This window comes from Pristis pectinata, chromosome 27 (genome assembly GCF_009764475.1).
Source record: "Pristis pectinata isolate sPriPec2 chromosome 27, sPriPec2.1.pri, whole genome shotgun sequence".
In the NCBI taxonomy this organism is placed as follows: Eukaryota; Metazoa; Chordata; class Chondrichthyes; order Rhinopristiformes; family Pristidae; genus Pristis; species Pristis pectinata.
Genome location: NC_067431.1, coordinates 2,687,793 through 2,759,881, shown reverse-complemented (window position 1 = coordinate 2,759,881; position 72,089 = coordinate 2,687,793).

Below are 72,089 nucleotides of genomic sequence, written 5' to 3'. Positions count from 1 at the left end.
CCCACAAGAGCCTTTGCATTGGCTGCACCAAGCTTCAGTGCATTGCTCAGCACATACTCCTGCAGCCCGGACTGTGCCAATCAGCAGCATTTCCTTACTGACATCTTGTTGTACTGGAAGACCAACACGTTTCGGGCAGACCAAAGTGCATCTTTCACCGAAGAGATGATCTCCCAGTAGCACCTGATGTTTGCTTTGGTATGCATTCCTGGGAACTGCCCATAGATCAAACAGTCCTCTGGTATGCAGCTGCTGGGGATGAACCTCAGCAAGGACCCTTGTATCCTTTTCCAGACCTCCTCCGCAAACGTACAGTCCACAGAGAGGTTAGCGATCATCACGTCCTCATCACAGCATGTGCTGGGCAGCGCGTGCTGGGGTGAAACTCTGACCATGCAGAAAGGATCTGAGATTGAGGGTCCCTCTCACTGCCAGCCAAACAAAGTCTTAGTGCATATTTGTGAGTTCTGGCAATGAGGCATTCTGCCAAATGGTTTTAACAGGCTGCTCAGGGAACCATCTGACAAGATCCATTGTGTCCTTCTCCTGCAGTGCCTGCAGGATGTTCTGTACTGACCACCGCCTGATGGACTTGATGACTGGAGTTGCAGCAATGTCCAACTGAATGGAACATTGCGTGGCCGTAAAGTCAGGCTCATCCTTCACACTACTGGGGATAGGTGGAACCTCAGCACGTCGTGACACTTGGAGCCCGTGTACTTTGTTTCTACGCACAACTTGATGCAGCCACACACAAAGGGGCCCATGAGGATGAGAGCGACGTTGGGTACGCATTCCCCCCACTGTCTGGCCACTTGAGCATCATGACCCATCGGATGAACTCCATCTTGGATCCCCAGATGAATCAGGAGATGAGTCAGGTGACTGCCATGGCAGAGCAACGGGGTATGGGCCACATCTGCGCCAAGTACAGCAACACCAAAAAGCACCTCACAGCTGATGCCCAGGCTCCTGCCCACCATCGACAGGAAGTGCCTCTCCCACAGACCCAGATGTACTCAGCTCTGTGACACTGGATGGGCCCGGATCTGCTGGAAGTGTGCAATACTGTTCTCCTGGATGGCAGCATGTCAGAATCCATGAGGAAAAGCATCAGCACCCTCATCTACAAGCAGAAAGGGAAGAAGACAGACATCAGGATTTCGAGACCCATCTCACTGTTGAATGTGGATTACAAGATCCTGTCCAAGGTCACCGCCACTCAGATCAATGGAGACCCAAGAGACTGCAGATGTTGGAATATTGAGCAACAAACAACCTGCTGGAGGAACTGATTCAGGGTTTTGACCCAAAATATCAACAATTCCTTTGTCCCCCACAGATGCTGCTCAACCCATTGCATTCCTCCAGCAGATTGTTTTTGCACCAAACAGATCAAGTCTGTTCTGGGACAGGTGATCCACCCAGACCAAACCTGTGCTGTACCCAGCAGGAAAATCTCTGACTGCCTTGTGCTGCTCAGGGATGTCATCACCTACTTGCGGGACAGAGAGGTGGACTCTTGCCAGGAGAAGGCTGATGTGATGAATGTGCTCTCCACAATGGGGAGGCAATCAGGAACTGGATCCAACTGCTTTACACAGACACCAGTCCAAATCAATGGTGGGAAACGGATAGTTTCCCCATCAAGACTGGAGTCAGGCAGGGTTGCCCTCTCTCCTGTCTTGTTTATGTGTTGCATAGAACCCTCTGCTGAATCCATCAGGAAGGACGTGGGCATAAAAAGGGTGATGATGCCAGGCAGAGGGGGCACTCAGAGCAAAGCCTCCCTGTACATGAACGACATCACCATCGTCTGCTCGGATCCCCAGTTGGTTCACAGATTGACCGACATCTGCGACCAGTTTGAGTTGGCATCAGGGGACAGAGTCATCCACAGGAAGAGCGAGGCTGTGGTCTTCGGCAACTGGCTTGGCCGATCCACCATCCGCCCTCAGCGTCAGGTCTGTCTACCTGAAGCTGCTGGGCATCTGGTTTGGAGGGGCTGAGGCATGTAACAAGAATTGGCTGGAGCGGAGAGGAAAAGGTTAAAGGAAAACTGGGACTGTGGGAGCTGTGGTCCCTCTCAATAACTGGGTAGAACTCGGTCATCAGGTGTGAGGTGCTGTCAGTGCTGTTGTACTTGACACAGGTGTGGCCAATTTCCTGCTCTTCCACCCCGGCAGACATCCAAGCCGTCTTCCAGTTCATCTGGGGATCCAAGATGAAACGGGTCCGACGAATTGTGATGCACAAGTCCCTGGACAACAGGGGCAAAAACATACCCAATGTCGCCCTCATCCTGATGACCATCTTCATGTGTGGCTGTAACAGACAGTGCGTGGAACCGAAGTATGCAAGCATCAAGTGTCACTACATGCCGAGGTTCTCCTGTCCGCAGTGTTGCGAAGGTTAGGTCTGGCCCATTGCCGTGCAATTTTACAGCCAGCTGGACATTGCTGCACTACTTGCTCTTCATGGGAAAGTTCTTTCAGCAAAACACCTTGGACCACGAGTCCATCAGGCAGTGTCCCACATGGAATGTCCTGAAGGACAAAGATGAATCCTGAACAGGTTCTAATACATTTAGCAAAAGAAATCCTTCTGGTGACATGCCCATAGTAAAAGGGCTCTCACATTAAGGGAGGTCCTCATTATAACTGTGACTTTTTCTGACCATATGTGTGGCCCATCTTGCGAGCAGCTGTGAATATTATTGAGGCAGGAACTGTGAAGTAATTAAACACAGTAACAGACCCATCATTTGGGGTTGCAACCTCTGCTTCTCCAAACACGAGAATTCATTGCTGACTGAAAGTTAAGACTTGGTCCCCACTGGATCCAGTCTCCCTGGTCTTGTCAACTTTCAGGATTTTAAATGAATCCTGGGTGGCAATGAATAATCGCTCTGTTTTACAGGAAAGCACTAGCCTGAGAACAGCAGTAAATATATCCCATAGCTCATCTCTACTGCCACGCAAGAGCCACTGAATGAAGATACTGAGAACAACTTTGGTCAGTGTGACTGTGCCTCCTTGAGCAGTTATAAATCAGCATAATTTTGTGTCAGTGCATAACGTGGATCAATGTGATTATGGATCGAGAGACTGAAGTTGAATATGTGTATCAGTGGTTATTGAACAGTGAGATTATGACTCAGTGAACAATTGTAGGTTAGTGGGATTGGTGTAAATGAACAGTTTTAGATCAATCTGATTGTGTATCTATAAACAGTTCTTGTTAAATGTAATTGTGTACAAGTGAATTGTGTTCATAACTCTATTATTGCACACTGGTGAAAATTAGTCGAGTGGGATTCAACACTGGTTAACAGTTCTTGCACAACAGTGGGTATAGATCAGTAATGTTGTTTATTGGTGAACACTTATTGCCTGGTCTGGTTTTGTATGGCAGATCAGTATGCTTGTTGATCAGTGAACTGTCAGATGAGTCATCAGCTAATGCTTGGTGTGATTTGTAACAATGAATAATGGGAGTGCAATATGTCTGTATCTCGATGAAATGTGTCAACCAGATTCATCATTTAGGGTGAAAGGGGAAAGGTTTAGGGGGAACATTAGAGGGAACTTCTTCACTCAGAGAGTGGTGGGAGTATGGAATGGGCTGCCATCTGATGTGGTAAATGTGGGCTTGCTCTTAACTTTTAAGAATAAATTGGATAGATACATGGACGAGAGAGGTCTGGAGAGGTATGGGCTGGGGGCAGGTAAATGGGACTAACAGAATAACGTTTCGGCACAGACTAGAAGGGCCAAATGGCCTGTTTTCTGTGCTGTAGTTTTCTATGGAGTGATAAGTGATTACTCACGTGTAAACAGTGTGCTTTTGCATCAGTGAACAGTTGCAGATTAAAATTATTGTGCAATAGAAACCTTTTGTGCAATTGTGTATCTGTGAACAGTGAACATTGGTAGGACAGTGTGATTGTGAGTCACTGACACATTGATCTGAGTTTTATGCATCACTTTAGATCTAAGTGACTGTGTTTCAGTAATCAGCTGAGGATCTGTGTCATTGTTTACCAGTGAACAGTTTGTAGATCAATGCAGTCGTGCATCAGAGAAGCTGAAAGTCTGAATTATCCTGCATCAAGGGACTCTTGTACGTCAGTGTGAACAGGTGTAAATCAGTGACCGTGGTTCAGCGGACAGTTATAGATCAGTGTGCAAAAACAAAGCCTGCAGATGCTGGAAATCTGACACTAAAACAGACAAAACTGGACATACATCACAGATCAGGCAGCATCTGCAGAGAGAGAAACACTTTAAATAGGCTTTGAATTGATTTATTCATCATTTAGAAGTATATGGCTACTAAGCTAATTACTTATTAATGGGGCCTGGATACTAATATTGATCTCTTTGAAAGGGCCTGGCACAGATATAATCATCTTTTAGTTGTAACTCAGTAATTATATAAATATCCATGAACAGAGTCTGGTTACCTCCGTAATCACTGATATCGATACTGTGCAGCAATACCGGTAGAATCACCCATCAATGCAGACTGGTTTTTGATATAATCCCTTTGAGGTAGTCCCTCAGGATCAAGGATGACCTGCTTCCACTCATGTTCTGAGGGTTCTAAGGCAGCTAATGAAGCCAATGTAGGAAACACAGACTGTTCCACAAATGGGGCAGGCAGTGGCTGATAAAGCGGGCCAGTGGGTAGCTTGTCGACTGGTGTACTCCTTCTGCCCCTTATGCAGGGCTTCTGTGTGTACCTGATACATGGGCTCAAGGATCTCGGTACCAGCCCAAGTGCTCCTTCCTCACTTTGAGTGATCTTGGCCAGAAGTTCCCAGAACAAATGAATATGTTGCACATAGGTTTAAGGTGCTGGGGAGTAGGTATAGGGAAGATGTCAGAGGTAAGTTTTTTTACTCAGAGAGTGGTGAGTGAATGGAATAGGCTGCCGGCAACGGTGGTGGAGGTGGACACCATAGGGCCTTCTAAGAGACTTTTGGGTAGGTACATGGAGCTGAGAAAAATAGAGGGCTATGGGTAAGCCTAGTAATTTCTAAGGTAGGGACATGTTCGGCACAGCTTTGTGGGCCGAAGGGCCTGAATTATGCTGTAGATTTTCTATGTTTCTATGTTTCTATGTTTCTTCACTGAAACTCTGAGTATATCCTGGAATCCTTATCTCTGTCTACCTGGTAATCTCATCCTATAATGGATGTAATTATAGGATGAGATTGCATAATTACATCCATTACACTACTTGGAATTACCTTTTAAAATGGTTATAGATCCTGATATAAAGACCCATTAACAGCGCATGGATTCCAATATAATATCCATTAATAGTGCATCAGTTTTGATATAAACATCCATTAACAATAAATGAATACTATAAGCAAAGACTGTATTTGAATTTAATTATCTTTGGCCAGGCTGGGATACTGACATTAATCAAAACAGGCTTGTGATAGATCCCTCTTCTAACAATATCTGAATACTGTTATAATCACCCATTAAGAGCATCTGCATTCTAATATAATCACCCATTAACAGTGCACGGATACTGATCCAATAAAAACGCTCTAATTCTTATAATAATTTCCCAGTTAACTGGGCTTGGAGATTAATGTTGTAATTTATTAAGTTATCATTTACTACTTATTAACAGGGCCTAACTATACAGTAGCAGGTTCAGTGTTCTGATATAATTATTAATCAACACCCTGAACACTGAAAAAAAGTCACCATTAGTCCAGAGTAAATGACAATCAAAAAAAACTGCAGCTGCTGGAAATCTAAACTAAAAATGGAAAATGCTAGAAATATCAACAGGTCAGGCCACATCTGTGGGAAGAGTGTCAGTGTCAACATTTCAAGTGGAAGTCTGGATACTGAGATAACTACCATTAACAGTATCCAGATATTGATATAATAACATAGTAACAGGGCTTAGATTCTGATAAAATAACTCATTGGATGCAAACTTCAATGCCAATTAACTAATGCTGTATTCTGATTTAATGGCATGTTGACAGGGCCTGGAAATTGATGTAATCACCCTTTCAATTAACAAAAAGCTAAACTGTTGGAGGAGCTCAGTGGGTCGAGCAGTGTCTGTGGGGAGAAAGGATTTGTTGACGTTTCGGGTCGAGACCCTGCATCAGGACTGAGGATGATAAGCAGGGACACAAAGGCTGCCGGTGCTGGAATCAGATGAGAAAGGAAAGTGATGATGGGATCCATCTGGCCTTCACCTCTCCCTTAGATGGTTCCCATTTTGAACCTTGTAGCTTTTGCATCCCCGCTTCTCACCTCCAGCCTTTGTCTCCACCTGCATCTCCTCTCCCCACACTGGCTCCAGCTGCCCCTCTTTATCCACCTATCTCCCACCTGCCTCTATCTCCCAACTCTACCCCTACCCTCACCCTCACCCTCACCCTCACCCCCACTCCTCCCCCCCACCTGATGCCTCCTGCCCATCATTCCTCACCCCTCCTTGGTCCACCTATCACCTACTGGCTCCTGTCTTACCACTCCCCCTCTCCTCTTTAGACTACACCTGGACACTGCTACAATTACACATTAGCAATGCCTGGAAACTGATATAATAAACCATCAGCAGGATGTAGGGTCTCATTAACAGTGAAAAATAATCACCTCATAATGGAGCCTGGATTTAGATGTAATCACCCACTGACCAGGCCTCGCTAGTGAAGTAATCAGCCATGAATAGTGCATGGATAATCAGGCAGTCACCATTAATCAGACATGGATTTTGATATAATTAGTCATTAGTGAGGCTTGGATTTCAATATAATTGCCTACTAACACAGCACCGATATAAACTCCCATTTATGAATGCTGCTTTCTGATAGAATTACCCATTGACCATGCCCAGATGCTGACATAATCACTTTTAAAATATCTTGAATGTTGATGTAATCACCCTTAAACAATATCTGGATAAAGTTATAATAACACATTAACATAGTTTGGAATCTGATACAACCACTTATTAACTAAGAGCAACATTTAACAAGGCCTACTACCTAAAAGTCCACTGTATGCATACTGCGACCACACCTTTGAGACACTGGAAACATAATTACTAATGTATAGATTCATAAAATAATTGCCTATTAACAGACCCAGATACTGATATAGTTCTTATTAATGGAAGCTCAACACTCTTACAGTTATCCATTGATGGGATGTAGTAATTGATAAAATCACAAATTAACAATGCTGGGATCATGATATAGTAATCTGTTAATAGGATATGTATATAGTTACAGCTGGCAGGGCCTGGGTAATAATATAATGAACCATTAACAGCAAGTGGATACTGACATAATCACCTTGTGCAGAATCTGGATTGGGATATAGTTAGCCATTAACAGAACCTAGATACTAATATAAAGATGAGAAGTTATCTTTTAAGATATTTATTTATTAGTCACATGTACATCGAGACACACAGTGAAGTATGTCATTTTGTGTTGCTAAGAATGTTCTGGGGGCAGCCCGCAAGTGTCGCCACTCTTCCGGTGCCAACATAGCACGCCCACAGCTCCTAACCTGTACATCTTTGGAACGTGGGAGGAAACCAGAGCACCCGGAGGAAACCCACGCAGACAGGGGGAGAATGTACAAACTCCTTACAGGCAGCAGCAGGAATTGAACCCAGGTCGCTGGTGCTGTAATAGCGTTACGCTAACCGCTATGCTACCATGCTGCTCCACAGAAAGAACAGAAATGCTGAATATTTTTTTTAAAATGGTGTGAGATTGGGAAATGTTGATGTTCAGAGTGACTGCCGTACCCTTGTAGCAAGAGCCTGAGAGGTAACGTGCAGGTGTAGGAGGCAATCAGGAAGGCAAGTGCTGGTCCAGGGATGGGAGAACATATTATTGTTGGGTCACGTGGGTGAACCATTTCATGAATGTAGGTCACCTGAAAAAATTTAAAAACCACATTTCTAGATTACACAGCAGGGAGCCTAATCACCACACCACAAACTAACATCATTGTGTAACTAGAGGCCAGGTGCATCTCCAGTTATTGTGTTGCAGGAAGGTGATTGGATGCTGGAAAGAAGCAGCAAAGGGCACCAAGCAGTGAATTATAGGGAGAGCGTTTGGATTCTTGATTCATAACAAGGCCCTGAATTAATTCCTGTGCATAGTACTGATGTCATATGTGGAGAGGTTAACTGAAGGTTGAATATTCAAAACATTGGTCAGGAAATGTTATCTCCAAACAGCTATCCTTTGCCAAACTTCTCACTTGTGATTTTTCTCAGTTAGCGCCACTATAGGTGTAAGATCAAAATCAGACAGTAACAAGTCTCATCTTTTAAAAGCCCCCTGAAGATACTGATATTGTGAAGATTGTGTCATGAACGCGTTCATTCTTTCTGCACACTAGTCTGCTCCAGGGTCCATCATACCTGATTCTTTCCTGATGTGGAACTCCCAGTAGGAATTCATCAGATTGTGATTGGAAGCAGAAAATCTGACTGATTATTTTCTCTCCCTCCTAACCAAGAGGCTTGAGGCCAATTGTGATGTATCTAGAGCTGATGCAAGTTAATTCAAAACAACTGACAGGCTGAAGTGGCTCCGTTCCATATTGGTGATGCAAGTAGTCACTCAGCTCCTGCAGAAAATACATCTGTAATATTTGCTTATCTACACCATAAAGATTCCTCATTTCCTCTCAAGATCTGTCCTGGTTCCAAGATCTTGTATGTATAGATACCTACTTCAGGTTTACAAAAAAGTCATTTTACTTTCAAATGTTATCGATAAGGTTGTGAGTATCTGCTTCTGCTACCTTGGCATTGTTTCTCCGCTGATCGTATGAGTTCCCGAAGCATAGACCTTATACACAATACAGTCACTTGCTGCTTTCTGTAGGGTGAGTGGGGACTGAATACTTCATACATTTCCTATTTTGGTTAAGGACTAGTAATGGTTGTTCCATAAATCATTATTGACAAATTTAACCGGATTATTGAGATGTGAGAAGGCAAGGTGGATGGGGGTAGCCAGCAGTTGTAATAGTTTGCATTTCAAATGGGATTCACTCAGAATGCAAATTACTACCACATGGTTGGGGTAATAGAATGGAGGACTAATAGAGTACAAAGAATTAGGTCATTTTCTGGCTGGAAGACAGTTACCAGTGGGATGCCACAGGGATCAGTGCTGGAGTAGCAGCTATATTGATGGCTTGGATAAAGGGGCCAGGTGTAATATTTCTGACTACGAGTAGCTTATTGGAAGGACTCCCTGCTGAGGATTGATATGCTTTCCTTTGAAGCCATGCAACAAAGATAGATCGATTCCTGGGATGAGAGGGTTATCCTACAACAAGGATTGGCTTATACTCCCCAAAGTTCAGAAGAATGAGAGGTGATCATTCTGAAACATTAAAGATCTTGAGGCATCGACAGGTTGGGTGCTGAGAAGCTATTTTCACTGGGTGCAGAACCTAGAACTAGGACATAGCTTCAGGTGGCTCAGGGGGGTTGGAAGTCTTTGGAATCCCAACGGATTGTATATATTCAGTATTTGAGTACATTAAAGGCTAAGATCAGTGAATGTTTGGACAAAGTGATTCAAGCGATCAAACAGGACAGTGGACATGAAGCCAGAGGTCCAGCTGTTGAATAGCAGAGCAGGATTAATGATATAATAATGTAAGGATGTGCGATCTACTCTAGCACCTATATCATATGTTACCTTATCTGAGGTAATATTAATAGGGATTATTAGAAGAAGGGGGAATTCTATGAGTCCTAACCAACATTGCCCCTTCAATGAACAAAATGGGCTTCAGTAAGGCCTTTGACAACAATCCCACATGGGACACTAGTCCAAAAAAGTTAGAGACCAGGGGATCCAGGGCAAGTTGGTAAATTGGATCCAAGTTTGGCTTGGCGATAGGAAACAGAGGGTGATGGTAGAGGGTTGGTTTTGTGCTTGGATGCCTGTGACTAGTGGTGTTCTACAAAGACTGGTGCAGGGACCCCTGATGTTTATAATATATGTGAATGGTTTGGATATGGCTTTAAGTGGCATGATCAGTAAGTTCAGAGATGACATGAGAGTGTGGAGGGTAGAATTAGGCTTCAGGGTGATAGTGACACGTTGGTGAAATGAGCTGAGAAATGGCAGAAGGAATTTAATCCAGATAACTGTGAGGTGATGCATTTTGGGAGCACTAATGAGGTTAGGTCATACACCATGAAAGTAGGGCTTGAGGGAAAATTAAGGAACTGAGGGACCTTTGTGTACAAGTCCAAAGATCCTTGAAGGTGGCAGCTCAGGTAGATAATATGGGTAAGAAGGCATAAGGGATACTGGCCTTCATTAGTCAAGATATTGAATACAAGAGCAGAGAGGTTATGCTCCAACTTTATAAAACCTTGGTCAGACCTCAGCTGGAGCACTGTGCGCAGTTCTGGTCACCACACTATGGGAAGGATATGACGGCACTGGAGAGGGTGCAGAGGGGATTCACCAGGTAATTGATCAGGATGGAGCAGTTCAGTTGTAAGGATAGACTGGAGAAGCTGGGTCTGTTCTCCCTGGAGTGGAGAGGGTTAAAAGGGGACATGATTGAGGTATATAAAACTATGAGGAGGAGAAGATAGGGTAGACTGCAGGGAGGTTTTCCCCCTATCAGCGGTAGATAAAATGAGAGGAGACAGGTTTAGGATAAGGGATAAGAGATTCAAGAGGGGATCTGAGAGGGACTTTTCTCACCAAGAGAGTGGTGAGCACATGGATTACATGGCCTGAGAGGGTGGTGGAAGCAGAGTCAATGACAGAATTTAATGTCTGAACCAGCACTTGAGTCATCCAGGCGTAGAAGGCTACAGGCCAAGTCTGGAAGCTGCGATTAGTACAGGTGGTTGCCCGCTGGTCAGCACAGATGTGGTGGGCTGAATGGCCTGTTTCCGTGCTGTTTAACCTCATGATGAAAGAACCACTTTAATTTCAACTCATTGCACTTTGAATTCTGAATGAGATTTTAGTTCTCTGCCATTCGAGGTATGGGGGTTGATAGAAACATAGAAAACCTACAGCACAATCAGGCCCTTCAGCTCACAAAGCTGTGCCGAACATGTCCCTACCTTAGAAATTACTAGGCTTACCCACAGCCTTCTATTTTTCTCAGCTCCATGTACCTATCCAAAAGTCTCTTAAAAGACCCTATCGTATCCGGCTCCACCACCGTTGCCGGCAGCCCATTCCACGCACTCACCACTCTCTGAGTAAAAAACTGACATCTCCTCTATACCTGCTCCCCAACACCTTAAACCTGTGTCCTCTTGTGGCAACCATTTCAGCCCTGGGGAAAAGCATCTGACTATCTACCCAATCAATGCCTCTGATCATCTTATACAGCTCTATCAGGTCTCCTCTCATTCTCCGTCGCTCCAAGGAGAAAAGACTGAGTTCCCTCAACCTGCTTTCATAAGGCATGTTCTACATTCCAGGCAGTATCCTTGTAAATCTCCTCTGCACCCTTTCTATGGCTTCCACATCCTTCCTGTAGTGAGGCGACCAGAACTGAGCACAGTACTCCAAGTGGGGTCTGACCAGGGTTCTACATAGCTGCAACAATACCTCTCGGCTCCTAAATTCAATTCCACGACTGATGAAGGACAATACACCATATGCCTTCTTAACCACAGAGTCAACCTGTGCAGCTGCTTTGAGTGTCCTATGGACTCAGACCCCAAGATCCCTCTGATCCTCCACACTGCCAAGAGTCCTACCATTAATACTATACTCTGCCATCATATTTGACCTACCAAAATGAACCACTTCACACTTATCTGGGTTGAACTGCATCTGCCACTTCTCAGACCAGCTTTGCATCCTATCTATGTCCCGCTGTAACTTCTGACAGCCCTCTGTACTATCCACAACACCTCCAACCTTTGTGTCATCCACACACTTACTAACCCATCCCTCCACTTCCTCATCTAGGTCATTTATAAAAATCACAAAGAGTAAGGGTCCCAGAACAGATCCCTGAGGTACACCACTGGTCATTAATATTTGTATTTCTCACCATGAATAGACTTTCTGGGAACAAAAGGTTCCCCTGAGAACCTGTTGACTTACGAATGTATACTCAGCCACAATAATTTTCTGAAATGCATGAATTAACAAGTGGTCCTACCCAAATGCAGTCTAACGGTTACATTACCCTGAAAGGCTGGTGATATGTTCATGACACAAAGGCCATCTTCTACCAACTCATCACTGATGTCACTTCTTCCTCAACCCTTTCTGAGAGTCCCAGATGAGAGGTGGTCAGTCTGTTACGTGCTTGAATTTAGACCAAAGCTGGTATGTTGCTGAGTTGCTTCATTAGATCACGTGGTGATAGAGAAGCCTTCAGGAAAGTTATGGAGCTGCTGGAAATGTTCTTCATCTGAAGGTCAGAATTCTTCTCTGCATTTTGTATTGGCTGGAGGAAGGGGAGGGTGGAGGAGAAGCAACAGGTTGAAGGATCTCAGAGAGCAGGACTTTCTCCATAGAAGTTATGACAAGCCACTCCTGCATTCCACCAACGCAGCTGGTTCTGCAGCCCTCAGTCAGCATTAGTAAGGCACTGGCTCCTTGCTCTACACTTAAAAAGCACTTCATCGGCAGGAGAGCACCTTTGGACAACTCCAGGTTGTGGAACATGTGAATGAAAATACTAAATATTTCCTTTTACATTCTTGAGGGAACATCCTGTACGTTGGAGGTTGTATTTGCTGTGACAGTTGTAATGAAACTGTCCAAAGACCATCGGTGGGATGAGGAAAGGGCACAGACAGTGATGAGGATGGGAAGGGAATGAAGGACGGACTCCACTCTGTGGCCTGAACGCTCTGACTAGCTCATTGAAGAGCACTTCAGCTGAAATCCCAGTTCCCTGCATTAACCGTCACGTCCAACCTCTCTCCCATTCCTTCCACCCTGCATCTGCCCAAAGACAGACGTCATATTCAGATCACCTGACATTGGAGGGTAACAAGCGGGAACATACTGGATCCAGAGACATTAAAGAGCACTGCACTTTTCACAGCTGATAACAATTCAAAGACTTTATCTCCTGAGGATTGCATCATGTTCCACCTCTACTCCAAGCTGCACATGCTTGTATCACACTTCCCTCATCGCTGTCTGATTGACCTGCTGGAGCTCTCTGTCAGATTGTGGGCGCACTGTCACCACACGGACATCTCGTGTGGTGACACCTACTGCCTGTCAGAGGTGCTGTTTCTCTACCTCGGTGCTCCTGCACAGTGTCACTGAGTTAAAGTAATCCTGTTGTAAGGAGTAAAGCTCTCATCTGGTACTTGCCGCACAAGCCAAGTTTCTCAGTCACTGGCTGGTACGTACACCAAACCTCACAGATGTCCTTGCTCTGGCCTTAACAGATTCCCTAAAGAATCCTGAAACATATTCAAAAACTTGATTCATCAGCATGGTGTATATATCACCACATAACTTCTCACAACACGTAGTACAACAACCTCAGTACTAATCAACCTCTGAGTGCTAATCAACAAGCTTCAAAGCTGGGCCTTGGTACCTCCCTCTGCAGCTGGATCCTCGACTTCCTTACCGGGAGACCACAGTCAGTTCAGATCGGCAGTAACATCTCTTCCTCGCTAACAATCAACACAGGCACACCCCAAGGATGCATGCTTAGCCCACTGCTCTACTCTGTCTACACTCATGGCTGTGTGGCTAGGCACAGCTCAAATGCCATCTATAAATTTGCTGATGACACCACTGTTGTTGGCAGAATCTCAGATGGTGATGAGGAGGCGTACAGAAGTGAGAGAGATTGGCTGGTTGAGTGCTGTCACAACAACAACCTTGCACTCAGCGTCAGCAAGACCGAGGAATTGATTGTGGATTTCAGGAAGGGGAAGTCGGGAGAACACTCACCAGTCCTCACTGAGGGGTCAACGGTGGAAAGGGTGAGCAGCTTCAAGTTCCTGGGCGTCAGCATCAGAGGATCTGTCTTGGGCCCAACAGATTGATGCAATCACGAAGAAGACATGCCAGTGGTTCTACTTCATTAGCAGTTTTGGGAGATTTAGTATCTCACCAAAGGTTCTTGCAAGTTTCTACAGATGTACGGTGGAGAGCATTCTGATTGGTTGCATCACCGCCTGGTATGGAGGCTCCAATGCGCAGGATCAAAAGAGGCTGCAGACGATAGTAGACTCTGTCAGCTCCATCATGGGCACATCCCTCTCCGCCATCGAGGACACCTTCAAGAGGCCGTGCCTCAAGAAGGCGGCATCCATCATTAAGGACCCTCACCACCCAAAACATGCCCTGTTTGTGTTACTACCATCGGGGAGGAGGTACAGACCCAGACTCAACGTTTTAGGAACAGCTTCTTCCTCCCTGCCATCAGATTTCTGACGGTCCGTGAACCCATGGACGCTATCTTGTTATCCTTCTTTTGCACTATTTATTTATTTTTGTAATTTATAGTAATTTTTATGTCTTGCGCTGTACTGTTGCCTCAAAACAATAAATTTCATGACATATGTCAGTGATAATAAATTGGATTCTGATTCTGATTTTAAACAGAACCATAATCGCTTCTAACTGGTATTACAAGTCATGTGGTCTCACCCTATTGAAGATATTCCCTCTGTTCAAATTATCCCTCGCCCACCCTCTCTGCTACTGAAAACAAACTTCCCAGTACTGACAAAGGGTCCCTGACCCGAAGCATTAACTGTTCCTCTCTCTACAGATGCTGCCTGACCTGCTGAGTGCTTCCAGCATTTTCAGTTTTTATTTCAGATTTCAAGTTTTGCAATTATTTTATTTTCAAGAAGTTTGAGAGGATTTCTTGATGGAGGTGCACAAGTTCTTGACTCTTTGGAACAGGTAAACAGAGAAAAGTTGTTCCCATTATTCAAGAGCCCGGGGAAGTGGATTCAAATGATTGGGGAAAATAGTGGGGGAATTTTTTTAAATGGAAAAGGTAGCTCTGATCTGGAACTCCCTGTATGATGGGGTGGAGGGAACAGAATCAAAAGGGCATTTAGTCAATCATCCTAACCCCAGAGGGATCAGGTCAGTTCCCTCATTCCCTGTGACACTGCAGGAGGGAAAATAACAGGGGAGTGATGGGGACGAACAAGGAAGTAACAGAGGAATGGAACTGACCTGATCCCTCCGCAGGGAGCTGGGGCATGGACTTGAGGACTAAATGCTTCCTTTAGTACCATAAGGATACTTTAATTCTATTACAAATTGCTGGCTGTTTTCAGGCCAAAAGTTTTTTTTTAACCTCAAACAATGTAACTCTCCACGAGCCTCAGTGCAAAGTGGATTTGGAGCGTGGTGGAGACAGGAGTTCTTCCTGGTCCCTAGCCCACTGGTTGAGAAAGTTTTCACCATTCCCCTCCCCCACACCCATGCCTTCTGTTTTCTGCCTGGCAGTCGTCGCAAGTGTGTGTCGCTTCCCAGGTAAAGATCTCCTGACAGTTGTTTCAAGTTGATGTTTCACTGACACGTGTCCTGGTCCTGGCCCAGCTGTGGGACACAGAGGGTGAAGAGCACCACACACCAGCCCCCTCCAGCCAGCTGTTCCCACCTCTGTCCCCGGAACCTGTCAGTGAGGGCCTGAGGGTCCCTGGTGGCCACTCACTGCAACTCCATAACACCATTCGCCTTCAGCCCGGATCCAAGATCGACACTGGGCCATCGGCCCTCGCTACGTGTCTCCTCTTCATGTTCCTCAGCAGCATTGTCACTGAAATCACCCACAGCCCAGACAACAACTCAGTGAGATTCTTCAGGGTCACACCCAGATCCATTTGTGTATTCAGTATCATGAGTCCCCACACCCTCGCTCCCAGTTACACACACGTTGGTATTGGAATTGGTTTATTATTGTCACTTGTACCAAGGTACAGTGCAAAACTTATCTTGCATACCAATTGTACAGGTCAATTCATTACACAGTGCATTGAGGTAGTACAGGGTAAAAACAATAACAGAACAAAGTGTCACAGCTACAGAGGAAGTGCAGTGCAGGTAGACAATAAGGTGCAAGGTCACAACAAGGTAGATCGTGAGGTCAGAGTCCATCTCATCATATAAGGGAACCGTTCCATAGTCTTATCACCGTGGGATAGAAGCTGTCCTTGAGCCTGGTGGTACGTGCCCTCAGGCTCCTGTATCTTCTGCCTGATGGGAGAGGGGAGAAGAGAGAATGACCCGGGTGGGTGGGGTCTTTGATTGTCTCTCAGTTATTGGCAGTCCTCGCAGCTACTCACAGTGTTCTCACATTTCCAGTCTTCACCATCACTCACCATCATTCAGTACTCACTCCACTCACTGCTCTTGCAGTGACTCACAGTCACCAACAGTCACTTGCATCGCACAGTCACTCAGTCACTTGGCTGTATTCGCAGTTGCTCTCAGTCACTTTCTTTCCTGAGTCACTTAGAGATTTTAAAGTCTCTCACAGTCGCTGGCAATCAATCAGCCACAGTAACAGTCCTCACAGTTACCTGAAGTCCCCAAATTTACTCACACTTATTCACTGTGATTCACCGTCACTCAGTCATCACCTGCCACACACACCTCACAGTTACTGTCTTTGTTGTCCTTCCCAATTGCCGCAGGGAGTCACGGCTGCTCCCAGTCACTCACATTTACTCAGTTATTCACTGTCCTCAGCTATGACCCTCACTGTCCTCACCGTCACTTGCAACTACAGTCACTCACAATCCTTATAGTTGTTCACTGTCACTCATCAACTCTGTCCAATAGGCTCTTGAAATTAACCCTCCAGTGCGAAACTACCTCACAGGCTCGATACTGCACAGCTGACTTTTCCCTTCCGTCTAACTGCTGATTAGTAACAAGTGGACCTTGTGGTATTTGAATCTTTTGATTTTACAAACGATCGTCTGAATAATTTGAAAACGTTTTGTTCCTAATCTGAAAACCTCATCAGCTAAATTCACTATCTGCCTTTTCAGGAAAGACACCACCAAAGGTTCTCTCTTCCAATTCCAACCTTCATGCATGAGTTACCAGTTCAACTTCATTACTCACTGGACCCCATCGAGCTCCACAACATCAGTCCTGCAATCAAGAAGTGTGAACAGAATACATATTCTGAATTGGTGCTACTTTTCCTTCATTGAATTACAGAAGAAGTCTTTAGAGTGGAACAGAGATAGTTTGGCTGGTTTGTTTTTTACAGCTACTGGTTTACCTTTGTTGAGCCTGTCCCTTAGGATTGAGGATGACTTTCTTTCAATTCAGTTCAAGACTTCTCAGGTGATTGATGAAATTAATGTGGGACCTAGAGACCTTGTCTGTTGCCATGTGTTGGTTGGGGGTGGGGGGGGCGGTGGAGAAGTTGGTTAGGTTAGAGAGAGAGTAGGTGGAATAGTCTGGGATGTGGTGTGCTGCTTCCATCATTGAGGCTGTGCTCCTGATGAAGATACTTGAAGCCTTCAATGCCTCTCTGTGTGCTCCATATCCACTTTCAGTGCTCAGGAGCCAGAGATTCTCACATGTAGCTGGGGTGTTATGCAAGTTGTGAGAACATCCTTGAATCACTTGCTCTGTCCATCCAGTAATCTCATGTCCTGTTGACATTTGGAACAGAATGTCTGGTTCAGAATCCATGCAAACATCATGGCCTGCTCATCAGGACTGGCTGACTGTGATTGCAGCCACAGTGCTGAGAATGTTGGCCAAGGAGAGGACACTGATATTGCTTCAATTATCCTGCCAGTGGAATTGGAGGGTTTGGTGGAGACAGCTTTTACGGTATCTCTCCAATGCCTTGAGGTGCCTGCTGTCGGTAGTCCAAGTTTCCAAAGTCTAGAGGGCGACAGGGAGTACTGCTGCCTGGTACACCACGAGCTTTGGACCAGGTCTGGGGTCTTCGTTTTCAAACACATTTTTTCTCAGGAGACCCACTGAAGGTGATAGCAAATTTCATTGTCAATGGCTGCCTTTGCTGGGAGCTGGCTCCTGAGATATGGGAAGTGGTCCACCTTTCTCAGGATCTCGTATTTGACCTTTATTATCAAAGGACAGTTGTGTGAACCGGGGTAGGTTGGCAGAAGACATTTGTTAGAGAAACAAAGGACTGCAGATGCTGGAATCTAGATGAAAAACTAACAAAATGCTGGGGAACTCAGCAGGCCAGGCAGCATCCGTGGACAAAAGCAGGCGGTCAACGTTTCGGGTCAGAACCCTTCTTCAGGACTGAAGATAGGAAAAAGGGAAGCCCAATATATAGGGGTGAGAAACAGAGCAGTGATAGGTGGACAAAAGAGGGGAGACGGGGTGGGCACAGGGTGGTGATAGGTAGATGCAGGTAAGAGATAGTGATAGGCAGGTGCGGGGGAGGAGGGGAGAGCGGATCCACCGGGGGATGGGTCAAAGGTAAGGAGGCAGGTGCCCCACGGGGGGAGGGGAGGAGAGGAAAAGGAATGAGGAAAAAAATGGCAAGGAGTTAAAAAAAAGAGGCTGGGAGAGTGAAGAAAAGAAGAACTAAGGGGGTCGTGGGGTGTTTAATTAAAGTGGGAGAATTCAATGTTCACGCCGTTAGGCTGTAAGGTCCCAAGATGGAAAATGAGGAGCTGTTCCTCCAGTTTGATTTTGGACTTCTCACGGCAGTGGAGGGGGCCAAGAAGACATTTGTCGTGCAGATGTTAAATGTACACATACACTTCAGCAAATGAGTTGATGAAGATTTGGAGTTCAGCATCTGAATGCCTGCATGCACAAGTATCATCTGCACATGACAGCTTGATGATTATGGAACAGATAAGTTTTTCTTTTTTCTTATATAAGGTTTTTATTATAAGGTTTTGTTTTATAAGGTTCTTTTTTAAAATTTTTTTATATAAGTTCTCATCTGGAATAGAGGGGGCAGGACTGCGCAGGCACGTGACGTCAACAGCTTAAAAAGCAAACCACCGTATCCAGTGGGCAGCATCGGAGCGGGCAGCTGAGTGAGAGGGAGCAGAGTGATTAGGCTTTGGCTCAAGGGGCTTTGGCTTAAAGGGGTGAGTAGCTGGTAGGTAAAGGTAAGGTTTACCTGTTACCTGTTAGAAATATTTAAGTAGGAAAGAACAAGGTAGGGGGGAAGAAAAGAATTAGTTCAGGAGGAGGACATGGTGGTGTGCTGCAGCTGCTTGATGTGGGAGCTCGTGGACCTTGCTGCGATCCACGATGGCCACATCTGCAATAAGTGCTTGAGGTTGCAGGAACTTCGGTTCAAAATTGATGAGCTGGAGTTGCAGCTTCAAACACTGCGGAGCATCAGGGAGGGAGAAAGTTACGTAGATACTGTACATCAGGAGACAGTCACCCCCCCCCCCCTACCCCCCGCACTACAGCAGGTACTTCTGGAGTCCAGGAAGTAGATAGAAGGGTGACTGTCAGGGGAGGGAAAAGGAAAAAGAAAACGAACAGGCAGATAGAGCAGAGGAGCCCGGAGGCTGTTCCCCTCAGTAACAGGTTTTCCTCTTTGGAAGCTGTTGAGGGAGATGACCTGCCGGGGCCTAGAAGCAGTAGCCAGGTGTCTGGCACTGGGACTGGTCCTGCTGCTCAGAAGGGAAGGGAGGAGAAGAGGAGGGCGGTAGTGATAGGGGACTCGATAGTCAGGGAAACAGATAGGAGGTTCTGTGGCAGTGAGTATGAATCCCGGATTGTATGTTGCTTCCCAGGTGCCAGGGTCCAGGATGTCTCTGATCGGGTCCACAGGATTCTTGAAGTGGGATGGAGAACAGCCAGAAGTTATGGTTCACATTGGTACCAACAACATAGGTAGGAAGAGGGATGAGGTCCTGAAAAGTGAATTTAGGGAGCTAGGCAGAAGGCTGAAGAATAGGACCTCAAGGGTAGCAATCTCGGGATTGCTGCCATTACCACGTGATAGTGAAGGTAGGAATAAGAGGAGATGGCAAATAAATGCGTGGCTGAGGAGTTGGTGCAGGAGGGAAGGTTTTAGATCTTTGGATCATTGGGATCTCTTCGGGGGAAGGTGGGACCTGTACAGAGAGGACGGGTTATACCCGAACCTGAGGGGGGCCAATATCCTTGCAGCCAGGTTTACTAGGGTGGTTCAGGAGGGTTTAAACTAGGTTGCGAGGGGGAAGGGAACCGGAGGAGTAGGTCAGAGGAAGAAGGGGATGGGGAAAAGTCAGACCTAACAAGTAGAGAGGCTTTGAGGAAGGAGAAGCAGAGTACAAGCTATAAAAGTAGTAAGGTGGATGGGCTAAAGTGCATTTACTTAAATGCAAGAAGCATCAGGAATAAGGGAGATGAACTGAGAGCTTGGATAAGTACATGGGACTGCGATATTGTGGCTATTACAGAGACATGGCTGACACCAGGACAGGAATGGATTCTGAATATTCCTGGATTTCAGTGTTTTAAAAGGGATAGGGAGGGGGGGCAGAAGAGGAGGAGGGGTGGCGATACTGGTCAGGGACACTGTTACAGAAAGGGTGGATAATGTAGAAGGATCCTCCCAAGGGTCAATATAGGTGGAAGTTAGGAACAAGAAAGGATCAGTTACTCTACTGGGAGTATTCTATAGGCTCCCCGGTAGCAGTAGGGATACTGAAGAGCAGATTGGGAGGCAGATTTTGGAAAGATGCGAAAATAACAGGGTTATTATAATGGGAGACTTCAACTTCCCAAATATTGATTGGCACCTGCTTAGTGCCAAAGGTTTAGATGGGGCGGAGTTTGTTAAGTGTGTCCAGGATGGATTCCTGACACAGTATGTTGACAGGCCGACTAGAGGGAATGTCATATTGGATCTAGTTTTAGATGATGAACTGGGTCAGGTGACAGATCTATCAGTGGGTGAGCATTTGGGAGACAGCGACCACTGCTCCAGAACCTTTAGAATTGTCTTGGACAGGGATAGGAGCAAAGAGGACGGGAAGGTATTTAATTGGGGAAAGCTGAATTATGAGGCTATAAGGTGAGAACTTGAGAGTGTAAATTGGGATGACATTTTTGAAGGGAAATGTACTATGGAGACGTGGTCATTGTTCAGGGATCTCTTGCAGGATGCTAGGGATAAATTTGTCCCAGAGAGGCAGAGAAGGAATGGCAGGGTGAAGGAACCGTGGGTGACGAGAGAGGTGGAACAACTAGTTAGGAAGAAGGCGGCAGCATACATAAGGTGTAAGCAGCAAGAATCAGACAGGGCTCATGACGAATATAGAGTAGCAAGGAGGGAACTTAAGAAGGGGCTGAGGAGAGCAAGAAGGGGACATGAAAAGGCTTTGGCGAGTAGGGTTAAGGAGAATCCCAAGGCTTTTTACTCGTACGTAAAGAGCAGAAGGATGGCTAGGGTAAAGGTAGGACCAATTAAAGACAAAGGTGGGAGGATGTGCCTGGAAGCTGTTGAAGTGGGTGAAGTTCCCAATGAATACTTCTCTTCAGTATTCACCAAGGAGAGGGGTCTTGATGACACTGAGGACAGTGCTGGTGAGGGTAATGTTCTAGTGTATGTAGATATCAAGAGAGAGGATCTGTTGGAGCTGTTAGAAAATATTAGGACAGATAAGTCCCCGGGGCCTGACGGAATATTCCCCAGGCTGCTTCGTGAGATGAGGGAGGAGATTGCTGAACCGTTGGTTAGGATCTTTGAGTCCTCGTTGTCCATGGAGATGGTACCGGAGGATTGGAGGGTGGTGAATGTTGTTCCTTTATTCAAAAAAGGTAGTCGGGATTGTCCAGGGAATTACAGACCAGTGAGCCTTATGGCTGTGGTGGGTCAGCTGCTAGAAAGGACTCTAAGAGATAGGATCTATGATCATTTAGAGAATCATGGACTGATTAGGGACAGCCAGCATGGATTTGTGAAGGGAAGATCTTGCCTCATTAGCCTGATAGGGTTCTTTGAGGAGGTCCCCAGAAAGATCGATGAGGGTAGTGCAGTAGATGTGATCTACATGGATTTTAGTAAGGCGTTTGACAAGGTTCCGCATGGTAGGCTTCTTCAGAAGGTCAGAGGCCAAGGGATCAAGGGAGGGTTGGCCATGTGGATTCAGAATTGGCTTGCCTGTAGAAAGCAGAGGGTTGTGGTGGAGGGAATGCATTCGGATTGGAAGGCTGTGACTAGTGGTGTCCCACAAGGATCAGTTCTGGGACCTCTACTTTTTGTGATATTTATTAATGACTTAGATGAGGGGGTGGAAGGGTGGGCTAGCAAGTTTGCAGATGACACAAAGATTGCCGGTGTTGTGGATAGTGTGGAGGGCTGTCGAAGCTTACAGAGGGATATTGATAGGATGCAGAGCTGGGCTGACAAGTGGCAGATGGAGTTCAATCTGGAGAAGTGTGAGGTGGTACACTTTGGAAGTACCAACTCCAAGGCGGAATACAAGGTAAATGGCAGGATACTGGGCAGTGTGGAGGAGCAGAGGGATCTGGGGGTTCATATCCACAGATCACTGAAAGTTGCCACACAGCTGGATAGGGTAGTTAAGAAAGCTTATGGGATGTTAGCTTTCATAAGTCATGGGATAGAGTTTAAGAGCTGTGAAGTAATGATGCAGCTTTACAAAACTCTGTTTAGACCACACTTGGAGTACTGTGTCCAGTTCTGGTCGCCTCATTATAGGAAAGATGTGGAAGCGTTGGAAAGGGTGCAGAGGAGATTTACCAGGATGCTGCCTGGATTAGAGAGTATGGATTATGAGGAGAGACTAAAGGAGCTAGGGCTTTACTCATTGGAGAGAAGGAGGATGAGGGGAGACATGATAGAGGTATACAAAATATTAAGAGGAATAGATAGAGTGGACAGCCAGCGCCTCTTTCCCAGGGCACCAATGGTCAATACGAGAGGGCATGGCTTTAAGGTAATGGGTGGGGAATTCAAGGGAGACATCAGAGGGAGGTTTTTCACCCAGAGAGTGGTTGGTTCATGGAATGTCCTGCCTGGGGTGGTGGTGGAGGCTGATACGTTGGTCAAGTTCAAGGGATTGTTAGATAAGCATATGGAGGAATTTAAGATAGAGGGATATGTGGAAGGACGGGGTTAGATAGTCTTAGGTGTGGTTTGAAGGTCAGCACAACATGGTGGGCCGAAGGGCCTGGATTGTGCTGTATTGTTCTATGGTTATATGGTTGTTCTATGACTGAGGTTGGGGTGTTTTGGAGTGCAGATGACAGTAGTCATCCTCTTTTCTATTTGTCCTGTAGATTAGCTCCAGTCCAGTGAGAAGCCTGCTGGAGGTGAGAGTAGTACTGTGGCAAGGAAGATTCAGAAAAGTGTTGGGACAATGATGTACCCATGATTGACACCAGTCTGTGCTGAACTTATCTGTTGTGGACCCATGGGTTAAATGCAGATGCACACCAACATGTAGCAAGTACTGAATGGAGATACATTTCTGAGGGCAGCCACATCTGAAGAGGAGTCTCCTCTCAACTGACAGGGTCAAAGACTTGTGTGATTGTAAAAGGCCATGTATATTGATTGACGTTGCATCAAGCGTCTCTCTTGGAGTTGTCATAGGGCAAAGATAATGTCCTCTGCACCTCTAGATGATTGGAGTCCACACTGCAATTCAGGGAGCAACTTCTTGGTCACAGAGAAGAGGTAATTTCAGGAAGACCTTTATAATAAGAGACAAAAGAGAGACCCCTCCGCAGGTGCTACAGTCAGATTTGTCTCCTTTCTTGAAGGTGGTCACGATTACAGCACATGTTCCCAGTTTGGGAGATAAGGCTCTATGTTTGCATCTAAAGTTCCTCTCTGCTATTTTAGAACTTCAGAGGGATACTGTCTGCTCCTGAGCCCTTCATGTTTTCAGCTTCTTGTCAATTTGGACTGGTGACAAGTCTGGGCAGAATATCTCACTGTGGGATGGAGACAAGGATACTGGTGCCAAGTATAGAGTCTCGGATGAGGTCTTCGAAGTGCTCCATAAAGCTGTCACTGACTGCCTCTCTGCCCTTGATAAGTTCTCCTCCATTCTTGGTTCTCAGTAGGTTGTGCTCAAGGGAATTTCAGCCTTTGATGGTCTAGACACAATCTGTGGCAGGAAATCTTTGGAACAAAGTTTGAGTGTGTTGCACAGAGGATGGAAAATCCATTTCAGTTCAAGGGATCCAATCACTGAATCACTGCCAGTTGGTTGGGTTGAACCTCTCTGTGCTGGTTTTGGCTGCCATTCTGTACTCTGGGTTTGTATTTCACCCCATTATTCTGAGCACATTGACAACAGAAGCTTCAGACGAGCCCTATTCCCTGCTCCCTGTTAACTCTTCCACATTCCCATCCATTCAATCAACATCTGCTTGGAAAAGGTTCTTCAAACCCCTGACAAGAATGTTTCTCACATCTCATTTTTGCTCAGTGATCATTCCCACTTTGCTGAATGAAAGATTGTTAAATTTAAAACTGGTTCTTTCCTTGAGGCACCAAACTTCTGTGACACCCTAACTGGGAGGGCTGGTCTGCAAAGACTGAGGCTGGGAAATTCTGTCTATCATCCATTTGTTATTGAGTGGACCTGATCAAAGACTCTCCCCTCTAAATCCAGCCAACTGGACCAACAGAGAAGCATAGAAAATAGGAGTAGACCACTCAGCCCTTTAGGCATTGTGGCGGATCACCCATAATCAAGACCCTGTCCCGACTTTTTTCCCATTTCCCTTGATTGTTTTAGCCATTAGAACTAAATCTAATTCCTTCCTGAATGTACTCAATGATTAGGCCTTCACTACCTTCTGTGGTGGAGGATACCACAGCTTCCCCATTCTTTGGGTGAAGAAATTTCTTCACATTTCAGCCCTACCAACCCCTTATCCTAGGGTTGTGACCCCTACTTATAGACTTCTCCACCATCAGGAACATCTTTCCTGCATCCTGTCTCTTCAGGATTTTATAAGTTTCAATGAGGGCCCCTCTTATTCCTTTAAACTCAAGCGAAAATAAGACCAATCATCCCAATCTCTCTTCATATGTCAATCATGCCATCCCAGGAGTCACCAGATCCTTTACCGCACTTCCTCCTTTGGCAACATCTATCCTCAGAAAAGGAGACCAAAACCACACACAATGCTCAACGTGTAGTCTCGCCAAAGCCCTGTGCAATTGCAGTAAGACATCCCTGCTCCTGCACTCTCACTATGAAGGCCAATGGACCACTTGCCTTCTTAACCACCTGCTCTACCTGCACGCTTATCTCATTGACTGCTGTGAAAGGACACCCAGGTCTGGTGGCACCTCTCCCTTTCCCATTTGTCTGTTTGCTGTTCTGCCCTCCTGTTTGGACCACTTCACACCTGTCCACACAACACTGCATCTGCCGCACATTTACTCACCTGTACAAATAACTCTGGGATCTTCTGCATCCTCCTCACAATGCACTCCCACCAGGCTTTGAGATATTACATTTAATTCCATTTAAATCACTAATATACATTGGGAATAGCTGGGATCCAAACTCTGATCCCTGTGACACCCCACTAGTTGCTGTCTGCTGCTGGGAAGAGGATCTGTTTATTCTTTGTCCTTGTTCCCGTTTGCCAACCAGCTCTCTAACCATGTCAGTACATTACTCCCAATTTCATGTGCCTTAGTTTTGCACAACAAACTTGCTGAAAGCTTTTGAAAGAAAGTAATCCAAAAAAATGAATAAATTAATCTGAAAGGAATTCTGTTGAGGCATTGAGAGAGGTTGACGTGAGTATAACTCCTTATGGTCAGAGCAGGGATTTGTTTTGTTTTATCACAGAATAAACTTTCACCTTCAGTTGATCGTACATGATGTTCAACCCTCAGAAGGCAATGCAGTATGGTGAAATATGAGAAGAATTAAACGTGGGTGACTGAGTGGTTAAAAACATTAATGGTTGACTAACGAAACCAGTATGGTCATTTCAAGCGCTGGTTAAAAATAGTACATTGAGCAATGTCTGTTTCACAGGGAGGAAATGTCCCAAGAGAAGAACAAAATACTCTTTCAAAGGAGGCTTTGGGATGGCTCAACTTCGTTAATTGCCAGAATGCAAATGAAAGATTCACCAGACCAATGGAAAAACACGGAAAAAGAATATTTTTCAATTTACTAATTTCTCAGTCTTTGTTGCTGATTCACATTTGAGAAATAAGGCACTGGAATGCCAGAGGAACTGTGGTCATGTTACATGACCATGCCAACCTTGTGGTTGCCTGGTTTCCAAACAGCTGGCGTGGGTTGAAGTTGGGCTGCTGTTCAGGCACCCTTCCCGTACCAAGGCCCATCAGCCTGGGGATTCAGTCAAAACCGGACGACAGTGATGGTGTTGCACATCAAAAATAATGTTAACATTAAACATCAGCTGTCTCAAAATTAGAAAATGATTGCACCCTGAGATACTCGACAACCACTCATTTAAAATTACCATGCAAGGAACTAATCCAGGAACAAAACGGACACCAAGCCTCCAACTCTAGTCGTAAACCTGACAGGAAAGATCCCACTCCAGTATTAATCCTGTGAACAAGACTCCCAGTCCAGCAGCAACACTGAGAACACAGCAGCAAGAACTGTAGCAATAATACCTGACCAAGTCCTTACTTTAGTAATCATTCTTGGGTCAATGTTTCTGCTCCAGAGATAATCCCAAGGCAGGCTCTCGTAGCAGAGCAAAAATCTAATTCCATTATTATCCCTAAGAACTAATGTCCGAGGGGGCAGTGAAGGTAGGGACTCTCACGACATTGAGGGATTTAGATGAACACTTGAAATGTAGTGGCATAGAAGGCTGGGCATTGGGATAAGTAATGGATGGGGACATTATGGCTGTATGGCTGTGACTCTTACTCCAGTAATAATACTGAGGGGATATCTACCTCAACAATACTGAATACAAGGCTCCCACAACAATAATTGAGAGAGAACAATGATACACCTGGTGAATCAATACTGAGAGAAAGCCAATTGCTCCATTATTAATCCTAGAGCAATATTATTACAATAATAATCTGGATTGAAACTCTACGACTCTATTAGTAACACAGATCCTGTTAAGATGAGATACCTTTATTAGTCACATGTACATTGAAACACACAGTGAAATGCATCTTTTTGCATAGAGTGTTCTGGGGGCAGCCCGCAAGTGTCGCCACACTTCCGGTGCCAACACAGCGTGCCACAACTTCCTAACCCGTACATTTTTGGAATGTGGAAGGAAACCGGAGCACCCGGAGGAAACCCACACAGACACGGGGAGAACGTACAAAGTCCTTACAGACGGCGGCCAGAATTGAACCCGGGTCACTGGCAATGTAATAGCATTACGCTAACCACTACACTACCGCGCCTGCCCGTGTTGCAGTAATAACCTGCAGAGAAAGCTTTCTGCTCTGGCAGTAATACTGAGAACAAGGCCGCTTGGCCAATGCTAAATGCAAAGATCATCCTCCAGTAATATCTCTGGGAGTATTTCTTCTCGTGCACAAATACTGAGAACAAATCCACATCAATAATACTGTGATCAAGCTGCTATTGTGGCAGTAATCCACAGAGCGCTGATCCCACTACAATATTAATCCTGAGACAGGCAATTAATCCGTTATTAATCCTCAGAGCAATGTTCCAACATTAAATGTTCTTGTAATAAACCTGCAAGAAACTCCATCACAAACAACACTGATTAGAAGACTCCTTTCCAGCAATAATACAGAGAACAAGGCTCATACTGAAACATAATCCTGAGACCAGCACTGCCACCTTGAAGATGGTCTGTTCCTCCCTCCAGTGGCTTTCCATTTGTCTCCTTCAACTTGTTCATCCTCATTGGTTTCCATTTCTTTTCTTGTTTTTGTTGAGGTGTTGGCTTCGGATATACTTTCTCCTACCCTGTAAGAACTCCATTGCATTCTTCCAGTTTCTCTGGTTTCATGACCTCTTCAACACTCATCCCTCAACTACCATCACGACATATATGCAGGGCTGTATTTCCATTCACTTTTCAAGCTAAGAGTGAGGTCCTCCTCCTGGAACAAAGTGATTGGAGTTTTCTTCTGTATGTATATTTGAATAGTGAGGAAAACAAGGACTTAATTGTGTCATGGATTGGACTCTGGAATTTTGCCTCTGGTTAAACTCAAGCCCAGTGACTTGAAATCAATTTCCCCTTAGGCCTTCAGACTCCAATGAGTTTGAGCGGTCTCAGCACTGCTCCTGGCGGATAGGAGTCCATGGCAGGAAGGTTCCTCTAATTGTTGATAACTGAACATGATAATGAGGTTGTAGGTAACAGAAATGCCTTGCTGCCAGAGTTTGTGATAATCATCTGTAACTTGGTTTGTTGGACAATACTGAATGGTTTTAGGTGTTGTGTAGCTGGCCTGGGGATGTGGGAAATGGGTTGTGCTCTATTCCCTGGACATAACATCTTTGACCTTAATATACACTCAAGTGAAAGGCAATGAAATACTGGGCTTGAATGAGAAGTTTATCTTTAAAGCTGGGATTTCCTCCTATGCCACACTACACCCGGCGGTAAATCCAGGGAGTTTGGTTTCCTGTTTAAACCAAACTCAAGAACTAAACATTTGGATGAAAAATCAGCAACTGATTCATAATGAAGAAAAGTCCTATAATCTGTCTACTACAGAAAAAAAAGTTAGAATCAAATCATACACACACGAGAGATTTTTTAACATTTGCTCTGTTGAAATATTCTATTTATTATGAAAGAAAACAGCTTGTAGAATGTACTCATTCTGAATGGTCAATGGAACTAGTTCCTGGATCTTAAACTTGAGAAATATTAAATATAAAAATAACCAGAATGACAGTACTTCAGAGTCAGTCTGACTATAAAATTAGTGACAAAATTTGGCTCAAATCAGATAGCAATGAACCTCTGAAAATTAATGTTTTTTATGAAAATACCACTCAAAAATAGGTACCCACCTGCATTTCCTTGAACAGATATCTTCAGGTTGCAAGGCATGTGGACTTACAAGGATTATCAGCCCCCTGAAGGCCCAGGATGTGATCCTTTGTGCTCCCCTCTAGAACTATACACACTGGTGGGTATAGTTTGTAGGAGTCTCTTACCTGAGGCAGGCATCGCTCTCCATCACGTTTCAGTCACCACTCCACCAATCCTGCAACGTGATCCCACCACCAACCACGTCTTGCCCTCCACTCCACTTTCCACTTTCTGCAGGGATCACTCTTTCTGTGACTCCCTGTTCCGCTCGTCCCTCCCCACCCATTCCCCTCCCTCCCCAGGCAAAAGGTGCAACACCTACCCCTACACTTCCTCCCTCACCACCATCCAGGGCCCTAGAGAGCTCTTTCAGGTAAGGCAGTCTTTTACATGCATATCCTCCAGCATTATTTATTGCATTTAGCACTCTTGATGTGGCCTCCTCTGCATTGGTGAGACCAGAAGCAGACTGGGCCATCGCTTCACTGAGGACCTTCGCTCCATCTCCCTGGGCCACCTGGATCTCCCGGTTGCCAGCCATTTTAATTCCCTATTCCCACACGACATGTCTGTCCTCAGCCTCCTCTACTGCCAGGTCGAGGCTAAGCGTAAACTAAAGGAACAACACCTTACGCTCTGCCTGGGTAGTCTGTAACCCGATGGCGTGAACATTGAATTCTCCAACTTCTGGTAAACTGCTCCCCCTCTGTCCCTTTTCCCTCTCCTCCTGATTTACCTGGTCCCCATCACTGCCTCTTCCTTCTCGTCCACCCTCCCCATCTGCCCATCACCCACACATTCCTCCCACTGGTTCCCCTCCCCTACTACTTCCCTATGCCCTCTCCGCCTCTTCCTTCCTCTCCTGTTAGATTCCATCCATCTTCTTCCCTTTGTCACTCCTACCTATCACCTTCCATCCTCTGGTGCCATTCCCACTCTCCCCTCCCTCGTCTGCCTACCATCTCCCTTCACCTGGATCCACCTATCACCTGCCAGCTCTTACCCCACTCCTTCCTTTCATGTCTTTGTATCGGCTATCGCCCCTCTATTTTTCAGTCCAGATGAAGGGTCTTGACCTGAAACATCGACTGTCCATTTCCCTCCATAGATGCTGTCTGACCTGCTGAGTTCCTCCAGTGCTTTGTGTGTTGCTCCAGATTCCGACATCTGCAGTCTCCTGTGACTTCACATGTAGGGCTGGATCCTGCAGGAATCAGAGGTCTCTCCTACTGTCTTGGTTTCTGCAAAGCTCCAGTGAGTACAATGAGTGACTTCAGGACCACTTGGAGACCAGTGGAGAAACCCATTGGGAAGTTCTGGCATCAGATCTACTTGGCAGCGAGAAATGGATATTTTTGCATTATCCATTGATGCGCTCCAATTAAAGCATCCACACCTGTGGAATTTGGCTCTTGCTTCAGTCCTATATATTACAGGTCCAGAGGACGTCAAAGAATGAAGTCCATTCCACTGAAATGTCAAGCCATAGTGGAAGGATCAGATACAGTGATTTCACTAATTTAATTGAAATGAACAGTCAGTTGGAGACACCCTAAAGGTATGTGCTCATCTGAATGTGAGTAGTACCCTGTCCTGACTATCCAACTGCCTGGTGGCATGGTAGCATAGCAGTTAGCTATTACAGCGCCAGCGAACTGGGTTCAATTCCCTCTGCTGCCTGTAAGGAGTTTGTACGTTCTCCCCGTGTCTGTAAGGGTTTCCTCCGGGTGCTCCGGTTTCCTCCCACATCCCAAAGATGTACATGTTAAGAACTGTGGGCATGCTGTGTTGGCACCGGAAGAGTGGCGACACTTGCGGGCTGCCCGTACATTCTTAGCAATGCAAAAAGACGTATTTCACTGTGTGTTTCGATGTACATGTGACTAATGAATAAATATCTTATTTTACCAGCAGTGGATCATCTCCAGAGCTCCATTCCATTGCTATCCCCACCTGACATTCCAAGAGCATTGCTTACAGTTCTGGTCGTCACATTACAGAAAGGATGTGGAAGCTTTGGCGAGGTTGCAGAAGATTTCATCAGAATGCCTGGACTAGAGAGCATGTGCTATAAGGAGAAGTTGGACAAATTTGGATTGTTTTCTCTGGAGCATCAGAGCTGAGGGGGAGACCTGACAGAAATGTATAAAATTATGAGAGTCGTAGACAGGATAGATAGTCTGAGTTTTCTTCCCAGGGTGGAACCACCATATACCAGAGGGAATGGCTTTCAGGTGAGAGGGGGAAAGTTTAAAGAAGGTTTGCAAATTAGGTGCCCTGTAACCTAAGACTACTCTTCTCACTACCAACAGCTGTGTGATGCTGAGTCACTATCACTGTGAATCATACATGATCAAAATGAAGTCAGTGTTGTGCACTTAAAATGTACACAGATATTTTTTGATCACAATCGAACGCTGCATCCAACTTTAGTTGTGTGACAAGGTGTGGCTTAGCTGTACAGTGCAGATTTGGAGCTCCTACTTAGGAGTAATCCATTTTCCATTTACATGTGCTTTACTTTTACCCTGTTTTCAATAACTCCCCAGTCATTTCTATTTATGACTGAGCAAAGCCCATAGTAAAGGAATAATAGGAAGACTTTCGTGAGCCAGGTCCTCTGAACAATCTCTTCGGAGTACCCGATACACAGCTCTTGCAATGGTGACTCTGGTGAACCCAGAACTGTTAGCTTGCTTGTAACGTCCCAGAGCCCTGTCCATGTTGAATCTGTTGAAGGTAGTCATTCCCCAGGATGAAACTAGCCGCAGTTAATGTTCTAGCATGCGGCAGATGGCCCTTCTCACCTATTAACCATTGGTTTATTACAGTGTCACCAATGGAGTTGACACAGTAACTGCTACAGAGTGAAGACATTTCGCCTGTTCACATATTGCCTTTATGGTGTGCTGCTGATTGACAAGTGCCAGCTGAATGTTGAGGGAGAGGAATACCAGTGGCTATGCTACATCCCAGAGATTATTTGTGACATCTACAAAGCGATATTCTGTCAAACCATTTTCCCAGTTGAATGTTCACAAGACCCACGTCTGGGAACAATTGGTTTCTGCAGAAGCTTGCAGTCAGAACAAAGTGCTTCTGCCAATTTTGAAAGCATGGAAGGCTTGTAGAATTATGGAAACAACTATCAGAATACGACCACCCCACTAGTGACGATGGTGCTTGTAATTATGCTGATTGCTAAATACACGTTCAGCTGTATGAGGATATAGAGTCATTGAGACATAGTGCAGTACAGCACGGATACAGGCCCTTTGGCCCAATGAGTCCATGCTGACCATGGTGCCCACCCAGCTAGTCCCAATTCCCTGCATTCAGCCCATATCCCTCCAATCCCTGCCCCTGTACCATCCACCTTATCTCTGTCCGTAATGAATTTATAAACTTATATAAGATCACCCCTCATTCTCCTATGCTCCAAGGAATAAAGACCTAGCCTGGCCAACCTTTCCATATGACTCAGGCCCTCTAGTCCTGGCAACGTCCTCATAAATCTTTCCTTCACTCTTTCCAGTTTAACCATGTCTTTCCTATAACAGGTGACCAAAACCGTACACAGTACTCCAAGTGCGGCCTTACCAACGACTTATACAACTGCAACATAATGTCCTTCTTCACGATCAACAACACCCCCTAATTTCGTGTCATCCGCAAACTTACCGATCAATCCTTGTGCATTTTCATCCAAATCATTTATATAAATGACAAATAACAAGGGTCCCAACACTGACCCTGCGGCACACCACTGGTCACCGGCCTCTATTCCAAGAAACAACCTTCAACTATCACCCTCTGCTTCCTACTTCCGAGCCAATTTTGAATCCACCAAACTAGCTCTCCCTGGATTCCATGGGGCATAACCTTCCAGACCAACCTACTATGCAAGACCTTGTCAAAGACCTTGCTAAAGTCCAAAGGGACAACATCCACTCCCTACCCTCATCTACCTTTTAGATTACCTCTTCAAAAAACTCTAAAAGGGTCATCAAGCATAACTTTCCACGCACAAAGCCATGCTGACTCCTCCAAATCTGACTCTGTCTATCCAAATGCCGGTAGATCCTGTCCTTTAGAGTTCCCTCCAGTAATTTCCCCACTACTGATGTCAGGCTGACCGGCTTGTAGTTCCCTGGCTTGTCCTTGCTACCTCTGTTAAACAACGGAACAACATTAGCCACCTTCCTGTCTTTGGGAACTTCGCCAGTGGCGAACTATGAAGCAAATGTCTCCACAAGGGCCTCCACAATTTCTCCTCTAACCTCCCACAAGGTCCTAAGATGCACTCGGTTAGGCCCTGGGGATTTATTCACCTTAATGCACTGTAAGGCTACCCTATAAATATAAATGTTCTCCAAAACATCTCCACTAGTTTCCCTTATCTCTTGAGCAACCATGATTTTCTCCTCAGTAAACACCAAGGAGAAATATTTGTTAAAAATTCCACCCATCTCTTGCGACTCAAGACATAGGTGGCCCTGCTGATCTCTAAGGCACCTACTCTCTCCCTAGCCACCCTTTTACTCTTTATATAGCCTTAGAACTTCTTGGGATTTTCCTTAACCTTACTTGCCAGATCCATCTCATACCCTTTCTTTGCCCTCCTAATTAGGGTAGAGTATTCTCAATCTTTTTGTAGTCATCAATGGATTCACTCATCCCCGACCTCCTAAACCCAATGTATGCTTCCTTCTTTTCCTTGACCAGAGCCTCAGTATCTCCCGTCAGCCAGGGTTCCTTAAACTTGCCAGGTTTACCCTTCACCCTAACAGGACTGACTCTTGATATCTCACTTTTAAAAGCCTCCCACTTGCCATCCATTCCTTTCCCTTCAAACAGGCTCTCCCCATCAACCTCTGCTAGACCCTTCCTAATTCTCTCAAAATTAGCCCTGCTCCAGTTTAGGACCCTTGCCTATGGATCTGTCCTGTCCTTTTCCATCTCTAACTTAAAACTAATAGAATTATGGTTACCAGAGCCAATGTGCTCCCTGACTGCCACTTCTGTTACCTATCCTGCCTCATTTCCGAAGAGAAGGTCCAGTATTGCACCCTCCCGAGTAGGGCCCTCTACATATTGACTTTCCTGGACACATTTCACAAATTCCACCCCAACCAGACCTTTAACATTCTGAGTAGTCCAATCAATACGAGGAAACTAAAATCTTCCACTAATACAACCCTATCATTCTAACAACTATGAGCGATTTCTCTACATACAATATCTGCTCCTCAAGTTCCCGCTGACCATTGGGGGGTCTGTAATACAGCCTCACTAGAGTGATTTTCCCCTTCTTGTTTCTAAGTTCTACCCATATGGCCTCACTGGAAGATCCCCCAGGAATGTCATCTCTAAGTGCTGTTGTTATGTTCTCCCTTTATCACTTGCTGTCCATTAATAATTTGAAATGAAAACTCTCTTACAAACTTTCCTTCACCAACACATTACTGGAAAGTACTCTGTACACCAGGCTTCCTCAGCTTGGTGTGTACTGGTGAGGGTCTGTGGTGGTAATGATGATGACACTGTTGCAAGTTTTCTTATGGAGCAATGTTACCTACGGATGATTCATATCACACGTACAGTCATGTTATCAGATACAGAAAAATACCAATAAAGTTAAAGTGCCTCCATATTCTGCACTGAGTTTCTTCATCTGTTTTCAGCCTATGATAATTACATCATAGAGCACGGAAACAGACCCTTCGGCTCAACTCTCCATGTCATGTCTTACCCATTCAAGCTGGTCCCATTTGCCCATGTTTGACCCATATCCTTCTAAACCTTTCCTATCTATATATCTGTCCAACTGTCTTTTAAAAGTTGTTATTGTACTTGCCTCAACCACTTCCCCTGGCAGTTCATTCCACTAACGTTACCCCCCTGTATAAAAAAGTTGCCCCTCAAGTTCTGATTAAATCTTTCCTCTCTGACCTTAAATCTTTGCCCTCTAGTTCTTGATTCCCCAACCCTTGGAAAAAGACTGAGTGCATTCACCCTATCTATGCCCCTCATGATTTTACACACCTCTAAAAGATCACCCCTCAGTCTCCTGCACTCCAAGGAAAAATGTCTTAGCTTGTCCAACCTCTCCCTATAACTCAGTCCCTCGAGTCCTGGCAACATCCTTGTAAATCTGTCCTGCACTCTTCCCAGTTTAATAGCGTCTTTCCTATAGCAGGATGACCAAAACTGAACACAATACTCCAAATGTGGCCTCACCAACATCTTGTACAACTGCAACACAATCTCCCAACTTCTATAATCAACTCAGATCCACCCACCCGCCTTTTCCCCATAACCTTTAATTCCCCTACTATGCAAAAATCTATCAAATTGTGTCTTAAATATTTTTAATGAGGTAGCCTCTACTGCTTCCTTGGCAGAGAATTCCACAGGTCTCTCTGGGAAAAGCAGTTTCTCCTCATCTCCATCCTAAATCTATTCCCCCGAATCTTGAGGCTATGTCCTTTAGTTCTAGTCCCACCTACTAGTGGAAGCAACCTTCCTGCCTCTATCTTATCTATCCCTTTCATAATTTTATATGTTTCTATAAGATCCCCTCTCATTATTCTGAATTCCAGGACTGTGACCATGATTTGACTTTGCAAAATACAATACTTGGCTCTTATCTGAATTAAACTCCATTTGCCATTCCTCAGCCCACTTATCCAGCTGATCAAGATTCCCCTCTATTTCTTGATAACTTTCTCCACTATCTATAATACCACCTATTTCAGTGTCGTCTGCAAAGTTACTAACCATGCCTTCTACATTCTCACCCAAAACATTGATATCGATGACAAACAACAAATGGCCCAGCACTGACCCCTGAGGCACACCACTGGTCACAGGCCACCAGTCCGACCTTGGTCAACCACTGGTCAACCTTCCACCATTACCCTCTACTTTCTACCATCAAGCCAATTGTGTACCCAATTAGCCAGCTCTCCCTGGATACCATGTGATCTTCCAGAGCAGCCTATGATGTGGAACCTTACCAAAAGCCTTCCTGAAAGCCATATAGACCACATCTACCACCCTGTCCTCATCGACCTTCTTGGTCAATTCATCAAAAAAACAGCTGAAAGATGTTAGTTCCAAAACTTTCGAGTGGAGAACACTATGTTTTCTGTTAGAATTACCTTCTTCCCCTGCTCCCTCCTCCATTTATTCCCCTTCCTTTCAAACTTCTGTGTGATGGAAACTCATCTCTTGCTCTACTGCTGGTTCTGCTCCAAATACTGGACTCCACATAACAGACTGGTAACCAGTTCTTCCCTCACACCATGACAGTGCACTGTCACTGATGCTCATCTCCGGTTTCTTGAAGCCCCAGTCACTGACTTAACTAAAAGAGATGAATGTGGTATATTTGGTTATGTATTCTAACCTCAGGAATGCAAGATCCAGTATGTTCCCACACTCCCCATGCCTCAAGTTAGAATGGTGAATTAGTGACAATAAGTGAAACTACATCGAAGCTTGATGCTGTAAGTGTAGGTCCCCGGAGATGAAAGTACCCTGACTCAACTCTATGATGCTGTGCAGCTGCTGGGAGAGGATGTGTTTGTCCTTTTGGCATTAAGATCAGTCTTGAACCCCAAGAGACAAGATCAATGGTTTTGTGTTGTTTGCGCAGCTCCCAACCTCTAACTGGTGTGACATTTCTGGGTGAGGATATCACTGATACAGTGTAATACACTTAAATATCAGCCTCTGTGAAAAGGTCACAAACTTCAGCTGTGTATCACAGTGCTTCTGACATGTGCACTTGGGAACCAAAATGGATTTGACTCCAATTTTTTATGACTTGCAGGAAAAAGTTTAAACTTCTACAAACATAGACATGTATAATAAGGAATGTTGTCCATGTGCCAGTATACCTACTTTCTTAGAAGTTTAAGGGAATTCAGCATATTATTGAAGACTCTGACAAACTTCTACAGATGTACAGTGGAAAGCTTTCTGATTGGTTGCATCATGGCCTGGTATGAAAACTCCAAAGCACAAGAATGCAAGAGGTTAAAGAGAGTGGTGGACTCAGCCAGTTCCATCATGGGTACAGCTCTCCCTACCCTCAAGGACATCTACAAGAGGGGGCTCTTGGAGGTTGATTGACGTAGAACTAGACCAGACAGTAGATGTGTCGCCTGTCCACATGGCCAATGACAGCACGGTGGAGGCAGGTCCTCGGTGGTAGGGGAGGGCAGGGGTAGGAAAAATTTTTTTTAAAAAGTAAAAAAAGACATCTACAAGAGGTGATGTCTCAGGAAGTGACATCCATCATCAGGGACCCCCACCATCCGGGCCGGGCCCTCTTCTCGATGCTGCCATCAGGCAGGAGGTACAGGAGCCTGAAGACCCACACCTCAAGGTTCAACAACAGCTTCTTCAACTGACCTGAAAAACCTTAACACTACTTCAGACTACATAGAAACATAGAAACATATATAGTCTTTTCTCTTTCTCAATCTTGCACTAGTGTTGTTATGTTTACTTTGTTGTTTGCTTTGCACACATGTAAATTATATGTAATTTATATTAATTTAAGTGTATGTTAACTTATGTTTGTCACGTCTGTAATGCACTGTGCTGCTGTTGCAAAAACCTCCTTTTCATGGCATTTATACTCCAGATAAGCATGCCTGTGACAACAATGAATTGAACTTGAAATTGTCCTTTCAACAATATTTAAGAATCAACGAGATTTTTTTTAACAAACAGATTACTAATGGTATTCAAAAACATTTAAAAACTAAACACTTCAAAACAATTGAAAACATTTGACAAAAATTAATATAAAAGTGAATTATTGTCCCTCACTGCGGTTTTGCCCATTGAAATAAATGGACTCACTGTTCCTGCACCTGGTTTAGTCTGGTCCAAGTTCAGTGGGAAGATACACAGCATAAGTGTCTTTCTTTTTCAATCTTTTTATTAGTTTTCAAATTAATACAGATTAATATATAACATTGATGTTTGTACGTGTAATACAAAGAGATCAGGAGAACAATCATGACATGGATAATCATAAAGAACAATAAAATATAAAAAAAATCTGTAGATCCAATGATCTCTTAGTAAATGAATATAATATAAAAGAAAGGAAAGAAAAAGATTTATTATATAAATAAAAAAAGAGAAAAAAAAAACCAAATCAATAAGAAAAATTATAAACAATATATCAAACCAAACTAAGCTAAACAGAAAAAGTTCAATAAAAACAAACAAAAAAAAACTGGGCTAAAATTTCTCAGTAGAAACAGAGCAATATTATGTCATCAACTCCGTTCCTCTAAGTTGGTAAGTTATTGAAAGGGGATCTATATCATGTGAAAATATTGAATAAATGGGCTCCAAACTTCCTCAAATTTAAGCGAAGGATCAACAGTACCACTCCTAATTTTTTCCAAGTTTAAACATGATATAGTTTGAGAGAACCATTGAAAAGTAGTCGGGGGTATTGGATCCTTCCATTTAAGCAAAATGGATCATTTGGCCATTAATGTAACAAAGGCAATCATACGGTTAGCGGAAGCAGATAAATGGCCAGACTCTATCCTTGGTAATCCAAGAATTACAGTGATAGGATGAGGTTGTAAATCAATCTTCAATACATTTGAAATAATGTTAAAAATGTCTTTCCAATATTTTTCCAAAAGAGGACAGGACCAAAATATATGTGTCAAAGAAGCCACATTCGATTTACATCTGTCACATATAGGATTTATATGGTTATAAAAACGAGCTAGCTTATCTTTTGACATATGGGTCCTGTGAACTACCTTAAGCTGTATCAAAGAGTGTCTGGCACACATTGAAGATGTATAAATAAAGAATTTTCTTCCAAGTCTCTGTAGGTAAAGATGTCTGGAGTTCACTCCCATTCATTCTTAATTTTGTCCAGTGATTCTGGACGTATTTTCATAATTAAATCATAGATTATTGCTATCAAGCCCTTCTGATAAGGATTAAGACCTAAAATTTTTTCCATAATTTCAGTTTTGTAAGGTGTCGGAAAAGAGGGTATAGTAGCTTTTAAAAAGTTTCTAATCTGCAAATATCGAAAAAAGTGTGATCCAGGCAAATTGTATTTGTTAGACAATTGTTTAAAGGATGAAAAACAGTTATCAATGAATAAATCACGAAAACATACTATTCCCTTCCTTTTCCGTATGGAAAAAGCTGAGTCAACTCTGGATGGATGAAAGAAAAAATGAGATTGAGTGGGACTTGACAGGTTAAATTTATTCAATCCAAAAAATTTATGAAATTGTAACCATATTCGTATTGTATGTTTAGCAATTGAGTTAATCATTGTTTACTTAATTTGGTAAGTGCAAAAGGGAGTGAAGCTCCTAAAATAGAAACTAATGAAAATTCAAGTACTGATTGGTGCTCAAGGTGTACCCATTTAGGGCATTGAATTACATCTGAATCTTATGTCCAAAAAATTAAATATCTGATATTAATTGCCCAATAATATAATCTAAAGTTAGGCAGGGCCATACCACCATCCTTTTTTAGTTTTTGTAAATATTTCTTACTTAATCTTGGGTTTTTATTCTGCCAAATATATGAAAAAATTTTAGAATCAATTGTGTCAAAAAAAGATTTCGGGACAAAAGTTGGAATCGCTTGAAATAAATATAAAAATTTTGGTAGAATATTCATCTTAACCGCATTAATTCGGCCTACCAATGATAGAGACAGTGGGGACTATTTAGTAAATAATTGTTTAACCCAGCATAAGTGTCAGGGAACTGCCATGATTTCACACTCTGCTGCTGGGCTCCATGAAGGGTTGAATATCGGATTGCAGTTAGCAAAGCTCCAACTGAGACAGGATTAGGAATTTGGAATTTGCCTGACACTTTCATCTCAAAGTTTGAAGATTGTGGGTTCAAGCCCAGTTTTAGGGCTTTAGCTTAATTTGAGCTGATTCAGCAGAGTGTTGAATGGGTTTGCACTGTCGGAGGTGCAACCTTGCAATTAATTAATTAAGTAAACCAAAGTCCTAAGCAATGCCATAGTGTCATTTAAGGAACTGAAGGAAGTTGTCCAAATAACCTGACCACAATTCATTCAGTATTGTAGACCAGCACTTCGATCACATGTTTCAATCTTCTTTATGCAGCTCTGCACATACAGTTTGTTTTTGCTGATGATAAACCCATTGGGGCCATCCTTAGGAGGTCATTCCTAGGTGATATATGAATGTGAGTTCTTCGTTCCCTGTCTTACTGTCTTGATATCCCATAATATTTAATAGCTCATTACTTGAACTAACGGGTCAATCTTCACTGAAGCAACTACATGAAAACCATCTCAGCATGGTTCACTGGACATTGATGAGGGCAAAAGATCTGCCTTTCCTTTCTGTGATACCTCCAAGCAAAAGAGCTAGATAAATATTAGTGGCAGCAGATGCATCAGAGATACAAAGGAACAGAAACAGTGATGGGATAACGGAAGAGCTGTTAGGAGTGGTTACCACCAGCTTGATGGGATTGTTTTCTTTTAGGAGAATCTTTGAGGAACAAGGTGGGTTGGTGAGGAGAAGAGGTTTAGTGGCAAGGTTCTGGTGTGTGAGACCAAAATTGGCTACAGATTGGCTGCCAATAATTTGAGAGATTATGGGACCAAGAAACCAAAGGTCAGTGCACACAAGGGCAAAGTGTAAATGGAACAATGTGGGGTAGGTTACAGGCAGCAGAACATTGGATGAGTTAAAGTTTGTGGAGTGTGGGTGATGCGAGAGAGGCTGAAAGAGAAGTGACATGTTGGAGAGGTGTTCCTCTGTCCTTCAGACTGACTTCTAGTTGCCCTGTACTTGCCAACTTTTGGAGCAGGTGTAGTCATGTACCTTTATCCAGGGCCCAGAAGGGGCAATTAGAATCTGGTACATTTAAGAGAGCAAAGTTTACACAATTGCTTCTTCAAACATTGTCTAAATATTATCTTATATCTGTCATCATTACATCATCCTTGTCATGTCGGCTTCACTCATTCAGCTGTCATGGGGTCAATGGAACTGAGTATCAATGGTCCATAAAGCAGGCAGATTATCAAAACCACTTCCTTTGTGGTAATGCTCAATACAAGTTCTTACCTCTTACCTCTTAAAGGAGAACTTTAAATGTCACACTTTGCTCAGGCCCTGACGGGTTACACTAACCTGCTTATTTTACAAGATGTTACATTATGTCAAATTCACAGCAAACCTTAGTATAAGTTGCCGGGAATGGCATAGAAACTGGCTTCGGTGTAATCCTGGGGTAAGTCAAATTGGAGAAATTTCAGTCCTAAACTTTCTACTTCAGAAAATGGCAAAATAGGTTGAATTCTATGAAATGGCAGAATACCAGGCCTTTGTTCTGAACACTCAGCACTCCCTGAGTGACGCAATAGCTACAAGCTACTGCCAGGTGACCAGCTTGTCCAGAGACTGCGCTTCCCTGATCGGTGATCTCCACCTTCCTCCAGTCTTCTACAGGGTCATGGAGTCGTACAGCACAGAAGCAGACCCTTCAGCCCAACTTGTCCATGCCGACCACGATGCCCACCTACACTAATCTCATTTGCCTGCATTAGGCCTGCATCCCTCTACTCTTTTCCTATCCAATAACTGTCCAAATTCCTTTTAAGCATTGTAAGTGCATGTGCCTCTAACACTTCCTCTGGCATCTTGTTCCATATAACCACTACCCTCTCGTGTGGAAAACATGCTCCTCAGGTCTCCTGTAAATGTCTCCCTGCTCACTTTAAATCTCTGCCCTCCAGTTGTAGAATCCCCTGTCCTGGGGAAAGGACTCTGAATATCTACCCTATCTATGCCCCCCATAATTTTATATACCTCGATAACGTCACCCCTCAGCCTCCAACCTTCCAGTGAGAATAAACCCAGCCTATCCAATCTCTCCTTATAATCAGCCCTCCATTCCAGACAACATGCTGGTGAATCTCTTCTGCACTCTCTCGATCGCTACCACATCCTTCCTGTAGTGTGGTGACCACAACTGTACACAGTACTCGCCCAACCCCAATGCATCCAGATTGTCAAGCCCTGTAATAGTGTTGCACACTTAACAATGTTGCCTCTCCTTCTTCTAAACTCGAGAGAACAGAGGCCCAACCCACTTAACCACTCCTCACAAGGAAGACCGACCATCCAGGTGAATCTTTGCTCCACTCCGTCAATGGCATAAGTACTGCTTAGAATGGGTGTGTTCTCACTAAGGCCTCATTTAATGATCGTGAGACATCTTTAGGCCTTCATTCAAATCCTTTCATAACAAAGACCAACATGCCACCAACCTTCCTAATTGCCTGCTGCAAATGCATGTTGGCTTTCAATGACTTTTGTACAAGGGCACACAGGTCCGTTCATATAGCAACACTTCCCAATCTCTCACCATTTAAAAATATTCTCGGAATTTCTATTCTGTCCATCAGTGTGGATGGCGTCACGTATTTCTGCATTGTAGCCTATCTGCACATGAACTCAACTTGACTATGAAACCTCTTTGCATTATCATCACTACATTTCGTGGTATCAGGAAACCTGGAAAGATTACACATGGTCCTGTGGCCAGGTCATTGATATAGACTGTCAGTACTGGGGCCCAAACACCAATCGCTGTGGTATCCCACGTCATGTCTGCCAACCTGAGAAAGACCCATTCATTCCTACCCTTTGTTTTCTCATGTAATCAATTAAATTAGTAAATTGGTTCATTATTGTCACATATACTGAGGTACAGAGAACAACTTTGTTTTGCATGCCATCCACGCAGATCATTTCATCACATCGGTACATCGAGGTAGTACAAGGGAAAAGCAATAACAGAGTGCAGTACAGTACAGTATGGAGAAAGTGCAGAGCAGGCAGACAAAAAGGCGCAAGGCCGTGACAAGGTAGCTTGTGAGGTCACGAGTCCATCTTGTCATTCAAGAGGTCTGTTCAATAGTCTTATAACAGCAGGATAGAAGCTGTCCTTGAGCTTGGTGGTACTTGCTTTCAGGCTTTTGTATCTTCTGCCCGATGGAGAGGGGAGAAGACAGAATGTTCTGGGTTGGGTGGGGTCTTTGATTATGCTGGCTGCTTTACTGAGGTAGCAAGAAGTGTAGATGGAGTCCATGGAGGGGGGGGCTGGTTTCCATGATGTGTTGATCTGTGTCCACAACTCTCTGCAGTTTCTTGCGGTCCCGGGCAGAGCAGTTGCCGTACCAACCCGTGATGCATCCAGAAAGGATGCTTTCTGTGGTGCATCTGTAAAAGTTGGTGAGGGTCAAAGGGGACATGCCAAATTTCTTCAGCCTTCTTTAATACCCAGACCAGTGTTGTATACTTTCCTTCTTTAGTGTTAGTGCCCTTGTTAAGCAAACAAAGTGATGTGTCAGCCGGTTACTTGTGTTGTGGGAGCCAGCTGTATTTAAATATTGAGCTGTTTTATGCATAGATTTCAGCAATCGCCATTAGACGCAACATCTATGCCATTCAATAATAACAAGCTTGAGATCTTTCCCCAGTTTGTGTGGTGCAGTGTGCAGACACTGTCTCTCTGTCTTGATTTACACTCCACATCTGGTTCCCATTAAGACTTCATATTGGGTCAACCCTGTTCGGCTGGAAGTGCAACAGGACTCTCACCCCAACCCCCCAACGCCCCACCCCACCCTGTTCTCTCAACAGCCATTGGGCTGCACCAACTTGAGTGGTGCAATCACGCTCAGGCAGCACCACCCCCCACCGCACCCCCACGCCCCCACCCCACTCAGCTGCTCGCCAGAGCAGACAGCACGTCCAAAGCAAACATGTGGTTTTCATTTCCAACTGCCTTCAGACCGAAGGGAGCTATTTACTTTCACTGCAGCCTCCAGGCATTATTAACCCTTGCACTCGTGACGGCCCGATACACACAGGGTCCCGGCCTGCCGAGGTGCTGGGACTGAGGCATGCTGAAGGCGTTGGGGGTGGGGAGTGGGGGCTGCTCTCTGCCCCATTCCACAAACTCCTCAGTGCAGTGGGGTAGATCTCTCGATGACCTGCGGACAGCCCAGGTTTGCCGGTTCTGTGCCATCGGGAGCAGAGGCTGCTGCTGTGCTGTCCGCTGAGGAGGGTGGTCTCAGCCTCACGTGGGAGAGGGCTGTTCCTACCCCTCACCCTGAAGGGCCCCGACGGCAGCTCATTCCCCACTCACCGGCCGCCAAATAGACTTGTGGCTCCCCTTGCTTCTGGACAATATCCTCACTCTGGTTCAACCCCCCCCTCCCCGAATAAAAACCTCTCAGGAAGACCCTTGTTGATGCAGAATGACAACCATTGGCCTCCTTCTTGCTCCTGGCCAGTTTCCAAGCCAGACACTCCTCCCCCAGGCTGTTCACAATCAACGACAGGCCTGAGCCACAGGCCAGCTCCTCCAGCACCCTGTCCCAGCTGGGGGAGGGCAGGAGGGGGGCTTGTGGTGAGAGGGCTAGAGGGAACTCTGACCGCAGAACATAGAACTGTACAGCCCATGACGTGTTGCCGAACTAATTAAGCTTGTGACACCTGATCCCTTCTGCCTGCACGTGGTCCATAAGTCTCCATTCTCTGTATGTTCATGTGCCTATCTAACAGCCTCTTAACCACCGCTATCGTATCTGCCTCCACCACCACCTCTGGCACCACATTCCAGGCACCCACCACTTTCCGTGTAAAAAATCCTGCCCCACACATCTCCTTTGAACTTACCCCCCTCACCTTAAATGCATGCCCTCTGCTATTAGACATTTCAAGCCTGGGAAAAAGATACCATCTGTCTACTCTATCTATGCCTCTCATAATCTTATAAGCTTCTATCAGGTCTCCCCTCAGCCTCCGTCGCTCCAGTGAAAACAACCCATGTTTGTCCTCATAGCATGTGCCCACTAATCCAGGCAGCATCCTGGTGAAGCTCTTCTGCACCTTCTCCAAAGCCGCCACATCCTTCCTGTAATGGGGTGACCAGCACTGAATACAATACTCCAGATGCGGCCTGACCAGAGTTTGGTAAAGCTGTAGGGTCCGGAGCTGAGGGTGACCACCAGCTGTGGGGGAGGGGTGTCATGGCCTCCACCCTGCCTCCTCCCCTTAACCTCCAGCTCGGGTCACTTGGTCGGCAGCCCATTGTCTTTCCTTCACTTCCTGGTCCTGTCCGGACAAGGAGTGGGTGACTCAGCCAAGGAATCTCCAGCGACCCACCAAATGAATGAACGACATGACTCCTACATGTCCCACTCACCTCCGAATTGCGGGCTTCTTATTTTCCTCCTCCTATTGCTGGCCAGACATGCCTGCCACCGTTTCCGCTGCGCAAAGGCAGGTTGTCACTGCCTGGAGCCCGGCTAGTGGGAGCTGGGAGATTCCGCTGGGATGCAGGGCCCTGTGGAGGGGTCAGATTCACAAATTGGAGTTTCTGTTGGGTGAACAGGAACATGGCCAATGGCACATCCCTGCTCCTGCTTTTCTGTCATGTAAAGCTTGTAAGCGCCAGCAGTGTGGGAGTTATTGTCACTGGGCCAATGTATGTCCAACACATGCACCACCTGGGAGATTGTGGCTGCCGGAAGGAAAATCAGTGTCCTGGGACTTCTGCTCCCGGTCACCTTCCCGTCATTCAGAAATGTGAATGGGATCTGTGACACCTCCCAAGTGCAGGTAGCCTACTGGTTGGTGTCTGTCATCAGGTGAGAGGGGGTGAGTACAAAGGAGATGTGCGGGGCAAGTTTTTTACACAGAAAGTGGTGGGTGCCTGGAATGCGCTGCCAGGGGTGGTGGTGGAGGCAGATACAAGGTGTTTAAGAGTCTCTTAGATAGGCACATGGATGCGCAGAGAATGGAGGGATATGGACCTTGTGTAGGCAGAAGGGATTAGTTCAGTTAGGCGCTTAAGTACTAGTTTAATTAGTTGGGCACAACATCGTGGGCTGAAGGGCCTGTTCCTGTGCTGTACTGTTCCATTGTTCATGTTCTATGTTCTATGTTCTATTCAAGCTCAGTCATGGGATGAGATACTTAGTGGTGGTCCACCCAGGAAACGGGTTCTAGAAACAATTGGCACCTTTAGGTGAGGCAAGTTTGCTGTGAGGCAAATGGAAAATTGAACAAGGAAACCAATCAGCGTACAGAAGAAGCGAGGAAATCCCATCCTGGGTGGTGAAGATTCATGCCTCACCCTCCCAGGTCCCAGCACAGTCCAAAAACAAAATTATATGCAGAAAGATCTCATAAATTCATAAGGCAATCGAATTACCCAGGTGACAAGGGGGATTTCACCTCACCCATTCCCCAGAGATGTCCAAGGTCCTTAGGAACATCACACCACCTGACATCATACCAGCAGTAATGTCCAGTCACAAGGCCATCAAAACCTGATGTCCCTGCTGGTCCTTTGCTGCCTAACCACTCTGTATGTCAGTATATTCAGCAACAATTCCCACCAGGAGCATCCATGGCCTGCTGAGTTCCTCCAGCATCATCGTGTTTCTCATCTGGATTCCAGCATCTGCAGTTTCGCCAATAATTCCTGCCGTGCCATCTCCCTACCACGCCAGCTCTCTCCACTCCTGGCAGTGACAAAGCTAGTGGAGCCACTGCTTCACAGCACCAGTGGCCTGGGCTCAATCCCGACTTCGAGCTCTGTCTGAGTGGAGTTTGCACATCCTGCCTGAGAACTTGCAGGTTTCCTCTGGGTGCTCTGGTTTCCTCCCACGTTCTAAAATCTATAGGTTAACTGGCCACTGTAAATTGCTCCTAGTGTGTAGGTGAGGGGTAGAATCTGGAAGAAGTTGATGGGAATGTGGGGAGAATAAAATGGATTGTGGAAGGATTGTGTAAATGGGTGCTTGATGCTTGGCACGGACTCGGTGGGCCGAAGGGCCTGTTTCTATGCTGGATCTCTCTCGATGACTCTATGTCTCAAAGATCACTGGTCAGCAAACCTCTCCTCTTTATAGCTCCTCTCGATTCCACATCATTGGCCAAACAGGAAACTTGGCAGCTGTAAAAATCCAAAGTGAATTGGTATACCTGAGACCAACCACTGCTCTCGGCGTTGCTACAGCCAGGCCATCAGCTTTCATCCTGGGTGAAGCCAAAGGTAAATACACAAAATGCTGGAGGAACTCAGCAGGTCAGGCAGCATCTATCAGGAGAAAGGGACAGTTGATGACGAAGCCAGAGGTGTGTTTGGGTTCAGGAGAGATGTGGACATCAGGCAAACTGAATCTACGTGTGTTCCGGGTGTGTCGAATTTCTCCCAGTCCAACTCTTGGAGTAGCTCATGGTCATTAGGTTTCCCACTTAAAGGACGTAGAGTTATACAACATGGAAACAGGCCCTTCAGCCCAACTCGTCTATGCTGACCTAGGCGTCTATCTCATTTGACTGTGTTTGGCTGTGCAATTTTCTGTGGACAGGGCTGTACTAACAGGCCAAAAAGCCTGAATGCTTCTAAATGGCTGAGATCAAGTGGAGATTAATTGCTAACAGCAGGGGAAGATACCTGAGAGCAGGAGCATGGTTTTGTTTCGTGCAGCACGGCATCTGTGTGAGATCAGGTGGAGAAGTGTGGGACTGGAAATAAAACAGATCAACCAGTGCCCCTTGTGGTCCAGCTCCCTCTCCCCATCCGCTACATACGCTCCCCTCTAACAACAAGCCCCAACCCCACTCTCCCCCAGCAACAGTCAGCAAACACTCGGCAGCCTCAGACACGAGAGGCAAGTCCACGAAAAGTTTGATGGCTGTCAGGGCAGGCAGGGTGAGAGGGACCAATAACACCTCATAAGAATGCACTGTACTGAGCATACCACCGGTTCACCTCACACTCAGTTAAAGTGCTTGAGTCCTTTATCTTCAAAGCCCAGGAGGACACATGGTGCCCTTTGCTCCTTCAACCTTCACCAGATGTGTTTCTTCATTGACAGCTTTATATTCAATCACCCAGTTAAAAGCCTCCCATGAAGTGCAGCAGCTATTATGGGCTCACCTGCTCTATTATTATTGCATGTTGAAAGTTTAACACTGGGACTGCATTGGATAATGACCCAGACTTTTCTGGAAGTGTATCCACCACGTGTGAGACGTTGGGCCTCACCCTTCTGCTCGAAACAAGTTTTTGTACCATAATTTTGGGCAAGTGCAGTTTGAGAACGGTGCACAAAGGGCTTTGGTTAACGGAGAGTGAGGTGGCGGGCAAGACCCAACAGCGATCGAGATTTGAGAAAGAATCACATCAAGTCAGGGATCAAAACAGCCAGAGTGAAAGCGAAAGAAAGAGAGAGGAAGAGAGAGAGAGAGAGGGACAGAGCAGGAGAAAGAGAGGTAGAGAGCAGAAGAGAAAGAGACAGCAAGCGTAAGGCAGAGAGGAAGGGAGTGAGAGAAAAAGAGAGAGAAAGAGAGAGGGAGAAAGGGAGGAGAGAGAGAAAAAAGGAGAGAGAGAGAGCAAGAGAAAGGGAGAAGAAGAGGCATAGAGGGAGAGAGTGGGAAAGAGAGAGAGAAGGGGAGGGGGAAGAAAGGGAGAAAGGCAAGTGAAAACAGAGAAGGGGAGGGCAAGGGGGGTGAGGAAGAGAGAAGTTGAGGGAAAGAAGGTGGGAAATGTGACAAAGAAAGATAAGAAAAAGATTAACATTTAAAATCTAAAACACTTAAGATCTTTAGGAATGATTCACTTTCCTCAGGAAAAACACTTCATAGTTTCACTTGTTCCATTTACAGGGTGGTGAGATTAAGCAGTGTTGCTGACAAAGTAATTTACTCATGAAATGGTAGAAGATTAAATGGTCTGAGGTTGGTGCATTTAGTGTTCAAGTAGATGCAGCATGTAGAAACTCTGTGAGGAAGGATAGGCAGTTGAAAGGGCAAAATTGCAGTCAGTTGGATGGGCTGAAGTGTGTCTATTTTAATGTGAGAAGTATCAGGAACAAGGGTGATGGACTTAGAGCGTAGGTAAGTACATGGAAATATGACATTGTGGCCATTACAGAGACTTGGCTGTAGCAAGGGCAGGATTGGCTGCTGGATATTCTGGGGTTTAGATGTTTCAAAAGGGACAGGGACGGAGGTGAAAAAGGTGGGGGAGTGGCTTTGCTGATCAGGGACAGTGTCACAGCTGTAGAAAGGGAGGACGTCCTGGAGGGATCGTCTACTGAGTCAGTGTAGGTGGAAGTCAGAAACAGGAAGAGAGCAATCACTCTATTGGGAATATTCTACAGATCCCCCAACAGCTGCAGCGACACTGAGGAGCAGATCAGGAGGCAAATTTTCGACAGGTGCAAAAATAACAAGGTTGTTGTCATGGGTGATTTCAACTTCCTTAATATTGATTGGCACCTCCTTAGTGTAAAGGGGATAGAAGGGGCAGAGTTTATTAGGTGTGTCCAGGAAGGATTCCTGACACAGTATGTGGACAGGCGGACAAGAGGAGAGGCCATACTGGAGCTGGTACTAGGCAATGAGCCTGATCTGTTTTTAGAGCATTTTGGAGAAAGTAACCATAACTCCTTAACCTTTACCACAGCCTTGGAGGGGGATAGGAGCAGATGATGTGAGAATGTATTGAATTGGGGAGGGGAAATTATGGTGCTATTAGGCAGGAACTTGGGAGTGTAAATTGGGAACAGATGTTCTTGGGGAAGTGCACAATGGAAATGTGGAGGTTGTTTAGGGAGTACTTGCATGGCCTTCTGGATAGGTTTGTCCCATTGAGGCGGGGTAAGGATGGTAGAGTGAAGGAACTATAGCTGACAGAGACATAGAATATCTTGTCAAGGGGAAGAAAGAAGCTTACCTAATGTTTCAAAAGCATAGATCAGACAGGGCTCTTGAAAGTTACAAGGTAGCCAGGAGGGATGCTAAGAATAAACTTAGTAGAGCTAGAAGGGGGCATGAGAAGGCCTTGGCAGTAGGATTAAGGAAAACCCCAAGGTGTTCTGCACATATGTGAAGAATAGGAGGATGACTAGAGTGAGGGTAGGACCAATCAGGGATAAAAGAGGAAACATGTACCTGGAGTCAGAAGAGGTAGGGGAGGTCCTTAATGAAGACTTTGCTTCAGTATTCACCAGTGAGAGAGACCTTGATGTTTGTAAGGATGGCGTATGACAGGCTGATACGCTAGGGCATATCGACATGTGGAAACAAGATGTGCTGGAACTTTTGAAAAACATTAGGATAGATAAGTCACCAGGGCCAGACGGGATATATCCAAGGTTATTACAGGAAGCGAGGGAAGAGATTGCTGCACCTTTGGCAATGATCTTTGTGTCCTCACTGGCCACAGGAGTAGTGTAGAGGATTGGAGGGTGGCAAATGTTGTTCCTTTGTTCAAGAAAGGAAGTAAGGATAACCCTGGGAATTACAGACCAGTGAGTCTTACTTCAGTAGTGAGCAAATTACTTAGAGACAGGATTTATGGGCATTTGGAGAAGCATGGGCTGATTAGGGACAGTCAGCATGGCTTTGTGAGGGGCAGGTCGTGCCTCACGAGCCTGATTGAATTCTTCGAGGATGTGACAAAGCACATTGATGAAGGTCGAGCAGTGGATGTGGTGTAAATGGATTTCAGTAAGGCATTTGATAAAGTTCTTCATGGAAAGCTCTTTCAAAAAGTCATGAGGCATGGGATCCGGGGACACTTGGCTGTGTGTATTCAGAATTGGCTCGCCCATTGAAGGGCAGAGGGTGGTTGTAGATGGAATGTATTCTGACTGGAGGTTGGTGACCAGTGGTGTTCTGCAGGGATTTGTTCTGGGACCTTTGCTTTTTGTGATTTTTATAAATGACTTGGATGAGGATGTGGAAGGGTGGGTTAGTAAGTTTGCAGATGACACCAAGGTTGGTGGTGTTGTGGATAGTGTAGAAGGTTGTAGATTACAACAGGATATTGATAGGATGCAGAGCTGGGCTGAGAAATGGCAGATGGAATTCAACCCAGAAAAGTGTGATACACTTTGGAAGATCGAATTTGAAGGCAGAGTACAAGGTTAATGGCAGGACTCTTAGCAGTGTGGAGGAACAGAGGGATCTTGGGGTCCACGTCCATTGATCCCTCAAGGCTACTGCACAGGTCAATAGGGTTATTAAGAAGGCATATAGTGTGTTGGCCTTCATTAGCCGGGGTATTGAGTTCAAGAGCCACGAGGTAATGTTGCAGCTCTATAAAACTCTGGTTAGACCACACTTGGAGTACCGTGTTCAGTTCTGGTTGCCTCATTATTGGAAGGATGTGGAAGCTTTAGAGAGGGTGCAGAGGAGATTTACCAGGATGTTTCCTGGATTGGAAGCATGTCTTATGAGGATAGGTTGAGTGAGCTCGGGCTTTTCTCTTTGAAGAGAAGGAGGATGAGAGGTGACCTGATAGAGGTGTACAAGATGATAAGAGGCATAGATCGAGTGGACAGGCAGAGACTTTTTCCCAGGGCAACAATGGCCCGCAGAAGGGGGCATAATTTTAAGACGATTGGGGGAAGGTATAGGGGGGATGTCAGTGGTAAGTTTTTTTACACAGAGAGTGGTGGGTGTGTGGAACACACTGTCGGCAGAGGTTGTGGGGGCAGATACATCAGGGACATTTTAGAGACTCTTAGACACATGAATGATAGAAAAATGGAGGGCTATGTGGGAGAGAAGGGTTAGATAGATCTTAGAGCAGGATAAAATGTCGGCACAACATTGTGGGCCGAAGGGCCTGTAGTGTTCTGTAATGTTTTATGTTCTAGATGGTAATTGTCCTCTATTACTCATTAATTAGTAATTAATTCATAAGTAAAGGAAGCATAAAACAGACAGGGAGGCTGACAGTGTCTGCCATTTATGAAAGGCTAATGGGGGGAGCAGTGTCGCTTGTCCAGAACTTTAGAGTCAGAGAGTTATAGAGCATGGAAACAGGCCCTTCGACCCAACTCATCCATGTTGACCAAGGTGCCTCCCTGAGCTAGTCCCATTCGGCCCATATCCCTCTAAATCTCTCCTATCCATGAATCTATCTAAATGTCTTTTTAAATGTCATAACTGTACCCATGACCACTGCTTCCGCTGGCAGCTCATTCAATATACCCACCACCCTCTGTGTTTAAAAAGTTGCCCCTGGTCTCTTTTAAATCTTTCCCTTCTCATCTTAAACCTATGACCTCTAGTTTTAGATTCCTACCCTGGGAAAAAGTGCGACCATCCACCCTATCTACCCTCTCTCTGTTCAAGCTTGCATCAAGCTCAATCCACCCTCAGACTCTCCACATGATGACTTAAAGTGGCTCCTGATGAAGCAGCAACGCAGTTTTAAAATGATCGTTCTCTTTTTCAAACCCTTCCACAGTCTCATCCCTCTCCATCTCTATAATCTGTACTCCTCCTCTGTATTACTTCTGCTGGGCTGGGGCAATGTGGACTCTCCCTGTTATTGCTCTCTCCCCCTTCCCCATTTTCAGTTTTTCTACTGAATTGGTTGAGTTTTAGATGTACACTTTACTCCTTGATTTACATTTAGTGGTGGGAGTTCAGTTTTCTAGTGGATCTGCTGGATGCATTCTCATTGATCAACATTTAAACCTCTGCTTTCCATTAGCTCGACTATTGCTCTTCACTCAGTGAACACCTCTGGTCCTGACAAAGTATCTTTGACCAGAAGCATCCATCTTATTTCTCTTTCCACTGCTGCTGCCTGCTCTGCTGAGTGTTTCCAGCGTTTCCTGTTTTTATTCCCACCTTCCATCCACATTGATGCTTGCCCAGTTCTTGTCCCTTGCCCATTCCCAATTCCTTCACCCACAATAGCCAGTAATGTCTTTAGCCATTTACTCTGCAACCACTCTCTAAACTCCTCTAGTTGTTTTCCCCCCGCAGCTGTATAAACTTACTTTGACCAATCTTTCAGTCAATATATCTTTATATGCAGCACTTACTACATTGAGTTATTGATGCAGTCTGTGGTGGTTACTGATTGTGCACACACTGCGGGTGGGGGAACACACAGTTTAGCTGAGAGAAACTTAGTGAAGGTTAAAAATAGTCAAGATATGAGTACACTCAGGTGGAGCCAGACCGTAGCGAAACAGACTTTCCAGCCCCAGGCACCACCAAGCATCTGTCAGACCGCAGGCACAGAAAGAGACAAGGAGATGGGTACCTGTGTGAGGGAATAAGGCCAAGAGGCAGCAGTGGGATGGCAGCACCTTTGAGATCGTTGGCGAGCGAGAGGTATAAAAAGAGAGGTAGGTTACAATGGGAGTGGCCATCTTGGGCGCAGTTGTTCTGTGAAGGGTCGTGAGGTTGAAGTGTCGCTGAGGTCAAAGTGTGGGCTTGAGGGAGGAGGGTGAGTAGTGATCAGGTAAGGTTTTTTTTCTTCTCTTCCTCAGTAGAAGGGACTGGGGATAAAGGGAGTGGAAGCAAGGGCAGTGGTATGCTTTCCCTGCAGGATGTGGGAGATCAGGGACATTTCCACAGTCCCCAGTGATTTTACCTGCCGGAAGTGTGTCCGGCTGCAGCTCCTGTCAGACTGCAGGTATAGGAAGGGACAAGGAGACGGGTGATGAGAAGGAAGGGCAGAAAGCGCAGGTAGGTAGTACAGGGGTCCCCTGTGGTCATCCCCCTCTCAAACAGGTACACAGTTTTGGATATTGTTGGGGGGAATGGCCACTGAGAGGAAAGCAGCAGCCAACTTGTGGCACTGTGGTTGATTCTGAAACACAGCAGGGGGGGGGGGGGGGGGGGGAAGGCCAGCCTTTGTGGTGGGGAATTCATTAGTAGGACAACAGGCAGGCATTTCTGTGGCTGAGAGTGAGAGTCCAGAATGATGTGTAGTCTCCCTGGTGTCAGGGTCAGGGATGTCTCGGAGTGCGTACAGAACATTCTGAAAGGGAAGGGAGAACAGCCAGAGGTTGTGGTACACGTTAGTACGAACAACATAGGTAGGAAGAGGGATGAGGTCCTGCAGAGTTTAGGGAGTTAGGCAGAAGGTTAAAAAGTAGGACCTCTGGGGTCATGATCTCAGGATTACTCCCTGAGCCAGGTGCTAGTGAGGGTAGAAATAGGAGGATCAGGCAGATGAACTTATGGCTAAAAAGCAGGAGCAGGAGGAAGGTTTTAGGTACTTGGATCATTGGCATCACTTCTGGGTTAGGTGGGACCTGTATAAGAAGGACAAGTTGCACCTTAACTGGAAGTAGACCAATATCCTTGCAGGGAGGTTTGTTCATGATGCTTGGGAGGGCTTAAGCTAATCAGGCTTTCAAACTCACCATTGTTCTGATAAACAGAGACATTTTAAAATGTTTCAAATAATTTAAAATATGTTAAAAAATAATACATTTCATTAAAGCGGCAACGGTAGCATAGCGGTTAGTGTAACGCTATTACAGCGCCAGCGACCTGGGTCAATTCCCACTGCTGTCTGTAAAGAGTTTGTACGTCCTCCCCGTGTCTGCGTGGGTTTCCTCGGGTACTCTGGTTTCCTCCCACATTCCAAAGGCGTACGGGTTTGGAAATTGTGGGCATGTTATGTTGGCGCCGGAAGCATGTGACATTTGCGGGCTTCCCCCGGAACACTCCACGCAAAAGATGCATTTCACTGTGTGTTTCGATGTACATGTGACTATTATATAAATTAAAAAAAAGAAAAAAAAACAAATCAATAAGAAAAATTATAAACAATATAAACTAAACTAAACAGAAAAATTACAAAATAAAACAAACAACAAAAAAAAACTGGGCTAAAATTTCTCAGTAGAAACAGAGCAATGTTATGTCGTCAACTCCATTCCTCTAAGTTGGAAAGTTATTGAAAGGGGATCTATATCATCCGAAAATATTGAATAAATGGACTCCAAATATCTTCAAATTTAAGCGAAGGACCACTCCTAATTTTTTCCCAAGTTTAAACATGATATAGTTTGAGAGAACAGTTGAAAAGTAGTCGGGGGTATTGGATCCTTCCATTTAAGCAAAATGGATCATTTGGCCATTAATGTAACAAAGGCAATCATACGGTTAGCAGAAGCAGATAAATGGCCAGACTCTATCCTCAAGGAGGAGGTTACCGAATACCTAGAGGCGCAAGGCAAGATAGGACCTAGTCAACATGGTTTTGTGAAGGGGAGGTCCTGTCTGACCAACCTATTGGAGTTTTTTGAAGAAATCACAGGTAGGGTGGATAAGGGAGAGGCGGTAGGTGTTGTGTATTTAGACTTTCAAAAGGCCTTTGATAAGGTGCCTCACAAGAGACTGATTAATAAGATGAGAGGTCAAAAATTGGGCAGGGTAGCAAAATGGGTGGAGAATTGGCTGGTTGGCAGGAAGCAAAGGGTGGAAATAAAAGGATCTCGTTCTGGTTGGTTACCGGTTACTAGTGGTGTGCCGCCAGGTTCGGTGTTGGGGCCTCTCCTTTTTACCTTGTACATCAATGATTTGGATGATGGAATAAATGGTTGTGTGGCTAAGTTTGCGGATGACACCAAGATAAGTGGAGGAGTAGGGAGCATAGAGGAAATAGAAAGAATGCAGAGGGACCTAGACAGTTTAGGAGAATGGGCAAGAAAATGGCAGATGAGATTCAATGTTGAGAAATGTGCAGTTTGTACACTTTGGAAGTAGAAATAAGCGGGTAGATTATTATCTAGAAGGAGAGAAGATTGATAGTGCGGTAGTACAAAGGGACTTGGGGGTACTTATACAAGATACCTTAAAAGTTAACCACCAGGTTGGATCGGTGGTTAAGAAAGCGAATGCTATGTTGGCATTCATCTCGAGAGGTATAGTGTATAAAAGTAAGGAAGTGTTGATGAGGCTCTACGGGGCGCTAGTGAGGCCTCATTTGGAATACTGTGCGCAGTTTTGGGCCCCGCATCTTAGGAAGGATGTGCTGACGTTGGAGAGGGTTCAGAGGAGATTTACGAGAATGATTCCAGGAATGAAAGGGCTTAAGTATGATGAGCGTTTGTCGGCTCTTGGACTTACTCGCTGGAGTACAGAAGGATGAGAGGGGACCTCGTAGCGACATTTAAAATGTTGACAGGTAAGGATAGAGTAGATGTGGCTAGGCTGTTTCCCTTGGTGGGCGTGTCCAGGACAGAGGGCACAATCTTAGAATTAGAGGGTACAGTTTCAAGACAGAGATGAGGAGAAGTTTCTTTACCCAGAGGGTGGTGAAATTGTGGAACTCCTTGCCACGCACAGCAGTGGAGGCCAGATCAGTGGGGGTGTTCAAGGAGGAGATAGACAGATATCTAAATAGTCAGGGTATCAAGGGATATGGGGATAAGGCTGGCAAATGGGATTAGAATAGTTTTTTTTTCTCTCTCTTTTTTTCCCACCCCATTTCTTTTTCCCTTTTCCTTGGAGCAGACTCGATGGGCCGAATGGCCTGCTTCTGCTCCCTTATCTTGTGATCTTGTGAAACCAAAAATTGCAGTGATAGGGTGAGGTTGTAAATCAATCTTCAATACGTTTGAAATAATGTTAAAAATGTCTTTCCAATATTTTTCCAAAAGAGGACAGGGCCAAAACATATGTGTCAAAGAAGCCACATTCGATTTACATCTGTCACATATAGGATTTATATGGTTATAAAAACGAGCTAGCTTATCTTTTGACATATGGGTCCTGTGAACTACCTTAAACTGTATCAAAGAATGTCTGGCACACATTGAAGATGTATTAACTAAATGAAGAATTTTCTTCCAAGTCTCTGTAGGTAAAGATGTCTGGAGTTCACTCCCATTCATTCTTAATTTTGTCCAATGATTCTGGATGTATTTTTCATAATTAAATCATAGACTATCGCTATCAAGCCCTTCTGATAAGGATTAAGACCTAAAATTTTTTCCGTAGTTTCAATTTTGTAAGGGTGTCGGAAAAGAGAGTATAGTAGCTTTAAAAGATTTTAATCTGCAAATATCGAGAAAAGTGTGATCTAGGCAAATTATATTGTTAGACAATTGTTTTAAAAGATGAAAAACAGTTATCAATGAATAAATCACGAAAACATACTATTCCCTAACATGTGCATTTTAATTCATGCTGCAAGTGGCTTGGATGAACGTTTTTTTCCAGCTGGACGTGGAAGCGAGTGGGATTGGAGGAGGAAAGAGTTGGGAATTGGAGGGGAAGAATGTGATCAGAATGTGATCAGAAAGGGCTGTCTCTGTGATTAACTGAGGGAGGTGGAACAAGGTGGTGGACGTGGGCAGAAGGTCCGTGGACAGAGAGGTTAAGGGGGAGCGAAAACAAAATTTAAAAAGCAGGTGCTGGAATGTGAAATAAAACCGAAAATGCTGACTGTGCCCTACGGGCAGGCAGCTTCTGTGGCAGAGTCCCGATGAAGGGTCTCGGCCCAAAACGTCGACTGTTCATTTCCCTCAATAGATGCTGCCTGACCTGCTGAGTTCCTCCAGCGTTTTGTGTGTGTTGCTCCCAGATTCCTGCATCTGCAGAATCTCTTGTGTCTCAGCTTCTGTGGAGAACCTGATGAAAGGTTATCGATCCGAAATGTTAACTCTGTTTCTCTTTCCGCAGATGCTGTCTGACCTGCTGAGCATTTCCAGCACTTCTGTTTTTAGTATTTGTTCCTCTCCAGTAAACCCACTCATCTTTCCCATCTTAGGATTCAACAGGGCCGCTCAACATGTGACCCTCTTCGCAGGCTTTGTCCAGACACGGACCAGAAAGCTCATTTCCAGAGGTGAGGTAACAGTGACTATCCCTGACATCAAGGCAGTGTTTGACCAATTGCGACATCAAGCAGACCTGGTGAAACTGAGGTCAGCAGGCATTAAGGTAAAAACAACCCATGTAGTATGAAAGGCCAGGGTTCAGGTGACAGTGACAACACTACTGACCCCCATGGTCAGATGATAGCATTGCCTATCAGGTCGAAGCTATACCACTGTCAATCAGGGGTCCGGCTCGCCTCATTAGGTAAACACCTTTGTCTTGTTGGACCACTAGGACTGGTCTGTGCGAGAAGCTTTGTTCCTGGCACACCTTCTATTGGCCCGTTTAAAACACCTTTGTCCTTGCTGGGCACCCAGCCCCCCAGCAGCATAAAAGTGCTGCATGTTTGGTTTTTCTTCCTCTTTTTCTGTCTCCTAGGATGTAGAGGTGAACTGTGCACTACTTCAGGGTAGTTAGTTAAGGACTCCCGAGACCAAAGAGCCAAATGTTTGTCCAGAATCAGTGTGTCCAAACATTGTACTGTTTATTCTTGATCATTTGTACCCAGTTATTGTGTAATGAGTGTGTGTGTGTGTGTGTGTGTGTGTGTGTGTGTGTGCGCGCGCCGCGTACCTCACCCTCTGTCGCGATTTCCCTCCACATTCGTGCTCCTGCTTGAGAGTGTGTGAGTGTGCATCTGTTCCCATTCATTCTGTCCTGCGTTTGTCTCTGTTAATATAACCAGTTTTAAATTACAAAGACTGTGTTGTCCAGACCTTTATCTTAAGATACCAAAAGAACCTTTCTCACAAGACCCCAGTAGTTGTGGTCATGTATTGCATAAAAGGTAGTTATGGTAATTGAAGGTGGGTCAATTGTCCCAGCCTCAGGACATGGTTGCAGGGATTCCTCCTGATGGTGTCCCAGCCTCACCATGTTCAGCTGCTTCATCAATGGCCGTTCATCAAAGAGCACAAGAAAATAGGAACAGGAGTAGACCACTCAGCCCATTAACCTGCCCCACCATTCAAAATGATCATGGTTGATCTACCCAGACCTCAACTTCTCTTCTGTGCCAAATCCCCATAGCCCTCCATCCCCCAATCTTTCAAAACTGTGTTCACATCCACTTTAATACCTCTAATAAGCTGGCCTCCACAATTTTCTCATGGTGTGAATTCCAGAGGTTCATCCTCAATGAGGAATTTCCAAGTACCTCAGTTTAAATGACTGCCCCCTTTACCTAGAATTACGACCCCTGGTTCGAGACTTTCCCACATCCACCCTGCCACACCCCCTTAGAGTCTTATTTGTTTCATTAAGATCACCCCTCTTCTGAACTCCAAAGAATACAGGCCCAACCTGTTTAACCTCTCTTCATTGAACAGCCATTATATCCCAGGAATTAGCCTGGTGAATCTCCTTCGGACTGCCTCCGATGCTACTACATCCTTTCTGAGGTAAGGGGACCGAAGATGTGCACACTATTCGAGTTGTAGCCTCACCGACACCATGTATAGTTGTAACAAAACTTCCCGATTTCTAAACACCAACCACTTTGAAATAAAGGCCAATATGCCCTCTTAACTACTTGGAACTGGCTGCCGACTTTTTGTGATTCATGCATAAGAACACCCAGATCCCTCTGAAACTTCACACATCTTTCCATTTCAACAATACTCCACCTTTTGCTTCCTGTTGTGCATGACTTCACACTTTCCCACATTAAATTCCAATTACAAAGTTTTCACTCACTTACTCAACATATCTCTATCTCGATGCAGACTCACAATATTTTCATCACAACTTACCCTTCTACCTATTTTCAAGTCATCAACAAGCTTGAAACCTTACATTTCACCCCTCCTCCAGGTCATCAATGTCAACAGTAAATATCTGAGGGCCATGTACTGATCCCTGGGACACTACACTAGTTATCTCCTTCCAAACTATAAGGACCCATTTATCCCAATTCTCTGTTTGTTAACCGATTTTCAGTCCATGCTAACATACCTCCGACACGATTATTCTCAACACTGGTGCCCCACAAGGCTGCGTCCTCAGCCCTCTACTCCTACGCCCTATACACTCATGACTGCGTGGCCAGATTCTGCTCTAACTCCACCTACAAGTTTGCAGATGATACCACCGTTGTAGGCCGTATCTCAAATAGCAATGAGGTGGAGTACAGGAAGGAGATCGAGAGCTTAGTGGAATGGTGTCATGACAACAACCTTGCTCTCAATGTCAACAAAACAAAAGAGCTGGTCATTGACTTCAGAAAAGGGGGCGGTGTACATGCACCTGTCTACATCAATGGTGCTGAGGTCAAGAGGGCTGAGAACTTCAAGTTCCTGGGAGTGAACATCACCAACAGCCTGTCCTAGTCAAATCACGTAGATGCCACAGCCAAGAAAGCTCACCAGTGCCTCTACTTCCTCAGGAGGCTAAAGAAATTTGGTTTGTCCCCGTTGACTCTCACCAACTTTTACCGATGTACCATAGAAAGCATCTTATCTGGATGCATCACGGCTTGGTACGGCAACTGCTCTGCCCAGGACCGCAAGAAACTGCAGAGAGTTGTGGACACAGCTAAGCGCATCATGGACACCAGGCCTCCCTCCTTGGATTCTGTCTTTACCTCCCGCTGTCTTGGCGAAGCAGCCGGCATAATCAAAGACCCCACCCACCCAGGACATTCTCTCTTCTTTCCTCTTCCATTGGGTAGAAGATACAGGAGACTGAGGGCATGTACCACCAGACTTAAGGACAGCTTCTACCCCACTGTGATAAGACTATTGAATGGTTCCCTTATACAATGAGATGGACTATGACTTCACGATCTACCTTGTTGTGACCTTGCACCTTATTGCACTGCACTTTCTCTGTAGCTGTGACACTTTATTCTGTACTGTTATTGTTTTTACCTGTACTACCTCAATGCACTCTGTACTAACTCAATGTAACTGCACTGTGTAATAAATTGACCTGTACGATCGGTATGCAAGACAAGTTTTTCACTGTACCTTGGTACAAGTGACAATAATAAACCGATACCAATACCAATACACTTCCTCCAATGCGTTGGGCTTTTAACATGGGAACAAGCCTCTTAGGTGCACTTGTCAAGTACCTTTGGAAGCCTAAGTACACCACATTTACAGGTTCCCTTCTATCCATTCTGCTTAGTACATCCTCATCGAACTCAGGTAAATTTATTAAACATGATATGTCTTTCATGAAGCCATATTGTTTTTGGTTTCATTATACTGAGCTTTCCTAAATGATTAGCTACTTATTTCATAGAGTTATAGAGTCATGCAGAACCGAAACAGGCCCTTCAGTCCAACTGGTCCATGCCGACCAAGGTGCCCAGCTAAACTTGTCTCATTTGGCCTATATCCCTCTAAACCTTCCCTATCCGTGTACCTGTCCAAGTGGTTTATAAATGTTGTTAATGTACCCTGCCTTCAACCATTTCCTCTGGCAGTTCATTTTCTATACAGACCACCCTCCGGGTGAAAAAGTTGCCCCTCAGGTCTCTACTAAATCTCTCCCCTCTCATCCTAAACCTAACATCCTCTAGTTCTTGATTCCCCAACCTGGTTATAAATTGTGTGCATTCACCCTATCTATGTCCCTCATACTTTTATATACCTCTGTAAAATCACCCCTCATACTCCTACCTCCAATGAATAAAGTCCCAACCTGCTCAACTTCTCTCCATTCCCTCGATTCCCCGGCAACATCCTCATCGTTCTCCTCTGCACTCTTTCCTGCTTAATGGCATCTTTCCTATAGCAGGGTGATCAAAGCTGAACACAGTGTTCCAAATGCGGCCTCACCGACGTCTTGTACAATTGCAACACAACATCCCAACATCTCTACTCAGTGTCCTGACTGATGAAGGCCAGTGTGCCAAAAGCCTTCTTCACCACCCTACAGGTTATGTGATGTGACTTTCAGGGAACCATGTACTGGTACTCCGAGGTCCATCTTTTCTACAACACTCCCCAGGGCCCTGCAACACCTCGCACTTATCTGAGTTAAACTCCATTTGCCATTCCTCAGCCCACTGACCCAGTTGATCAAGATCCCTCTGTAAATCCTGATAACCATCTTCACTGTCTATGACACCACCTATTTTAGTGTCATCTGCGAACTTACTAACCCTGCCTTGTACATCCTCATCCAAATCATTGATATAGATGACATATAGCAATGGGCCTCACACTGACCCCTGGGGAACATGACTAGTCACGGGCCTGCAGTCCCAAAACCAACCTTCTACCATCACCTTCTGCTTCCTTCCATCATGCCAATTCTGTATCCAATTAGCTCGGTCTCCCTGGATCCCATGCAATCTCATCCTCCATGGCAGCCTACCATGTGGAAAGTTATCAAAGGCCTTACTGAAGTCCATATAGACTACGTCTACCACCCTGCTCTCATTGACCTTCTTGGTTATTTCTTCAAAAAACTCAATCAAATTTGTGAGACATTATCTCCCACACACAAAGTTGTGCTGATTATCCCCATCAACCCCTGTCTTTCCAAATACTTGTATATCTTATCCCTCAGAATCCCCTCTAGTAACTTACCTACCACAGATGTTAGGCTTACTGGTTGAGAGTTCCCAGGTTTTTCTGTGCAGCCCCTCTTAAGTAGAGACACAGCATTAGCCACCCTCCACTCTTCCAGCACTTCGCTTGTCACTAACAATGATGCATATATCTCAGCCAGGGCTCCCGCAATTTAATTTTGCTGAAAATAGATATTAATCTGACTGGCTTGTAGTTCCACACCTTCTATCTTCCTCCTTTACCCACAGGGGAGTCACATTTGTTGTTTTCCAAACCTTTGGTGCCTTCCAGAATTCAACATTTTTTGACAAACTTCAACCAATGGGTCCACTATCTCTGTGGCTAGTTCCTTTGAGACCCGTGGGTGTCTTGGTGACCTGTCTACCCCTAGTCCCCTGAGTCTTTGTAATACCTTATCCCTCATGTTTGGGAGTTTTACAAGTTCTTCCGTGCTGTTTGAAATAAGCTCGTCAGTTATCCCCAGGATATCTGCAGTGTCCTCCACAGTGAAGACTGATGCAAGAAGTCAGTTTAACACATCTGCCATTTCCTTGTTTCTTGATATTGATTCCCCTGCCTCATTCTATCGAGGCCGCGCACTAAACCTCGGCACCCTCTTCCTTTTTTATACATCCATAGAAATTTTCACTGTTCATTTTCATATTACTTACAAATTTCCTCTCAAAATCATTTTCCTTTCTTAAAAGCTGCTGATTCCTGAAAAATTCCCAGTCCTCTGGTCTGCCATGAGCCCTTTCACTCTGTGTGCTCTGCACTTCAACGTAACATGATCCTTGACCTCCTTTGTTAATCAGGGGTCGCCCTTCTTTCCGGTTGTGATAAATTCCTGTTGAGCATTATGAACTAGCAGTTTAAATATCTACTGCTGCTCATCTACTGACCTATCTCTTAGTTTATTTACCCAGTCAACTCCAGAAAACTCCACCTACATATCATTGGCATTGCCCTTATTTAAGTTGCAGACACTGATTTTAGACCTGGGGTGTTCACCCTCAAACTGCCTCTGAAATTCTACCATGTTGTGGTTACTACTTCCTAGGGGAATCCTTAACCACAAGATCTCTTCTTCATTACAAATGACCGAATCTAAAAGAGTCTCTTTCCGGACGATTCTGAAATGCACTGCTCGAAGAAGCAGTCCCTGACACACTCCACAAATCCTTTGTCTACGATGCCCTTGCCAGTTTGGTTTGTCCAATCACTATGCAAGCTAAGATCTCTCATGATACTCTCTTTTCCCTTCATACATCCCTTTGAGGGCTTTTATCCTCCACCCTATCGAGAGGCCACACTTTGGGGGCTATACACAACGACCACCTGAGTCTTCTTTCAATATGTGCACCCATACAGATCCCACATCACTATCCACTGCATCTATGTCATGACTCCGCACTGTTCCATAGCTTCCTTGATTAATAGTGCAAGCCTGCCTCCTTCCTCTTTTTGATCTATTCCTCTGGAACATTGTACACCCATTTCTGGTCACCCTGCAACCATGTTTCCGTAATAGCTATTAGATCATTCTCATATGTTGTTATCTGTGCCGTCAATGTATCCATCTTGTTGCAAATGCTTCAAATAAAGAGCTTTCAGCTTTGATTTTTTATGATTTTACCTGCTCCAGATTCAATTTCTGCTGCAAGCCTTTGCGAAGATTTTCTGTGCCTTCCTGTCACACTTTGATTGTTATTCTGCCCCTCACTATCCTGTGCCATTGCTCTCTCATTTCTCTTCGATTTATTAAACATCCCACCACTGGAGCCCTCCCTCTTCCAATTATTTTAAGGCCTGGTCCACTGACCCAGATCAGAGGTGGGAATGTTTGCTGATGATTGCACGATGTTCAGTTCTGTTCACAACCCCTCAGCTGGAGAGCAGCCCACGCAGCAAGACTGAGGCAACATTCAGGCATGGGCTGAGAAGTGGCAAGTTACATTCGCGGCACAAAAGCACTGGATATCTTCAACGAGAGAGTCCACACATTTACGCTTGATTAAAATGCCATTACCATCACTGAGTCCCAGGCTACCAACGCTCTGGGGACTCACCATTGACCAGAAACTCAATTGAACCAACCACATAAATACCATGGTTGCAAGAGCAGGGCAGAGGCTGGATGTCCTGACACCCCAAAGCCTTTGCAGGCTCTTCAAGGAGAATAATGAAGGAGTAGCACCATGGCACAGCTAGTAGAGCCACTGCCTCACAACGCCAGAGACCTGCGTGCAATCCTGACCTCAGATCCTGTCTGTGTGGAGTCTGTATGTGGGTGACCACATGGATTTCCTCCGGGTGCTCCAGTTCCCTCCCACATCCCAAAGACATGTGGGTTGGTAGGTTAATTGGCCACTGTAAATTACACCTGGTGTCCAGGTGAGTGGTAGAATCTGGAGGAATTGATGAGAATGTGGGAAGAATTTTAAAAAAGAGATTAATGTAGGATTAGAGTAGATGGGTGGCTGATGTGTGGACTTGGTGGGCTGAAGGGCTTGTTTCTGTGCTGTATCGTTCTATGATTCTATGGATCTATGAGTGCAGCACAAAAGAGTGTCCAAGAACTCATCCAGGATAAAGCAGGTCAGGTGATTGGTAACCTATCCACCACCCCAATCATTCACTCCCTCCATCGCCGGGGCACTCTAGCTACAGTTATGTACCATCTACAATATTCACCCAGGCTACTCCAACAACACCTCCCAAACCTGTGACGCCTGGCACCAAGGTCAAGGGCATTGGGCCCACAGGAACACCAGCACCTGCAGGTTGCCCTCTAAGTCTCATGTGAGCATTGCTGGATCCAAATCCCGGAACTCCCTCCCCAAGTAAGCACCTTTGCCACATGGATTGCGACAGTTCAAGAGGATGACCGACCAGCATTGCCCCAAGGGCAATAAACACTGGCCTTTTCAATCCATTGTCAACCAGTCCACAAAACAGCCTTGAGTTCAGTTGCCTGAATTCTGGAATTCCCTCCCTCAGCCTCTTCCCCTCTCTACCCACACCCGCAATCAGCTGCTGCAAGACACTCCATAACCACTTTTGTCCACTAGCCTCACTTCTCATATGGTCAGTGTCAGATTTTGTTTTATAGTCACCTATGGAGTGTTCTGTGATGTATTAAAGCTGCTACCTAAATACCTAATGTTGTGAACAGATATACCTCAGATGAGTAATGAATCTTTTCACGTTTCACTTCAGACCAGCTGGGAAGCAGGTCTTGTCTTCTATTCATGCTGTCAGACCATACTATACAGACCATACCAGCTTGTTTGCTTAACTTTAACTCCGCAAAAGCAAAATAAAGCAGATAATGAATAACATAGTGCTGGTTAGACAATGTTCTAAAGTAAACCTTAGGGTTCCTCAGGAACATGTCTAATGCAATGTAATGTAGGTGAGGTTGTTCACAGTGACCAACACAACAACTCCATGTGAAAACAATTGGTTGATGCAACAGAGCTGCAGAATCAGGAGAGCCAGCAGCATTTATATTCTCCAAGTCAGCTTCCAACTGAAGCACTCCTTTCAGACTTAGCATATTACCATGTTATAAGTCAAATCGACCTTTGAGGCAGATACAATACCAAGTACTGGTTTCCGGCATTTTGGGGGGGGCTTCATCATCTTATGAAACCTGACAAGAATATAAATAGTTTCGTCTCAAAGCAAAGAGGCAGGATAACTCTGCTTTTCCACAATCCCACTCGGAGCCACATGTGAAATGACCAGCGTTCAAGATTCAGCGCTGCAGCTCTGAGTCCAGCTTCCTCTGCGGGAATAATTGAACCTATCACGTGTCCAACCATTCTGCTCACATCTAAGGTTTCAAAGGCAGGGGAGAGTTACCGATGAAATTAATATTCAATAACTTCTCTTGAACAAGATGAATTAAGTATCCCTCAAAGGGATACATGTGTCCTTAGACTCTGCAAACAACAACGAGATAACTCAAGTTCTTTCAGAAAACTGTGTTTCTTTATATTATTAGGCAGCCAAATTCTAAGTTTGATAGGTATGAATGTTAGGACCAAATTCCCAGTCCAGCCTTTCTATTAGCAAGTAAGAAGCAGAGTTCACATTACGTAAGGCAGTTGCAAATCTACCATGTACTGGTTGTGAGCAATCCCAGAATCAGCCCCTTAACACTATGAAGCAGGGAGCATCTGACACATGAACATCTGTCCACTGTAAGACATGTGTGTCACTAGGATAGAATCAGCAGCTACTCTGATACAGTTTTTCCCCAAGGCATTGGGGAAGTGTTCAGACATGGTCTGAAGTGATCACACTGCACCCTCAGGGAGTTAACCCACTTATCTGAAGGAGCTCAGCCATTTTCCAGCAAGTGGCCAAGAACTAATGGCATTGAGGGTGATTTGCTGAAGATTTATATGATTATGGAAACAAAAGACACAGTATAGAGTCACCACAGACACTGATTTGCTTCAGATTTTGATCATGGATCACAAGCACATGTTCAGTGTAACTTATACTGCTCAGCAACTTGGATGGTACAGGAGAATGTTCAATGTATGTGCACTGGGGTGTGAGGAGGCAGGAAGTGGGATCAGTCTCCAGGCAGTGCTGGCTGTATGCCTGGCCCACCAAGGTGAGATGTGATGGAACAGCCAACGCCATGTGTCGACCACATGTGGGAAAGCTGACGTCGGGGAGCAGAATGAAGTGGCAGCCACCTGCACTGCTTCAGGGATCCTCCGTCACCCCCAGGCTGCTGCTGATTGACTGGGAACTTAGTCGTCAGGGAGAAGTCTGGTGATCGTTTTATTCAGAAAAGGGTAAAACTTTTATACTCCTCAGGGAGTTCTCAGGATATGTTAGAGCAGATAAAGTATATTTGTGCTGTTGGAGAGCGCTGCTGCTGATGTGCAGGGGTCTATTTTCACTGCAGGGATGGTATCCTTCGACTGAGGAAATGGAGGGAGAGAAGGAGGTGGAGAAAGAAAGAGGACAAAGGGAGGAGGAGATGGAGGGGAAGGAGGAGAGGGGAACAGGAGGAGGAGAAGAGACAGATAAGAGGAGGGGGAGGAAAGGATGAGGAGGAGGAGAAGAAGAGAAGAGGAAAGGAGATGGAGGGATGGAGGGAAGGAGGGGAGGAGGAGATGGTGGAGGGGGCCTTGTAACCAGGCTGTCTTGCCAAGAGAAGCAGGGAAGAGGGGGGGGGGGACAAGTGCTCTGTCCGGGAGGAGCGATCCAGCTGTATTCCGGGACCAGCTGCCGTTTTCCACCTTTTGGTGGAGCAATGCCACGGAGATCGGGGCTCTCCGTAGCATCAGCCTCCAGGAGCCAGAGCTGCAGCTGGAGACATACCTCCAGCCCACACTGCTCGGGGCAGCTAACCACAGCCGTTACTGCGGTGAGTTACTTTTAGGCGGTTAAATTTTTGCATTTGGCTCCTTCCAGACAGGAACTGCAGACAGTGAATTCCTGACTGCTGTCCATCTCGGCATTGGGGAATTGATTGACACTCACAAGGACAGGGAAATCCATGGTGGTTCTTTGAGCAGAGAGCAGCAGCTTCAATCCAAGACCACAGTGGGTTAGCCCATGCTGGAGCAGATGATAGACTCAGGCCATGATAGACATAGATAGGTATTTATTTGTGAGTCACATGTACATCGAAACACACAGTGAAATGCATCTTTTTGCGTTATTGACAATGTTCTGGGGGCAGCTCGCAAGTGTCACCACACTTCCGGCACCAACATAGCATGCCCACAACTCCTAACCTGTACGTCTTTGGAATGTGGGAGGAAACCGGAGCACCCGGAGGAAACACATGCAGACATGGGAAGAACATACAAACTCCTTACAGACAATGGCGGGAATTGAACCTGGGTCGCCGGTGCTGTAATAGCGTTACATTAACCGCTATACTACTGTGCCACAAGACCTTTCAGTGAAAGACCATAGAACCATAAAACAATACAGGGCCTTCGGCCCACCATCTTGTTCTGACCTTTAAACCACGCCTAAGACTATCTAACCCCTTCCTCCCACATATCCCTCTATTTTAAATTCCTCCATATGCTTATCTAACAATCTCTTGAACTTGACCAATGTACCTGCCCCCACCACCACCCCACACAGCGCATTCCATGCACCAACTACTCTCTGGGTGAAAAACCTCCCTCTGATATCTCCCTTGAACGTCCCCTCCATTACTTTAAAGCCATGCCCTCTTGTATTGAGCATTGGTGCCCTGGGAAAGAGGCGCTGGCTGTCTACTCTATCTATTCCTCTTAATATTTTGTATACCTTTATCATGTCTCCCCTCATCTTCCTTCTCTCCAAAGAGTAAAGCCCTAGCTCCCTTAGTCTCTCCACATAATCCATACTCTCCAAACCAGGCAGCATCCTGCTAAATCTCCTCTGCACCCTTTCCAACGCTTCCACCTCCTTCCTATAATGAGGCGACCAGAACTGGACACAGTACTCCAAGTGTGGTCTAACCAAAGTTTTGTAGGGCTGCATCATTACCTCGCGGCTCTTAAACTCTATCCCACGACTTATGAAAGCTAACATCCCATAAGCTTTCTTAACTATCCTATCCACCTGTGAGGCAACTTTCAGGGATCTGTGGATATGAACCCCCAGAACCCTTTGCTCCTCCACACTACCCAGAATCCTGCCATTAACCTTGTACTCCACCTTGGAGTTTGTCCTTCCAAAGTGTACCACCTCATACTTCTCCGGATTGAACTCCATCTGCCACTTGTCAGCCCAGCTCTGCAACCTATCAATATCCCTCTGTAAGCTTCGACAGTCCTCCACACTATCCACAGCACCACCGACCTTTGTGTCGTCTGCAAACTTGCTAACCCATCCTTCTACCCCCTCATCCAAGTCATTAGTAAATATCATGAAAAATAGAGGTCCCAGAACCTATCCTTGTGGGACACCACTGGTCACAGCCCTCCAATCTGAATGCACTCCCTCCACCACAACCCTCTGCTTTCTACAGGCAAGCCAATTCTGAATCCACACGGTCAAGCTTCCCTGGATCCCATGCCCTCTGACCTTCTGAAGAAGCCTACCATGTGGAACCTTGTCAAACGCCTTACTAAAATCCATGTAGACCACATCTACTGCACTACCCGCATCAATCTTCCTAGTCACCTCCTCAAAGAACCCTATCAGGCTTGTGAGACATGATCTTCCCTTCACAAAGCCATGCTGGCTGTCCCTAATCAGTCCATGATTCTCTAAATGCTTATAGATCCTATCTCTTAGAATCCTTTCTAACAGCTTACCCACCACAGATGTAAGGCTCACTGGTCTGTAATTCCCTGGACTATCCCTACTACCTTTTTTGAATAAGGGGAAACATTCGCCACCCTCCAATCCTCCGATACCATCCCCGTGGACAACGAGGACTCAAAGATCCTAACCAACGGTTCAGCAATCTCCTCCCTCGCCTCGCGGAGCAGCCTGGGGAATATTCCGTCAGGCCCCGGGGACTCATCTGTCCTAATATATTCTAACAGCTCCAACACATCCTCTCTCTTGATATCTACGTGCTCCAAAACATTACCCTTACCAACACTGTCCTCAGCATCATCAAGACCCCTCTCCTTGGTGAATACTGAAGAGAAGTATTCATTGAGAACCTCACCCACTTCCACAGCTTCCAGGCACATCTTCCCACCTTTGTCTCTAATCAGTCCTACCTTTACTCTCGTCATCCTTCTGCTCTTCACATAAGTAAAAAATGCCTTGGGATTTTCCTTAACCCTACTCACCAAGGCCTTTTCATGTCCCCTTGCTTTCCTCAACCCCTTCTTAAGTTCCTTCCTTGCTACCATATATTCTTCATGAGCCCCCTCTGATCCTTGCGGCCTAAATGTTACGTATGCTGCCTTCTTCCTCCTAACTAGTTGTTCCACCTCTCTTGTCACCCATGGTTCCTTCACCCTACCATTCTTTCTCTGCCTCACTGGGACAAATTTATCCCTAACATCCTGCAAGAGAGCCCTGAACAATGACCACATCCCCATAGTACATTTTGCATCAAAAATGTCATCCCAATTTACTCTCGCAAGTTCTAGCCTTATAGCTTCATAATTTGCCCTTCCTAATTAAATATTTTCCTATCTTCTCTGCTTCTATCCTTGTCCATGACAATGCTAAAGGTTATGGAGCAGTGGTCACTGTCCCCCAAATGCTCACCCACCGAGAGATCTGCCACCTGACCCGGTTCATTACCTAATACTAGATCTAATATGGCATTCCCTCTAGTCGGCCTGTCAACATACTGTGACAGGAATCCGTCCTGGACACACTTAACAAACTCTGCCCCATCTAAACCTTTGGTACTAAGCAGGTGCCAATCAATATTTGGGAAGTTGAAGTCTCCCATGATAACAACCCTGTTATTCTTGCACCTTTCCAAAATCTGCCTCCCAATCTGCTCCTCAGTATCCTTGCTGCTACCTGGAGGTTTCGTAGCAGGAAACCTTCTATGAGAGGTTTCACTCCCTCAGTGTATATGTGACTGTACTAAGAAGTTGTTTGTGCTTAATGTGGGCTACACATGATGTTACTGTTCTTACATGTTGCACCAGCCTACGGTTCCTGCCACAGTCCTGTCACCTCATCAGACCACAGGTGCTGGTGTATGTAACTACCTTCTGAGTATCTGGCTCCTGATTCCAATGAGATCAGTGCGGTGGCCAGAAATGTCATGGACACAAGCAGTGGGGTACTGAAGCAAACAGTAGATCCCAGGACTAGTGTGAAGGAACAGACTTATGCACTGCAGAGGGTGCCTATTACTCTTCGTCACTAGCTCATGACTGCACAGCAGGAGAAAGCGAAGAAGAAGGATCAAGGGAAGAGGCAACAACAAGACGCATCACGACTTGGTACAGCAACTGCTCTGCCCGGGACCACAAGAAACTGCAACAAGCTGTGGATGCAGCTCAGCACATCACGGAAACCAGCCTCCCCTCCATGGATTCCCTCTAGTCTTCTCGTTGCCTCAGTAAAACAACCAACATAATCAAAGACCCCTCCCACCCCAGACATTCTCTCTTGATCCCCCCTTCTGATTGGGCAGGAGATAGAGCCATAGAACCATAGAACACTACAGCACAGAAAACAGGCCATTCGGTCCTTCTAGTCTGTGCTGAAACTTTATTCTGCTAGTCCCCTTGTCCTGCACCCAGTCCACAACCCTCCAGACCCCTCCCATCCATGTATCTATCCAATTTATTCTTAAAACTTAAGAGTGAGCCCGCATTTACCACGTCAGATGGCAGCTCGTTCCACACTCCCACCACTCTCTGAGTGAAAAAGTTCCCCCTAATGTTCCCCTTAAACTTTTCCCCTTTCACCCTATAGTCATGTCCTCTCATACTTATCTCTCTTAATCTAGGTGGAAAGAGCCTACTTGCATTTACTCTGTCTATACCCCTCATAATTTTGTAAACCTCTATCAAATCTCCCCTCATTCTTCTGCGCTCCAAGGAATAAAGTCCTAACCTGTTATGAAAGCCTGAAAGCATGTAACACTAGGCTCAAGGCAGCTTCTATCCCACTGTTATAAGACCATTGAACAGTCCCCAAGTACTATGAGATGGACTCTTGACCCCACAATCTATCCCATTATGACCTTGCACCTTATTGCCTGTGTACACTGCACTTTCTCTGTAACTGTGACACTTTATTCTGCATTCTGTTATTGTTTTCCCTTGTACTACCTCAATGCATTTATGTGGTGAAATGATCTGTATGGATGGCATGCAAAACAAAGTTTTTCACTGTACCTTGGGACATATGACAATCATAAACCAATTTACCA